Raw genomic sequence first — 72,089 nt, 5'->3', positions numbered from 1 at the left:
AGGTTTATATCATATGCTTCTGGATAACGTAAAAGGGTAGTGTATTTTACACACATTTATTTCTATTGCTCATTTAGCGTACTGGTGTTTACCAATGTCTATCCTCCAAAATGCTTTGGCCAATTACATACCTGTGGCTCTGAATGCTCCTTAAATTTTCTGTGTTTTCAGATCCCTGACTTGGCTGAAAAATATTCCAATCACCACAATAAGGTGAAAGTCACATTAGCTCCATACAGCAAGAACTACCAGAGCCTACCCCAACATCATTATTCCTTTTTATCACAGGAGGCAATGTGTTTAGCTAAAATATACTTCCCACCCTCCTCACAGCTGGGTGTGGCCATGCGGTTAATCCTGGACAACAAGCTGTCAACTTCTTGTGGGAAATACATGAAGAAAAAGAAAAAAGATAACACGTTTTTTTTTCGTGTGTGTGTGTGTGTGTGTGTTTTGTAGTCAGTTTTTAGGCTTAAGACAAATACCACATGTTACTTTATACTTAAAGATTTATTAAATGTTGTCTGGGTGCAGTGGCTCAAGCCTGTAATCCCACCACTTTGGGAGGCTGAGGGGGTTGGATCATGAGGTCAGGAGTTCAAGACCAGCCTGGTCAAGATGGTGAAACCCCGTCTCTACTAAAAATGCAAAAATTAGCTGAGCGGGCATGGTGGTGGGCACCTGTAATCCCAGCTGCTCAGGAGGCTAAGGCAGAGAATTGCTTGAACCCAGGAGGCAGAGATTGCAGTGAGCATTGCATGCCACTGCACTCCAGCCTGGGTGACAGAGTGAGACTCCGTCTCAAAAAAATAAAAATTAAAATTAAAATTAAAATTAAATGTTATGTTATTGTTCTTCCCCCTTTCCCTTGGCTTTTCTTTCTCTCCCCTCCTTTCTTTTCCTGTTTGTATTAGGGATCTCCAGAAACAGAACAAGTAAGATATTTATAGATATACAGAAATTTATTATGAGGGATCGGCTTACAGGATTATGTAGGCTGAGAAGTCCTACAATCTGCCATCAGCCGACTGAAGACCCAGGAAGGTCAACAATGTTATGCTGGTCTAAGCTGGAAGGCCTGAGACCCAGGAGACCCACTCAAAGTCCGGGGCCTGAGAACTGGAAGCACCAATGTCTGAGGGTAGGAGAAGTTAGATGCACAGCTTAAGCAAATACATAATTCCCACTTCCCCCATTTTTTTGTTTTATTCAGGGTCCCTAGTGTATTAAATAATGCTCACCCACATTGAGAAAGGCCATCTGCTTTACTCAGTTTACCAGTTCAAATGCTAATCTCTTCTGGAAACACCCCTACAGGCACATGCAGAAATGTTTTGTCAGCTATCTAGACATCTCCATGGCCCAGTCAAGTTGACATACAAAATTTACCATCACACCCTCCTACCTTTCCTCTTTTTGCCTTTCTTCTATCTCCCCTACTTCCTCATCTCTCTTCTCTTTCTCCAGAATAATAGCTTTATATTTTATGTGTTAGTTTATAATAGGAGTTATACTACAAGTGGTTACCTAGTCTTAAATGACTTGAAACTGAAGGGTGGTATAGCAGAGTAGTTTTGTTTTGATGTAGGATCTTCCCTAAAATCCCATTCTGGGCTCCTTTATACATCTTCTCTGGCACTTGACTTCATTTGCTTTAAATAATCTACTGTTCCATGGTTCTGACTTTCCATTGCCTCCTACACATCTGTTTGGACTGATATTCTGCTGTTCGTCATGCAAGCATGATTTCACTTTGAAAATGATTTCCTTTTGATGGATGCTCTGGTTGTTCAGGCGAGCACAGTCTTGTGTTTTTAACATTCTCTTCAGCTGGTCTCCGCATTCCAACAGTCATCCCTCAGGGTGTCAGTCATTCACTCATGCTAGCTCTGGACTTCTTTGTAATTGAATGCCAAAAATGCTGTATTCCTTGGATTAATCTATATCAGGGCTCAGCAAACTACAGCCGGTGGGCCAAATCTGGCCCTAGCTTGTTTTTGTGTGCCCTGTGAGCTAAGACTGGTTTTTACAGTTTTTAAGTGTTAAAAAAGCAAATGAAAAAAACTACAAAGAGTATGTAATAGAGACTGCATATAGCCCACAAAACCTAAAAGATTCACTATCTGGCTCTTTATTGAAAAGTTTGCCTAACCCTGATTTATGTTAAAAAATTAAGTTTTTATGTAACACCACATCATGCAAAACAGCAAGCTTCATGTCTTCCCAATTTAGAAAGTCTTTTGGTATGGTTTGACTTTAAGTGTAAACCATGTAGACTATATGAAACTTTCTTTAGGGAGAGCCCAGGGAAGATCTCAAAAGACAATTAGCGAAGCAGCTGAAACTGAGATTCAGGGAGAGACTTTATGATTGAGTGAGACATACTAGACAATGGTTGCAAATGGCCCCAAATTGGAAGTAACAAGGACCAATGCACCAAATTATGTGAAAACTGAACTACTTCTCATTTGGCCTTCTCTATAGGAAGTTCTAGGGAAGTAGCACCAATGATTTACTTATCTGACTGTGGGGAATTATTTGGCCAAGAGAACTCAGGGGAGGTTAGCTAGTATTAAGCAACACTTTCACTCATTCATATCATTCATTATTCATATTGCTCATTATCGAGTGGAAAGGGATAAACCTAGTTATTAGCTTTACACATTGTGACATTTGCAATCAGCTTGAGCCTAATACCAGTTATTTTTACAATAAAAAAGTTGATCATCTTATTCCTCTAATCTGCCCCCCTTATCCACCCTTTTTTCTCACTCTACCCCTTCAGAAATTTCTTACCTTAGGCCACATATTCCCTCATATGCTTTTGCACAGGAAGCTGTCCACCTGAATCACCTTTCCCCTAATTCTGTCCATTGAAATTCTGTTTATCCTTCCAGGTCCACATTTGGTAGAAACCTCCCAGATGCCTTCAGTTGCTGTTTGTTTCTCTGGGTTCTAGGGTTCCGGTGATCCTGGGCCACTTTTTGGGCTTATTTCTTGGCCTGGAGGTTCCCTACCATGCAAATGATATAAATTCAAGTTATACACCCAAATATGTCACAGAAGTGGGATTTTGATTTCTGGTGACTATTTTCTAACCCAAGGCCCCAGAAGGACAACAACTTTCTTCAAGGCTTTTCTGGACTTGTGGAGTTTTCCTGGCTCCTTTTCCCTGGAGAAGGCAGCACTTCATGGCTCTGACCTTCATGCCCAAGGCCCAGGTAGACTCCCAGCCTCATGTAGAGCCTAGGCTAAACTTCTTGCTCTTGAATCAGCAGTCCCAAGGGCCTCCATTCCATTCAATCCCTATGGGCTGTGGCTGCATCACCCCGCTACTGCATGCTGCTCTGACTTTGACTTCTGCCTCTGTTTTTGCTTCCTGCATTTTTACCATTCTTTTGTGCTTGGCTTGTAGTAAAATTGTTTTGTGGTGTTTTCCTATTTCATCCAGCATTTCTTTGTTTTGGGAGCTGGGTGCAAGGTGGTGATGCAGGGAGGAAACCTGCTTATGTCAGCTCAATCTGCTGTGTTTCCTGATGGTCCCAGAACAGTATACTGGTGTGCAATTATGGAAGTTGTCACAGCTATTCATTCGACTTAATCTGTGTAAATAGAAAGATCCCAAGTACACCTCTTATGTAATAACACTACTTCTCTCTAACATCTGGGTATCTAGGGTTCCCACATAAGATTGTTTCTGGAGTTTTTCCAACTAAAGAAATAGATCCCAATGAGGAAAGGGTAAATTCCCAGAGATGTATGGGAGACAATGAGCAGGCCAAGGGAAATTTCACAGTAATAAAAACATAATCAATTGTCACTTACCTGGGCAGATGAGCATTTTGCCACAGTGCAGATAACCAGGAATTCACTGAGTGGCAGTCAACCCTATGCCAAATCATGTTTAAATTTAAATTATAATTTGGCATTCTAAGCATACACTTCAAGCACTTTTCATATAGCTAAAATGACTGTTACAAATAGTTAAACAGAGGATTGTTTATATCGAGAATAGCTTGCATTTTAGAGCGCAAATCTGACTTTACAGGTCAATGGACTAACTATGCAATTTCACTCATGGTTACAATGGAGGAATAATATAGGACAAGTAGTTAGAAGTCATTTGTATCAGGGCATTATTTTGTTTCTAAATATGGATGTATAAAAAATTAAGACAGCTTGACCAATTACTTGGTAATGCTCATCTTTCAGTTACCTAACCTATATATTTTTTCTAAACTCATGTGTGTATATATAAATTATATATTCCCTTTTTTTTTTTGAAACAGAGTCTCACTCTCTCGCCCAGGCTGGAGTGCAGTGGCACGATCTCGGCTCACTGCAAGCGCTGCCTCCCGGGTTTACGCCATTCTCCTGCCTCAGCCTCCTGAGTAGCTGGGACTACAGGCGCCTGCCACCTCGTCCAGCTAATTTTTTGTATTTTTTAGTAGAGATGCGGTTTCACTGTGTTAGCCAGGATGGTCTCCATCTCCTGACCTTGTGATCTGCCCACCTTGGCCTCCCATAGATTATACATTCTTAATTTGAAATAACAAGTGTTCTCATTTTTCTAGACTGAATCTTTGAATTCATTACTATCATATGCATGACTGGGAAAACACTGAGTCAATTTTCTGTTTTTTTTGTTTTTTTTTTTGTTTTTTTTTTTTTGGAGACGGAGTCTCTCTCTCTGTTGCCCAGGCTGGAGTGCAGTGGCACAATCTCAGTTCACTGCAACCTCTGCTTCCTAGGTTCAAGCAATTTCTGACTAATTTTTGTATCGTTATAGAGACGGGGTTTCACCATGTTGTCCAGACTGGTCTCGAACTTCTGACCTCAAGTGATCCACCTGCCTTGGCCTCCCAAATTGTTAGGGTTACAGGAATGAGCCACCACCAATCTTCTTGACAGACAGTGTGTGTTTGCCGCCAAACTTCCATAAGAACAGATACTGAATACTTTGCTATATCAGCAAGGGATATAAAAGTGGAGCAAAAGACCAAAGAAGGATGAAGGGACCCCTTATTTTACTCTGTTTCATGGCGCTACAGGTTTTATAGTCAGATGGAGACTCAGATTGGGAAGTACAGTTCTGTCTTTTTTACACATGGAAAACCAGGCTCAGGCAAGGTGAAATGACTTGCTCAGGGTCACATGGCTGGAAGCAGGGCTGCAGCTGGAGCCCAGGCATCTTCTTACCCAGCTCCTCAGAAGGACATTCATTATTGGGATAACTTGAGGAGATTTATGTAATAGCATTTGAAGATAATGGGGTCTTTGGAATACGCGTCTACCTTGTGGCATAAAAAGCACTGCCTGTGTATGTGTAGCTTTGTTACAGAAGGAAGCAGACACATACTTGGTATATATATATTTATTTCCTTATAGCTGATTCTAAACCATCTGAACATTTCTAAACATTCTGTAATATAAGGAATTGCAACTCATTTCCCATATTTTGTGCAGTGTGTGTTACTGAGATATTATTTATGTGGGCAGGTTGGGAATTGTGATGGGAAGCTAAAGATGAATAGGACAATAAAAAGAGAAATATATTTAATTTTCTTAGGGAAACTTTGAAATACAATATGGAAAAAAATCCAAGTGTGCATTTTAAGGGACAGCTGGGATCCTGGCACTCTGGTGCAGTAAATACTGCATTTTTTTTTCCAGATTGACAGATACACAGCCTCTGCATTTCACATTGCTGGTTATTGCTTAATGCTTAGCAAAATCCTCTGCTTGGGAAACATTCACAAGACACTTGTTGGTTGACTGACTAATTCTTCACATCACAGAACTGACCAGTTGTGAGAGTTGCTCAAATCTTTAGTCTACAGTTGAGCAAATAAACAAGAGTGGGGATATAGCTTTAGACTCACAAATTGCATGGAATATCTCAGATACTTTCTGCAGTTCTAGTATTGATCTAGGAGTGTTCTTAAAACATTACTATGGCAACAATCCCTATTCAGTGGGGGAAAGCAATGCATTATCTATGCAAAGAAAGAAGTGAGAAAAGAGTATTTCAGATGCCACCTTTTTACGCCCTACAGATAGATGTGCCCTGACCTCTCAGTATTATTTTTGCTGAGGACAGTGTCTGGAAAATAAGATTTGTTGAGAGTTACTGACTGACTCTGGAAGATGTCATCAATTCAAATACTATGTCACAGAAAAATGCATCTTGATGATTTAAGATTTTCCACAAAAATGAATACTTTCATCATATTTGAAGTCAATCAGGTTTATCACTTGAGAACACCATGAAAAAAAAGATAATATTTTCAGCCAGTAGCTGAAGATAGTAGCATAGGGTACGGTACAAAGATATGGCTGTAGGTGTTCATAAATTTGTTCATGTGGCATTTACTGAACAAATATTTTTCGAGCATAGTCTATGAGTAAGAAGAGTGCTAGATGTCAATTCCATCAGCAAGAGTTACTAGGGCTTATTGATGCCTTTTGAACATTTATGACCAGGTTTTGCTTTTATCATTAAACAAGTCAGGCCTCTGCCAAGCATGATCAAACTCAACACTTCATTTCTTTCTTTTTTCTCCACAGAATCTAGAAATAGTAGGTAACTTACCTACTGTTTATCATCTTTATTTCAAAGATGAGAAAACTAAGGAAACTAGGCTGTCTGTATAGTATAAATTACAGTGTAAACTGGCCATTTGCCATAATTTGCTTCATGTTGATGGTCAAACCTGATGGAATACTTTGTGTGTGTGTGTGTGTATAGTATATATATGTATAGATGTATATGTAGTCTATGTATAGATACGTATATTTGTATATGTACATATATAAAGTATATATGTATAGATGTATATATAAAGTGTATATATGTGTGTATATATGTGATATATATGCACACATATAAGTATGTGAATTATATATAAGCATACATATGCACACACATATAAGTATATGAATTATCTGGATTCACTAGATAAGTAGATTACTCAAATACTATATTATTTACTACATAAGTATGGTCCAGGGCTAGCAGCATCAGCATCATCTGGGAGCTTGATAGAAATGAAGAATCTCAGGCCCCACCCCAAATCTACCAAATCATAGTCTGCCTTTTAACAAGATCCCCAGGTGATTCATGTGCAATTAAAGCTTGAGAAGCATTTCTGTAACAGATTTTAACCAGCCAAGCGAGTTGAGAGTTGAGACAATTATCTAAAGGAAGAAATCTGTTTCAATTCTCTATACAGTTTTTAAAAAGTGATTATCTGGGAGGTAGAAGGGAGAATGGTCAGGATGTTGAACTATATGGATAAGTACTTCAATTCTCAGATTTGTTGCTGGTGTGGGCATGCATGATGCCTGCTCAAGAATAAGCTTTCACGTCTCTTAAATCCCCAGTAAATTAGGAGAGGCAAAGTATTGCTCATTATTTAAAGATAAATTATTATGCAAACAATAGAAATTTAAAAATTAAAAAGAAAATCCTAACTCTCATCATGTGGCCTTTCAATTTCAATGAGCTGCCAGTCTCTGCATATTCACACATGATGTTTACATACTTGTATTTGTACAATCATTCATTTACTCCAAGCAATAGGGTGAACATGGGCAAAGCTATGGAGTTTAGATGGAAAGAATGTAATGTTTGAAGATTTTGTATTCATTCTTTTTTGTATAGTGCTATGTTGAACTAATTGTAATGATAATTAGTAACAACACTTCTGGCTATAATCAAATGTCCTAATGATGATTTGTAATGACTGTTACACATCTTATTGAATTGCTATGAAAACATTATTTAATCTTTCTGCTATGAGATACATATTCAGATAGTTTCTATGTTTTGTCATTATAAATAATGCAGTAATAAACATCTTTGTGCAGTTTGTATAGTTTGAGCCATCAAATTCATTTCATAGCATAAATTACCAATAATCAAATTATTGAATATAAATATATATAATATTTTAGAAAGCACACCGATAATATATGGATAAAGTTGTTTTAGAAAAAGTCTATAACAATTTATTTTGAATCCTGCATTGTTAGAGCATTCCAGTTTCACTGCATCTTGCTAGCAATAGAAAGAATTATTTCCAAATTTATTAATCAACATACAGCATTATTTTTCCACAGTGAAAAATAATTGAAACTATAGTTAAAATTAACTTTCTCTATCTTGTTTTCTTAGAACAAGATTTCCCAATATATCTTCTGTGATCCAAACCGTAAATGGGCAACAGATGTATTGGGATATCTTGCTCCATGATCTTCTGAGTAACACTGGAGATAACTGAAGCCTCTGTCTGGATGGTCACTCCCCAGCATGAACAGTATGGGATAAGTTTGGGCAGACTTAAAATCACTGTTTCCTCTACTTCAGTTCTTTCTTTTCTTTTCTACAGAAACATTTTTTAAAAATTAACATTTGTAGGGCAGAGAAAATACTCTGTATAATACTTGTGTTAGGCTGTTCTTGCATTGCAATAAAGAAATACCTGAAACTGGATAATTTATTAAAAGAGAGGTTTAATTAGCTCAGTTCTGCAGGCTGTACAGGAAGCATGGTACCAGAATATGCTTCTCAGAGGCCTCAGGAAAGTTTTCTTCATGGTGGAAGGCAAAGCAGGGAGCTTGCATGCCACATGACAAAAGCAGAAGCAACAGGGATGGGGGGTGGGGTAGTACACACTTAAACAACCAAATCTAGAGTGAGCTCACTCACTATCACAAGGACAACACCAAGGCATGCGGGATCTATCCCCATGACACAAACACTTCCCACCAGGCCCCACCTCCAACATTGGGAATTATAATTCAACATGAGATTTGGTGGGGACATATATTCAAATTATATCATTCCACCCCTAGCCCCCTACATCTCATGTTCTCACATTGCAAAATACAATATTTCTTTCCCAGTAGTCCCCCAGAATTAACTCATTCCAGCATCAACTCAAAAGTCCCAAGTTCCAAGTCCAAGTACAAAGTCTCCTCAGGAGATGAGTTCCTTCTACCCATGAGACTTTAAAATCAAAACAAGCCGTTTACTTCCAAGACCCAGTGGGGATATAGGCATTAGGTAAACACTTCCATTCCAAAAGGGAAAAATTGGCCAAAAAAAGGAGGCTATAGGCTCCATGCAAGATCAAAACCCAGCAGGGCAGTCATTAAATCTTATAGCTCCGAAATAATCTCCTTTGACTCCATGTCCCACATCCAGAGCATGCTGGTGTAAGGGATGGGCTCCCAAGGCTTTGGGCAGCTCTACCCCTGTGGCTTTGCAGGGTTCAGCCTCCATGGCTGCTTTCACAGGTTGTTGAGTGCCTGGGGCTTTTCCAGGTGCAGGGAGCAAGCTACCAGTGGACCTAGAATTCTGAAGTCTGGAGGATGGTGGTCCTCTTCTCATAGCTCCACTAGGCAGTGCCAAGGGGAAATGTGGGGTTGGAATCCCCACACATAGTCCCCCATGAGGCACTGCCCTAGAAGAGGCTCTCTGTGAGGGTTCTGCCTCCGTAGCAAGCTTCTGCTTGGGCACCCAGGCTTTCCCATACATCCTCTGAAATCTAGGCAAAGGCTACTAAGACTCCTTTATTCTTGCACTGTGTGTGTCTGCAGGCTTAACACCACATGAATGCCTCCAAAGCTCATGGCTTTTGCTGTCTGGAGTGGCAGGCAGAGATGTACTGGGGTCCTTTTGATCCACAGCTGACGATGGAGCAGAGGAGATGTAGGAAGCAGTGTCCTGAGACTGCACAGGGCAGCAGAACCCTAGGCCTGTTCATGAAACCATTCAGTCCTCCTAGGTCTCTCAGCCTATGATAGGAGGGGCTGCTGTGAAGGTCTTAGAAATGCCTTTGACACCTTTTTCCCATTGTCTTGGCTATCAGCACTTATCTCCTTTTAAGTCATGCAAATCTCTCTAGCAAGTGGTTGCTCTGCAACCTGCTTGAATTTCTCTTCCCAAAAAACTTTTTCTTTCTCTGCTGCATATCTAGGCTACAAATTTTCCAAACTTTCATGTTCTGCTTCTCTTTTAAATATAATTTCCAATTTTAAAAAATTTATTTGCTCCTACCTCTGAGTGTATCCTGTTAGAAGCAGCCAGGTCACACCTTGAACACTTTGCTGCTTAGAAATTTCTTCTGCCAGACACCCTAGGTCATCACTATCAAGTTGAAATTTCCACAGATCCCTAGGGCATGGGCACAATGCAGCCAAGTTTTTTGCTAGGACACAATAAAGGCAACCTTTGCTCCAGTTTTTAAGTTCTTCATTTGCCTCTGAGACCTCAGCAGCCTAGAATTCACTGTTCATATCACTGTCAGCATTTTGGTCACAATCATTTAACAAGTCTCAGACGTTCCAAACTTCCCTTCATCTTTCTGTCTTCTTCTGAGCCCTCCAAATTCTTCCAACATCTGCCTGTTACCCAATTCCAAAGTTGCTTTCACATTTTCAGGTATCCTTATAGCAATGTCCTACTCCTAGTACCAATATTCTGTGTTAGGCCATTCTTGCATTGCTATAAAGAAATATCTGAGATTGGGTAATTTATAAGAAAGCGATTTAATTGGTTCATGGTTCTGCAGGATTTACAGGAAGTATAGCATCAGTATCTGCTCTTGGGAGGGCTCGGGAAGCTTTTACTTATGTTAGAAGGTAAAGCAGGAAGCTTGCATGTCACATGGAGAAAGCAGGAGCAAAAGGGAGTGGGAGGGGGGTGTCACACACTTAACCAAATCTTGAGAGAACTCACTTACTATTGTGAGGACAATGCCAAGCAGAAGGGATCTGCCCCCATGACCCAAATGCCTCCCACCAGGCCCCCCTGCAACATTCCTCAATGTTGATTAAATGAAATGGGATTAAAATTCACCATGACATTTGGGGGGAAGATATATTGAAACTATGTCAATACTATAAGGCTGAATACAGTACGTGGCACTATACATCTGTCCAAACCATAGAATGTACACCACCAAAGGTGAGCCCTAATGTAAACTATGAACTTTAGGTTATGATGATGTGCCAATGCGGGTTCATTGATTGTAACAAATATACCAAATATACCACTATGGTGCTTGATGTTGATAGTTGGGGAGATTATGCATGTGTTGGGGGTAGAGAATAGATGGGGACTTTCTGTATCTTTCACTCAATTTTGCTGTGAACCTAAAACTGCTCTAAACAATATAAAGTCTTTTAAAAAATATATACTTTATTTTTTTATAAGTTTTGGTTTACAAGACAATTGAGCAGAAGGCACAGACAGTTCCTAAATACTCACTCAACCCAAACACACCTCCTGGTTTTGCCATGCATTAGTGTGGTACATTTTTTACAAATTATGGGCCAATCTTGATACATTAATATTAAAGTCCATAGTTTACATTAAGGTTCACTCTTTGTATTATACACTTCTATGAGTTTTGACAAGAACCCTATCACATGCATCTACCACTACAGTATCATACAGAATAGTTTCACTGTTCTGAAAATCACCTGTGCTCCACTTATTCATCCTTTCTTCACCTCTTTCCTCTGAACCCCTAGCAACCACTGATCTTTTTATTGTCTCCACAGTTTTGCCTCTTCCAGACTGTCATATAGTTGTAACCTTACATTATATAGCCTTTTCAGATTGGCTTTTCTTACTTAGCAAGTTTCCTCCATGTCTCCTTACAGTGTGATAGTTCATTTCTTTTTATTGCTGAATAAAATTTCATTGTATGGATGTACCACAGTTTGTTTATATATTTACCTACATTGGTTGCTTTCAAGTTTTAGCAATTATGAATAAACTGCTATAAACAAAAGACATCGAATCAACCTAGATGCCATGAACAGCAGATTGAATTAAGAAAATGTGGTACATATACACCATGGAATACTGCACAGCTACTAAAAAAATAAGATCATGGCCTTTGCAGCAACATGGATGGAGCTGGAGGCATTATCCTAAGCAAAGTAACGCAGAAACAGAAAACCAAATACTGCATGTTCTGACTTATAAGTGGGAGCTAAACATGAGTACACATGAACACAAAAAAAAGGATCAATAGACATTGGGGCCTATTTAAGGGTGGTGGGTGAGAGGATGGTTAAGATTGAAAAGCTAGCTATCGGGTATTATCCTGATTACCTGGGCGACAAAAATATCTGTATACCAAACCCTTGGGACATGCAATTTACAAATGTAATGAATTTGCACATGTACCCTTTGAACCTAAAAAAGCAAAAAGCTGGAAAGAAAAAAAAGAATAAAACTTATAATTAAAAAAAAAAAAACTGAAGCAGGAAATTAAAGAAAAAAAGGAAAAATAAAATTAAAAAGAGAAAAACAAGCTTTCTATATTAGGCTGACTCATCCCAAAGGCAGTAACAGGCAAAGCCTGGACCCAGGCGAAGTCTCAATAACATTATCAAAGAAACGAGGGCTCAAAGGAATGTGCTCTAGAGACTCTCCCAGCCCTCCCTCAACATAAGGAGAAGAAAACAAATTTTCTTTCCCCCTGTGATACGAGTAAACTTATGAGTTTATAGATTCCTGTTTTTTGTAACTAGTAACTTCACGTATTCTGTTTTATCTAAGCAGCACAGTGAAAGTTATAAGACGTGCCTGCGCAGGCCTGGGCTGCAGCCATCTAGGTGCCATAGCAAAGGTTATGAGATAAGTCCGTGCAAGACATTAGAACAAGGCTGGATAACAGCTATCTAGACCGCATAGCAGGAGTCGCATGTAATCCTGAGTTATGAACCTGTCACAATTTGATTAACTGCCTTTGTTCTGTCTCTGTATGCTTGCTTTCACACCACTACGCTTTGCACTACTATAAGCTTATTTCAAGCTAGCCCACCCCCTTTTGGAAGTGTGTATAAAAGTCAAGTGCTGTCTTTGTTCTAGGCCCAGTTTTTGGATGTTAATCTGCTAAGTCTAAGTGCACTCAATAAACATCCTCCTATTTCACCACGTAGTCTCTCTAGTCCTCCTCATTCCTACAACAAAACAGAAAAACAAAATGAAACTGCCATAAACATTTGTATGTGGGGCTTTGTATAAACATGTTTTCAATTCATTGGGATAAATACAAAGGAGCAAAACTGCTACATCATATGGTCAGAGTATATTTAGTTTTGTGAATATTGCCAATCTGTCACCCAAAGTGGCCATACCATTTTGCGTTTCCATCAGCAATGCATGAGAGTTCCTCTTGCTCCACATCCTCACCAGAATTTGGTGTTTTAGTGTTTTTGAATTTTAGTTATGTGGTGGTTTATCATTGTTGTTTTAATCTGCAATTCCTTAATGACATGTTGTGTTGAGGATCTTTCTCTATGCTTATTTGCCATTTGTATATCTTCTTTGATGAGATGTCCATTCAGAACTTTTGCCTATTTTTCAATTGGGTTGTTTGTTTTCTTATTGTTGAGTTTTAAGAGTTCTTTGTTGAATTATTTAGCTATCAGTCCTTACGTGTTTTGCAAATATTTTCTTCCAGTCTGTGGCTTGTCTTTTCATTTTCTTAATAGTATCTTTCACAGAGAAGTTTTTAAAATTTTAATAAAGTCTATTGATGAAAAGAGTCAAAATCTGTAAAATATTTGAAGACATTTATTCTGAGCCAAATGTGAGTGGTAAAGCCTGTGACACAGCCCTAGGAGATCCTGAGAACATATGCCCAAGGTGATTGGGCTACACCTCGATTTTTTTTGCATTTTAGGGAGACAAAGACATCAATCAGTGTATGTAGGATATAAATTGGTTTTGTCCAGAAAGGCAAGACAACTTGAAGTATGAAGTGGTGAGGGTGGATATGGTGGTGCTTCCAGGTCATAGCTGAATGCGAAGATTTTCTGATTGGCAATTCGTTGAGTTCATCTAAGACCTGGAATCAACAGAAGGGAGTGTCTGGGTTAAGATAGGAGGTTGTGGAGACCAAGGTTCTTATTACACAGATGAAGCCTCCAGGTAGAAGGCTTCAGACAGAATAGATTCATTTCTTATTGGACAGAATAGTCTTATTAGACTTAAAAAGGTGTCAGACTCTTAGTTAATTCTCTTCTGGGTCAGACACAAAAACCTGGAAATGGAAGGGGATTCTCTACAGAACGTAGATATCTCCCACAGGAGACAGCTTTGCGGAGCCATTTCAAAATATGTCAAATAAATATATTTTGGGGTAAAATACTTTAGTTTTTTTCAGAGCCTGCTATCTGTCATGTTGGTACCTTATTGCTATAAAGTGTCTGTTTTGTCAGTCTTAAGGTCTCTGTTTTTATATATGTATATATACACACACACACACACACACATATATATATAATACTTTATATTCTACGGTACATGTGCACAACGTGCAGGTTTGTTACATATGTATACATGTGCCATGTTGGTGTGCTACACCCATTAACTCATCATTTACATTAGGTATATCTCCTAATGCTAGCCCTCCCCCCTCCCCCCATCCCACAACTGGCCCCCGTGTGTGATGTTCCCCTTCCAGAGTCCAGGTGATCTCATTGTTTAATTCCTACCTATGAGTGAGAACATGTGGTGTTTGGTTTTCTGTTCTTGTGACAGTTTGCTGAGAATGATGGTTTCCAGCTGCATCCATGTCCCTACAAAGGACACACTCATCCTTTTTTATGGCTGCATAGTATACCATGGTGTATATGTGCCACATTTTCCTAATCCAGTCTATCATTGATGGACATTTGGGTTGGTTCCAAGCCTTTGCTATTGTGAGTAGTGCCACAGTAAACATACGTGTGCATGTGTCTTTATAGCAGCATGATTTATAATCCTTTGGGTATATACCCAGTAATGGGATGGCTGGGTCAAATGGTATTTCTAGTTGTAGATCCTTGAGGAATCACCACACTGTCTTCCACAATGGTTGAACTAGTTTACAGTCCCACCAACAGTGTAAAAGTGTTCCTATTTCTCCACATCCTCTCTAGCACCTGTTGTTTCCTGACTTTTTAATAATTGCCATTCTAACTGGTGTGAGATGGTATCTCATTGTGGTTTTGATTTGCATTTTAATATTAATAGCTGGTCATTCTGTGCCTGAATTCCAAAGGGAGGAAGGTATAATTAGGAATGTCCAACCACCTATTGCCATCATGAACTGAACTAGTGTTTCAGGTTTACTTCAGACTGCTCTTGGCCAAGAGGGGTCCATTCAGTTGGTTGAGGGGCTTAGAATTTTATTTTTGGTTTAGAAGTCCAATTTATCAGTTTTTCTCTTTCATGGATCATGCTTTTGGTGTTGTAAGAAATCATCACCAAACCCAAGTTGCTCTGGATTTGCTATGTTATCTTCTAGGAGTTTTATATTTTACATTTTGCCTCCAGGTTTATCATCTGATTTGTGTTAATTTTGGTGAGACACCTAAGGTCTGTGTCTAGATTCCTTTTTTCAGGGGTGGGGGGCATGTGGGCAACCACTTGTTCCAATACCACTTGTTGAAAAGACCACCCTTTTCTCCGTTGGATTGTCTTCTCTCCTTTGTGAAAGTTCAGTTGACTATATTTGTTTGGGTCTATTTCTGGGTTCTCTTTTCTGTTCTGCTGAAATATTTGTCTTTTTTCCCCCACCAATACAACACTGTCTTGATTACTGCAGCTTGCGAGTAAGTCTTGAAGTCAGGTAGTGTCAGCACTCTGACTGTTCTCCTTTAAATACTGTCTAGGTTGTTCTGGGTCTTTTGTCTTTCCTTCAGGGAGTGAGCGAAGATGAAAATGTAAGGGCAGGAAGGCAGAGATAATGTGGTTCCTTGTGAGGAGCTGTCTTCAAGTTCAAGATTTTAAGCTGTTTGTGCTACTGGCTAGAAAGCTGATAGAATAGTCTGGTAGAAAGTAACAGGGAAGGAGACTGGGAGAGAATGATCAGGGAAAATCTGTGTGAGAAGGAGAGAGACATTTGAATGAAAAGAAGAAAGCAGGCAAATGGAGGTGAGGGGAAGAGATTTCCATGCAAGGGAGAATAGCCAGTACAAAGATCTAGTGGTGGGAAAAAGCTTAGAGTCCAAGGGAGAGATGCCAATGTCTTCCAGCAGGGTGAAAGGTGGAGTTTGTAGGGGGGTGGGGGGGAAGGAAAGAAAGAAAAGAAAAAGAATAAAATCGAGTCTTCCTGTCCATGTACATGAACTGTCTCACCACGTGTTATCTTCCTTGATTTCTTTCATCACAGTCTTATAATTTTCCTCATATAAATCTTGTGCTTATTTTTATAGATTTCTTTTTTCTTTTCAGTGTGAATGTAAATGACATTATGTTTTCATTTCAAATTTCAAGTTTTCACTGCTGGTATATAAGAAAGCAATTTATATATTAACCTTGTATCCTGCAACCTTGTTAAAATTGCTTATTAGCTTCAGGGTTTTCTGATGTTGATTCTTTGGGATTTTCTACATTGATGGTCATGCTATCTATGAACAAATATAGTTTTATTTCTTCCTTCCCAATCTGTATACATTTTATGTTCTTTCCGTATCTTATTGTATCAGCTAGGACTTCCTAGTAGGATGTTAAATAGGAGTAGTAAGAACAGACATTCTTGCCTTGTTCCTACCTGATCCTAGGTAGATCTTGCTTCTTGCCATTAAGTATGACATTAGCTGTATGGTTTTTGTAGATGTTTTATATCAAGTTGAGGAAGACCCTCTCTATTCCTAGTTTGCTGAGGATATGTTTAAAAAATCATTAATGGGTTTTGGGTTTTCTCAAATGTTTTTTCTGCATCTATTGATAAAATCACATGTTTTTTCTTCTTTAGCCTGTTAATGTGATGAATTAACTGATTTTTGAACCACACATGGAATAAATCCCAGTGGTTCATGATGGATAATTCTTTTTATATACCGTTTGCTAATAATTTTTTGTGAATTTTTACATCTGTGTTCATGAGAGATGGTTAGAGATATTGGTCTGCAGTTTTCCTTTCTTGTAGTGTCTTTGGTTTTACTACTGGTGGAATGCTGGTCTCATAGAATGTTAGAGAGTATTCTTTCTGCTTCTATTTTCTCTAAGAGATTATAGATAATTAGTATAATTTCTTTCTTAAATTTTTGGTGGAATTTATCAGTGAACCCATCTGGGCCTGGTGCTTTCTGTTTTGGCAGGCTACTAATTATTGATTAATTTCCTTAATAGATTTAGGCCTATTCTAACTGTATATTTCTTCTTGTGTGGATTTTGGTAGATTGTATCTTTCAAGGAGTTGGTTCATTTATCTGGGTTATATATGTGGGCATGGAGTTGTTCAGAAGATTCCTTTATTAACCTTTTAATGTCCATGGAATCAGCAGTGGTGACCCATCTTTTATTTCTTATATTAGTAATTTATGTATTCTCTTTTTTTCCTAGTTAGCCTGGCTAGAGGTTTATTGATTTGATTGATCATTTCAGAGAACCAGGTGTTAGTCTTGTTGATTTTCTTTATTGATTTCCTCTTGCCAAGTTCACTGATTTCTGCTCTAATTTTTATTATTTCTTTTCTTTTGCTTACTTTGGGCTTAATTTCTTCTTCTTTTTCTAGTTTCTGAAGTTGCAAGCTTAGGTTATTGATGCTATATCTTTCTTTTCTTTCATACATGCATTCAATCCTTTAAATTTTCCTCTAAGCAATGTTTTTTTCTGTATCTCACAAATTTTGATAAGCTGTATTTCCAAAATATTTCTAAATTTTCCTTGAGACTTCTTATTTGACCAACATGTTATTTGGAGGTATGTTGTTTAACATTCAAATATTTGAATAAGTTTCTACCTATCATTCTTTTATTGATTTCAAGTTGAATTCTATTGTGGTCTGAGAATATGCTTTGCATGATTTCCATTTTTTAATATCTGTGGTGGGGTGTCTTATGACTCAGAATGTATTCTATCTTGATAAATGTTCCAGGCTAGCTTGAGAACAATGTGTATTCTGTTGTGTATAAATGTCAATTAGGTCCAGTTGACTGATAATGCTGTTCAAGCCAACTCTATCTTTACTTATTTTCTGCTTGTTTCATCTCTCAATTACTTGAAAAGAGGAATGTTGAGGTGTCCAACTGTAATAGTGGATTTATTTATTCATTGAGTTATATCAATTTCTTCCTCACATTTTGAAACCCTGTTGTTAGGTGCATACATGTTTAGGATTGTTATATTTTCTTGGACATAAATATTTTCTACTTATCAAGTCAAGAGCAATTGTTTAAGATTAATCTAAGACTTTAAAGACCAAATAAAAGATGAGCTTTTATGTACAGCCTCAAAACAGTATTTAGTATTTACAATTCCATCAACTATATTCTATGGATAAAAAAGAAAAAGAGGAATTGTCTCATAATTTGAATCAACTGGTCTCAAGTTTGGTATGAACAATTTGTTAGAAACCCCTGACAAAAATGGACAATGTCCCTATCATGTTATACAATGCTCATCATACAAGTTTCACAGAGCGGGAGGGATTAATGCCATTGTGGTAATTTCCTTACAGAGGCATTTTTATTGAATCAATACTAATGTAAAGTTCAGGTTATAAGTATACATGATTCATTTATTTTAAAGGTGCTTAGAATTAAGTATCACTCAGTACCTACATGAAGGCCTGTTCAGGTTATAAGTATACATGATTCATTTATTTTAAAGGTACTTCAAATTAATTATCACTCAGTACCTACATAAAGGCCTGTCCCCAGATCTACTAGGGAAAAAGCCACCAGAAAGTTGGAAAAAGTCATCTCATGCCTAGAAATGATGTCTAATAATGATAACTAGTAATGATATCTACTGGCCACTTCCCTAAATCCTTGGGTAAGGAAACTACTCTCCCTACTAGCACTAGTCTGTTAATGGTAAACATTCAGAGAAGAATTCTAGTCATTAATCAATTCTAGTCACTAATCAAAAGTGATATTTGATACGCAGGCTCAGAGAAGCTGGAAAATGTGGCCCCCAAAAGAAAATTTCAGAGCCTTATTTGAGAGATCTAATTTCAGAACTGAACTGTAATATAAAGTTGGATTAACTCCTTTTTCATGACATTCAACTGGAGCTTTCTGAATATCTGAATTTCCTAGATCTTTATTCATGAAATAGGGGGACAGGGAAGGAAGCCACCACATCCAAAACCATTAGAACATACATTGAGACTTTGACTAATGCCAAAGACGAAATAAGAAGAATTGGTTTTATCCTACTGTGTCTAGCAACTTACTCTTTTGTCTGCCCTACCCGCAAGCAGAAAAAAGTATGAAACAACAGTTTGCAAGACACTGGTCATCAGGCAATGAAGTATAGTGATCCCTTAGAGATGGGAAACAATGAGGTAGGCTTACAGTTGCCCCAGAATATTGCCTTGAGAGAGTTTGCAGGCTGTGGTGCAGGGAGGGTGAAGCCAGGAAGAACCTGGCACACTCTCTGAGTTGAAGGCATGGAGCTGACATTACCTGATGATAAATAAGTTAATCTACCAAGAAGATATAGCAATCTTAAATGTGTATGCACCAAACAACCAAGTTGCAAAATATGTGAAGCAAAAACTGATATAACTGAAAGGAGAAATAGCAAATCTAAAATTATACCTGGAAACTTCAACACCACACTCTAAGCAATAGATAGAACAACTAGACCAAAAAATGAGCAAAGATACAGAAGAACTTAATAGCACCATCAACCAGCAGCATCTAATTGACATGGAACATGCCACTCAACAACAGAAGAATATGGACTCTTCCCAAGAGTCAATGGAACATATACCAAGATAGAACATATCTTGGCCATAAAACAAAACTCGACACATTTAAAATAATTGAAATCATACAGAAAGTGTTTTCTGACCACAACGGAATCAAACTAGAACTCAATAACAGAGAAATAACAGGAAAATCTCCAAACATATGGTAACTAAATAACATTCTGATAAATAATCCATGGGTCAAAAATGAAGTCTCAAAGGAATTAAAAAATACTTTGAACTAAATAAAAATGAAAATATATTAGAATTTGAGAAACACACCTTATGTAGTGTTGAGAGGGATATTTATAGCATAAATGCTTATATCAGAAAAGAAAACAGTCTCAAATGAATAACCTAAGCTCCCACCTTAAGGAACTAGAAAAAGAAGAGAACAATAAGCTCAAAGCAAGCAGAAGGAAAGAAACAATAAAGATAAGGGTAAAATTCAAAACAGAAAATAAAGAAAATTAATAAAACAAAAAACTCACTCTTTGAAAAGATAAACTGACAAATCTCTAGCAAGAATGACAAAGAAAAAAAGAAGACACAAATTATCAATATCAACAGTAAAACAGAGGCTGTCACTACAGATGCTGTAGATATCGAAAAGATAACAAGGGAACACTACAAAGAACTCTATACCCATGAAATTGGCAAGTTAGACAAAATGGACTAATCTCTCAAAAAGGACAAACTATTATAACTCATCAAAATGGTATAGATAATTCGAATAACCCTACAGCCATTTAGGAAATTGATTTTGTAATTTAAAAATTCCCCCAAAAGACATATCGAGGCCCAGATGGTTTAACTGGAAAATTCTACTGGGGGAATACAGTTGGTCCTTCTTGTCTGCAAGCTATGCATTTGCAGATTAAACAAATCACAAATCAAAAATATTTGAAACAAATTTTAAAAAGTAACAATAAAAAATAACACAAATAAAAATACAGCATAAGAACTATTTACATAGTATTTACATTGCATTGGGCATTATATGTGATCTAGAGATGATTTAAAGTATGTGAAAGGATATGGCATAGGTTATATGCAAATACTATGACATTTTATATAAGGGATTTGAGCATCCTCAGATTTTGGAATTCATGAGAGAGACAGAGAGGCAGAGAGAGAGAGAGAGAGAGGCAGAGAGAGAGAGAGAGAGAGAGAGACAGAATGTGTCCTGGAACTAATGGCTCTTGAAACTAAAGGAAAACTGTACTTCTCAACTCATTCTATGAAGCTAGTTTTATTCTGAAGAAAGACACAGACAGTACAAAACAAAACAAAAAAAGAAAACAAAACAAAACTACAGACCAATATCTCTCATGAGTATAGATTTTATAATCCTTGAGAATACATTAGCAAATTCAGCAATATGTTAAAAAAATGAATTATACAATAGAATCAAGTGGAGTTTAACAAGGATACAAAGCTGGTTCAATATTTAAAAATCAATCCTGGTTCAATATTTAAAAATCAATCAATGTAATTCATCATATTAAGTCTGAAGGTAAAAAATTACATGATCGTTTCAATTGATGTAGAAATGCGTTTGACAAAATTCAATACCCATTAATGATTAATTTTTTAAAACTCCCAGAAAAATAGGAATGGGAGAACTGCCTCATCTTGAGCATCTACAAAACCCTACAGCTAATATTACACATCATAGTGAAAGACTGAATGCTCTTCTCCCAAGGTCAGGGACAAAGCAAAGATGTCTGCTCTCATCACTCTTATTCAGCCTAGTACTGAAAGTTCTAGCCAGTGCTGTCAGGCAAGAAAAGGAAATAAAATGCATACAGATTGAAAAGGAAGAATTAAAACGGTCCCTACTTGCATATGACATGATTGTGTAGAAAATCCCAAGGAATCTGCATAAAAACACCTAGACCTAATAAGTGAATTTAGCAAGTTCATAGGATACAAGACAAACATACAAAAATAAAAGTACAAAAGTAAACATACAAAGTAAAAGATGATAAATTGGACTTTATCAAAATTAATTTTTTTTGCCTGAGAGAGATTCTATTAAGAGGATGAAAAACTAGCAGTGGACAGGGAGAAAATATTTGCAAACCATATGTCTGACAAAGGACTAGTACAATATTTGGAGTATATCATATACTTATCAATACAGCTAAAATTAAAAAAAATAGTTGTTAAAGATGTGGAGAAACTGGATCACTCATACATTGCTTGCAGGAATATAAAATGGTTCAGCTACTTTTCAAAACAGTTTAGCAGTTTCTTTAAAAGGTAAACATGCACTTTTCATACAACCTAGCAATTGTGCTCCTAGCATTTATCACAGAAAAGCGAAAATTTATATTCATACAAAATCTGTATATGAATGTTTATAGCAACTTTATAATAGCCAAAAACCAGAAACAATCCAGATGTCCACCAATAGGTGAATGGTTAAAGAAACCGTGCTACATTCATATCATAGAATACTACTTGGCAATATAAAGGAACAAGCTATTGCTACACACATTAGACTGAGAATTATATGGAATAAAAAAACAGTAATCTGAAAAGCCTGTATACTCTATGATTCCATTTATATGGCATTCTTGAATTGACAAAATTACAGAAATGGACAATAGATTGGTAGTTGCCAGTGGCTAAAGAGGGGTGTTAGAGCAGCAGAAGAGTGAACGTGGCTATAAAAGGGCAACATGAGGAGCCTTGAGGTGAACCAAATGTTCCGTGTCTTGACTATATCAATGTTAATATCTTGGATGATATTTTACTGGAGTTTTACAAGATGTTAGTACTGGGAAAACTAGATAAAGCACACAAAGGACTTCTCTGTACTATTTCATATAACTGTGTGTAAATCTACAGGTATCTCAAAATAAAAAGTTTAATTTAATACATAGTAGCTATATGTTGCCTACCAAAAATACAACTTAAATATAAAGCCAAAAATAGGTTAAAAATAAATGGGGGCTGGGCACTGTGGCTCGCACCTGTAATCCCAGCACTTTGAGGGGCTGAGGCGGGCTGATTGCCTGAGGTCAGGAGTTTGAGACCAGCCTGGCCAACATGGTGAAACCCTGTTGGGTATGGTGGTGGGCGCCTGTAATTCCAGTTACTTGGGAGGCTGAGGCAGGAGAATAACTTGACCCTGGGAGATGGAGGTTGCAGTGAGCTGAGATTGCACCACTGCACTCCAGCCTGGGCAACAGAACAAGACTCCATCTCAAAAAAAAAAAAAAAAAAGTAAATGGAAAGAAAATATATACTATACTAACATTAATTTTAAAAAACAAAGCTGGATTGGTTATTTTAATATAAAAACATATATTTCAAAGAAAAGAATATCACCATGGATAAAAAAAGATTATTTCATAAGATAAAGAGATCATTAATCGTAAGAACACAAAGATCTTAAATATGTATGCCCCTAATAATAGAACTTCAAAATGTATGAGGCAAAAATGGATAGAACTGCAAAAAAAAAATAGAAAAATTCACAATTATAGTTGGAGATTTTAATACCTCTCTTTTAACAATTGATAGAACTAGTAGACACAAAATCAGCAACGGTATAGTTGACTTGACAACACTATCAACTAACTTGACCTAACTGGCATTTATAGAGCACTGTACCCAACAAGAGCAGAACACACATTCTTTTCAAGTGCACATGGAACATTTACCAATATAGATTATATTCTAGGCCATAATACTAATATCGACAAATTTAAAAGGGTTCAAATCTTACAAAGTATATTCTGTGACCATAACACAATTAAATCAGACATTTAATTATCTGGAAAATTAAAAAATATTTGGAAACTAAATGCCACACTTCTAAATAACCTATGGGTCAAAAAAGTCAAAATGAAAATTAAAAAATATTTCCAGTTGAATGAAAATGAAATCATAGCATATCAGAAACTGTGGGCTAACATTAAAATAAGACTCAGGAAGAAATGTATAACACTTAATGCCTATATTTAAAAAATCAGAAAAATCTCAAATCAACCACCTCATCTTCCATTGTAAGGAACTGGAGGAAGAAGAGCAAATTAAAACTAAAGTAGGCAGAGAAAAGGGAATCAAAATTAAAGCAGAAATCAATAAGCTAGAAAACATAAAAACAATAAAGTAATTGAAACCAAAAGTCAGTTCTTTGAGAGTATATCAATAAACCTCATACACCTTTAGCCAGACTGAGAGAGAAGGCATAGGTTACCAACATCAAAAATGAGACAGATAACATCACTAGAGTTTCTACAGATATTAAGTGGATAAAAAGAATATATTATGAACACTGTTATCACTATAAATTTTGTAATTTAGATGAAATGAACAAATTCTGTGGAAGGCACAAACTACTAAAGCTCACTCTAGAAGAAACAGATAACCTGAACAGCCTTAGCTATACTAAAGAAATGGAATTTGTAGGTAAAAATCTTCCCATAAAGAAAAATCCATGACAATAATTCATAGGTGAAGTATACCAAACATTTAAAGAAGCATAAGGTCAATTCCACACAAACTTGTCCAGAAAATTGCAGAGGAGAGAATATTCCATGACTCATTCTATGAGGCCAGTATTGCAGTGATACCAAAACTAGACAAAGATATTACAAGAAAACTATCAACCAATATTCTTAGTTTGTAGAAACCAATCAATATTCTTGGTTAGATGTAAACATTCTAAACATTACAAGCCCCATATTGGAAACATCTCCCAAAAGTACACCAAAAGGTGAATGGAAAAACAAATTGTGATATTATCCACACAGTGAAACACTACACAGCAACATAAAGGGATGAACTGTTAATGCACACGACAACATACATGAATCTCGGTGTTGCTGACTGAAGGAAGCCAGACACAAAAGAATATATACTGTATGATTCCATTTACGTAAAACTCTAATGTAGCTGCCTACAAAGGCCCTACCTCTCTGAGGGTCTTGTTAAGGTAGTAAGAATTTACAAGTATTAATGGAAGAGTAGTGTTCTTGCCATAAAATGTTCTCTTGCAGATCAGTAGTTGCCTAGGGACAAGGATGGAGGTATGAAGGGGATGAGGAAACCTATTGGTGTGACAGATATTTTCACAATCTTGATTGTGGTGATGATTTTAGATTTTGTTAATTTTTTTTTTTTTTTTTTTTTTTTTTTTTGAGACAGAGTCTTGCTCTGTCGCCCAGGCTGGAGTGCAGTGGCCGGATCTCAGCTCACAGCAAGCTCCACCTTCCGGGTTCACGCCGTTCTCCTGCCTCAGCCTTCCGAGTAACTGGGACTACAGGCGCCCGCCACCTCGCCCGGCTAGTTTTTTGTATTTTTTAGTAGAGATGGGGTTTCACCATGTTTTTATGTTTTCTTTTCTTAAGAAAATTTATTTCAATAACTCTAGGGTCACAAGTGTTTTTTGTCTACACGGATGAATTGTTTAGTGGTGAAGTCTGGGCTTTAAGTGTACCCATAACCCAAATAGTGTACAGTGTACCCAATAGGTAATTTTTAAAATCCCCTCACCCTTTCTGAGTCTTCAATGTCTATCATACCACTCCATATGCATTTGTCTACCCATAACTTAGCTCATACTTATAAGTGAGAACATGCAGTATTTGGTTTTCCATTCCTGAGTCACTTCATTTAGAATTATGGCCTCCAGTTCCATCCAAGTTGCTGCAAAAGACATTATTTTGTTCTTTGTTTTGGCTATTTGATGGTATATTTCATGGTATGTGTAAATATATTTATCACCTTTTCTTTGTCCACTCATTGGTTGATGGACACTTAGGTTAATTCTATATCTTTTGAATTGTGAATTGTGCTGCAATAAACATGCATGTGCCTGTGTCTTCTTTATGTAATGACTTCATTTCCTTTGGGTAGATACCCAGTACCGGGGTTGCTGAAGGAAATGATAGATCTACTATTGAAAAATTTCCCTACCATTTTCCATAAAGGTTGTACTAATTTACATCCCCACCAACAATGTGTAAGTGTTCCCTTCATATTGCATCATGCCAATATCTATTGTTTTTTGATTTTTAAATAATGGTCATTCTGGCTGAGGTAAAGTGGTATCTCACTGTGTTTTAAATTTGCATTTCTCTACTTTTGATGTGTGCCACTTATTGTATGGCCTATGTCTCAATAACGCTATTTTAAAAAATCTTATTTTGGAACAAAATCGTTACTCACACCTCAAAGTAACTAGAGAATTTTTAAGGTGAGTACTTACGAGTTTTGGGAAGCACAACTTATGTTTTCACTTGCTTCCAAAGCACTCTTCCCCAGAATGCCTGTCCTGTGTTATTACACGGTTGAAAGTAAAATTAAAATCTTAAGATAATTTAGGTGCATCTGATGTTTAGTGGTCCCATACAAGTATTCCTAAAGACTCTAAAGATATCCAGTTATATGACTCTCCTTAATCTACATGTGTGAAAAGTGTAAAGCTCTGGTATAATTGAGCCATATATGTGAAAAGGTAGTAGACTTTTATATAGCTTGTTAATAAATATCCTGAAACCATGGGAGTTGTAACACCCTGTATGGTTTGTGCTCTGGTGGCGGTACAGAGTAGAGTTAAATGGAGAAGCTGTACACTTGAGACTCTGGGGGAATCCTTGAGTTCAGAAATTAGGACAATTTAGGCTTGTCACCAGGGAATCCATGTTTAGAAAGCAGGGTAAGGGTCACATCTATTTTAGGAGTATTAGAGAGACAAAATTACAAAATGGGAAAGCAGTTGAGTTTGGAGTGGGCGTCGGTAGAGAAGTAGTGAAATGGGACACTGGGATAGACCTTGTTCCTCAGTAACCAAGGGAAATAAGAGAACTTGTTCTTACCATGGACTCAAAAGTAAAAAAAAGAAAAAAAAAAGATACGATCACAAAAACTGTGGGGGAAACTCAATGACACAGGTAAATTCTAAAATTCTGTTTCATGTATTAATCTGTGCACATGTAGCTAAGTGAGGCTATGCATCTATAATCTGAATAACTACAGGTAGGGGACCTTATTCAATCTTAGAAAATGTGGTTTACACAGCCCTGCAAATAGAGGAATATGAAAGTACCATATGCTTTCTATCAAGACTTATTCACAATGTGATACTTATTCCTGTCACAAATGCCGACCACATTGCTCTAGAATATTATTTAATTTTCAATGGCTTTTAAAATTCTTCTTATTAAAATAGAAAGAACATCTTATGAGTACCACTCTTCCTTTAACTCATGGAAATTCTTATTGGCTTAAGAAGACCTTCAGTGAGGTAAGGACGTTGTAGGCAGTTACATTTTATTGAGAAGATATAGTCTGACCATTTGAAACTGCTATTCCTGTATTCAAAAGTCCAGGGGGGTTCCTACAGCTTCTTAATTTTTTATGCCTATCTTTTTCCTGCAGTAGGTTTCCTACAGTTTCTACCACAAAATTCCCTCATTGTGTAGCAGTACAGTTTTAAGTGATGGACACGGAATGAGGACACAACAGAGGTAAGGGTGTGAAACAAAACAGCCAGGGGAGAAATCCTGCCTCTGGGATCTTGCTCCAAAGAGAGAAACCTCCTTTCCCCTAAAGGTTAGAAATATCACAAGAGGGCATAGTGGCTCACGCCTGTAATCCCAGCACTCTGGGAGGCTGAGGCGGGCAGATTACGAGGTCAGGAGATCGAGACCATCCTGGCTAACATGTGACACCCTGTCCCTACTAAAAATACAAAAAATTAGCCGGGCGTGGTGGCAGGCGCCTGTAGTCCTAGCTACTCGGGAGGCTGAGACAGAAGAATGGCGTGAACCCGGCAGGCAGAGCTTGCAGTGAGCCGAGATGGCGCCACTGCACTCTAGCCTGGGTGACAGAACGAGACTCTGTCTAAAAAAAAAAAAAAAAAAAAAAGAGGTTTGAGAACCTTCTCTCTGGGGGATTACTATGGAGAATGCTTTTTACCAAATCAAGCATATTAAAGCCAAAATCAATTTTATCTCCCAATTATTTTCACAAATATCACTGTAAAGTTTCTAATATTATAGCAGTACTTAGAACATTATATTAACTGACTGTGTGTGTGTGTGTGTGTGTGTGTATTTTTCATGCTTGTGGCATGTATGAGTGGTTTTCATCTTTCTTTTTTTTGTACATGGTTATCTCAAGCTGCCCACTGAATGTTTTCACTTGACTTCTGTTGATACCTCCAACTTAACCTGCTTAAACAAAATGTCTACTGACTTTCCTAATTCCCTTTATTTGCTCCCTCCCTCACTCCCTTATCCTGCTTAGGCAGCCAGTCATTCCATTTTGTTAATCCTTTCTTTGTTATTTCTCTCACATTCATTTCTCTTTCCATTTTTATGGTAATCCTTTATTTAGACCTTGATTATCTTGTGCTTATATCACACATACACAAATTGGTCTTCCTTTTCAGAATACAAATTGGTCTTCAAGGGTAGGTAGTGCAGAGACTGGATAGAGGAATGATTTTCCCGCATGCCAAATGAGGCCAAGCAAGGTAAGGTCAGACCAAGATAGGTGAGCTATGTCTGGGCAGAGTGGGGCAGAGGCATTTGGGCTTTAATCCCCACATCCGAAATTGGAGCTGGGGGTGGAGATGCTTAGTTCCAGGCAGGATGAGGTGGGTCAGAGGAGCATATCAGGGATTGAGGGTGGAATTCCTGCTCCTTGGTATCTGCAGGTCACAGTAGGGTCAGTCCCTCTAGACTCTGTGCCCTGCCCTTCTGGTTAAACACTTACCTTTCATTTATTTGTGGCTAGAGAGAGTACTAGAGAGACAGTAAAAGTTTGTTGAGGACAGATATTGCACTTTTTCTTATAACTTACATGAGTAACACAATATTTTATAGGTGATTTATATTGCTGCTATTAGAGATATTAATAGGCCTTATTTCAGAGTTAAATCTTTCAGGTCCTCTTTGAGACCCATCTGGATTCCCTTTGCAGCTGTTTATTAGATTATTGATGTTTCCTTGAGTCAAAGTACATACTATAGAGTTTATGGGACTTCCTCTGCTCAAAAAGGATACTATCTTCAGGAAGCAATGGATCCTAAAATTGACTTTGAAACACTCAACAATTTGCCAGCAACAATACTATGTATCATCGTTTTAAAGTTTGTGTTTGACAGCATAATTTTTTACTTTATTTCTCTCAGGATTCAAAAAAGAAAAATTTTGAGTCATTTAGTCATGAAACAAAGGCCTTTACTTCTCGAGATCATCTCTAAGTTTCCCATGTTAACTCCCTCATAATCTTGTCAAGCGCTATATTTTAAGGTATTTTAATTGATATGAATGTTCCCAGAGACTTCTCACCGACATCAATTCGAACTTTAATACTGAAGATGTTTAGCAGTCCTTGTATTTTCAAAAGTAGAAGCCTTTTTGGGAGAAAATATTCAAATAAAAAATTTCTACTTCTGCTTCAAACAACCTGTTTTGTTACAAATAAGTGTCTCTGAAGACCCTCTTAATACTCTTCTGTTACCTGCTTATCTGTTAGTCTGCTGAGACTAGATATTCAAATATTCCAAAAGCCAGAGTGTACGCAAGTTCACTTTCATCTCACTTGTCATAGGAATTTAAACAATCAGCCTCAAAGTATGGCGCCCTATGTGTCTTTTCAAAAACAACCACAAACAACCACAATGTGACTGCTAGATGAGGCAAAATTTGTAATAACAGAATCAAAAGTGAACCCTAACTTTTCAGCGCTTGAACTCCCAATCACGCCCACTGAAAGCTTCATTGTTAACCTTGAATCGTAAGAATCACTGATCATCGAGTAAGTGTTCGGGAGATGTGACTGGGAGCTCCAGCTTTGTAAATAATTTGCTGGATGTTTTGGGGCGAGTCATTTCATCTCTCTGATTCTTAATCTCTTCACTTAAAAATGAGGGGCTTGGAGTATCAGATGATTTCTAAATTTCTTCTTACTCAAAGTCTATTATTCTGATCCCAAAGAAGAAATCGAGTCCTTCTCAATACATCCCAAATTGGACATTCTGGATAAGAAATGTTGAAACCAAATCACACGAAGAGTATGTGAGGGCTAAGAAGTCTAGTTTGGGGAAGGGTAAACGTTATGTACGAAAATGAAATGCTTAGAAGAAAGCAGGCAGGGTGAGCCAGGAGGCTGAAGGGTTGCTCCATCAACTGCCGCGGAAGGAGCAACTGACAGCAACGCCTACCGCACCCGGAAGGCTCAGGGAGGCGGCCTGGGCAGGGAACTTCCGGTTGCGGGTAAGGGAGGCGTCTTCTTCTAGGGACTTGTCGCACGTGGCTCCTCGTCGCGTCCTGGCTTGCGCGCCACGCAGCCCGGCTCCGCGCGTGTTCCAGGCGCTCAGCCCCGGAGCAGCGCCCAGGCAACCATTGAGGCGTCACGGTTCGTCACAGGAGATTCAGAGCCGGGCGACTGCGGGCGGGGCGTCGCACCTCTCTTCAACGCACCTGTCCTCAACCATGAGCCCCAGGGGCACGGGCTGCTCCGCCGGGCTGCTGCTGACGGTCGGCTGGCTGCTCCTGGCGGTCCTCCAGTCTGCGCGCGGGACCAACGTCACCGCCGCCGTCCAGGATGCCGGCCTGGCCCAGGAAGGCGAGGGCGAGGAGGAGACCGAAAACAACGACAGGGAGACCGCGGAGAACTACGCCCCGACTGAAACCGAGGATGGTGAGGGTGGGAACTCCTTTGGGGGCACGCAGTGGCCCCTGTTGATGGAGCAAAGGCGAACCATGAGAATTATCCGTGTTAACGTCTAGAGAGCTCTCTCGCATACCTCAGCCCCGAGTTTGTGCCTTTCTTGCATCTTGTGGCCTTGAAGAATGTGCTTATTCTGCCAGGTCACAGCAAGATACGCAGATAAGCACGTATATAGAAATTACTATAGAAAACTTCTAAATATTGCTTTGGACAAGGAAAAAGATTTTTTTTAAGGGTTGGAGGTAGCCTTCTACCAAGAGGAATCATTTTGACTCTTCTTGCATTCATTTTCCCTTCTCATAGTAGATTCTTTTTTTTTCAAGTTCCAAGTTGCTTGATTTCCACATTTGCACTTGGGGTTGCAGTGGAATTCAGAATCCCCCTTTACGATGACACATCTAGATAGACCAGTATGCCGACAAAACTGCCCAGAAGCCCCATGGCAGCTTCCTGCAGCATCTAGCCTTGAGCACCTCTGCATTGTGGTGTTTGATTGGTATGTGCAGCCTCCGACAAAGGAATGGAGCAGTAGAAAACACCTGTCAAGGGATCCAGCTAGTGGCTTTGTTAGATGCTGCATGTTAACCAAGGAACAGTGAGCGCCTGCTTGGTACATTTGCTTTTATCTGCTGGCTCATTAAGCAATAAAACTTTACAGGCTGTTGTACATGTCATATTGGTTAGTAACTCACATTCTAGCAGGTAGAAGGTCAGCAGCAGGTTTGCTATCTTCTCAAGAAGGATTATCCCTTTCCCTTCTAAATGACCCAGCTGCGATTCTTTTAATATCGTTTGCATTCTCACGTGTCTTCAGTCTATACATAAAATAAAGAGTAATATGGTCATTATGGGTGATGAAATATCACAGTGTTTCAAGATAAAGAAAAATCATTAAGATATTAGATTTATGGCCGGGCACGGTAGCTCACACCTGTAATCCCAGCACTTCGGGAGGCTGAGGCGGGCGGATCACAAGGTCAGGAGATCGAGACCATTCTGGCTAACACAGTGAAACCCCATCTCTACTAAAAATACAAAAAATTAGCCAGGCGTAGTGGTGGGTGCCTGTAGTTCCAGCCACTCGGGAGGCTGAGGCAGGAGAACGGCATGAACCCAGGAGGTGGAGCTTGCAGTGAGCCGAGATCGTGCCACTGCACTCCAGCCTGGGCAACAGAGCGAGACTCCGTCTCAAAAAAAAAAAAAAAAAGACATTAGATTTATATCCTTACACTTTTGTTTTACCTTGTATACCCTTTAATATACCTTTTAAATATATCATATCTTTTATGCAGGTATACCGTTAGATTTATAAACAGGATCCAATAGACCTACATAATAATTGCAAAATAGAAAGTTGTAGTCTATACAATGGGTTTTATCCTATACAAATATGTTCTTTTTGTCTTTGGAATACTTCTAAGGAAGAATAGAAGTCATGAAATATCAACCTTATAAATCAACTGTCAGAAACTGAAAAACTAAAATTGCCCCCTGATGATAGATACCAAAAGTTACTATGTGCTGTCCTGAACTGAAGAGAACATTTCAGAATCTGGCCACAACTAAAAGAGCAAGATCATTATCCTCATCACTGTGAATGCCAGGCTTTTGTTAGTGTAGCCTAAGACCCAGTAGATTTTTAGGGAAGCTTCTGCACATCTTTGACTCCTATTGAATTCACTATTGAACTCGCCATTCGTTTTTAACTGTCCTATCAAATTAAGACAACCCATAAAGTAGTTTTGGACAGCTGACTTTTCAGCTGTATGTGAAGGACTTTTTATTCCTACAAGGTTTCATTTTGTTAGATTTGCCCATTATTTCACCCTGTCATTTTTTAGATACGGATATATCATCAAATATATTTGCTATCCTTTCTAGCTTTGGAGAATTCTGGATTTAGTCAGCATGATAACAGCATCTTTTTCCAGGTCATTAATAAAAATGTTGAACAGGACAGAGCCCTGTGACACATCACTCCTACCATGTTGATACCAACTGGTTAATTAACAACTGTGGTCTTAGAGTTTAAACAGTTTCACATAAAACTACTGACATTCAGACCGTTTATTTTCTTACCACTCATAGGTTTATAACAAGAAATTTTGACAAATGCTACACTGAAGTCCAATTACCTACAATTCCACTGACCCACCATTGTAGGATTCCCATTTTTTAAAAAGGTTACTGAGTAACCTAATGGACACTCAATACATCATAGAATATTAAAGCTGAAAGGGACTTTGGAGACTTTCTTATTTAGTCTCATTTGTTTTTCTTTAAGGAAACAAGTTGGAAGAAATTAAACAGCTTTCCCAAAGTAGAATACATGGTGATTGACTAATGGTTTTTGAAAAAGGCTTATATTTACAAATAGTGCAGCACTCATTCTCTTAGCCATGTTTTCTATGTTCAGGATTTGGCTTTTAATTTGTATCACATAATGTGCCAGTAGAAGGTATCTAAGCATTCCACAATTCAAAATGATCATCATGATAGTCTAAATCATTTATTTTTGTTAAAGAAATGACCTAACAAAGTCAATATTGATTTACTTATGTACACTGGGTGCTTAGTGAGTATTCAAGATACTATGTTGGGGCCGGGCACGGTGGCTCATGCCTGTAATCCCAGCACTTTGGGAGGCTGAGGCTGGTGGATCACTTGAGGTCAGGAGTTTGAGACCAGCCTGGTCAACATGATGAAACTCTGTCTCTACTAAAAATACAAAAATTAGCTCGGTGTGGTGGCACGTGCCTGTAGTCCCAGCTACTCAGGAGGCTGAAGCATAAGAATCACTTGTGCCTAGGAGGTGGAGGTTGCAGTGAGCCAAGTTCGTGCCACTGCACTCCAGCCTGGGCAACAGAGTGAGACTCTCTCAGAAAAACAAAAGCAAAAAACTATATTTGGTGCTCGTAAGTACAGAATAGTAGTGTTTATGAAGCTATTGAGATTTTACAGTTATCAAAACAGGAAAAAACCCCCAGCATTATATTAAATTAGTAAGTACAAAATGGGTTTAAATTGGGTAATTATATCTTAAGTATGTTTGTAGTACTAAACAATTTATAGAATGCTTTCACACACATTATCCTTATTTAATTCTTACAACAATCAAATGAGATGGATTTTCCTTTCCAAATTTTGCAGAAGGGTTAACTAAGCCTGACAGCATTTAATTAATTTGCTCAAACGCAAACAGCTAATTAGTGATAGAAGCAGCTCTTTGGACTCCAGTTCGATGTGTTTTCCATGTGATTTGTTGTCCTAGGGTACAATGCCTTTTAAAAGTCATCTTCTAACATCTCATTTGATATTTTTTCTATTGAGATTTTAGTCCTAATTTGAGCTGAAGAATGGCTTGTATACTATAGCTAGTGGAATTTTATGTCAAACTTCTGAATGATGAGAAAAAGAGAAACATATGATTTAGAACCAACAACATTTAATTTTTTAAATAGTAATACACTCCTATACTAACCTGGTAAAGTGTTGAAATAAATTCTTAGAAATATTTAAATTTACCATCTTAACCTGGGAAATAAGTAGAACTAATCTATAAAACTTTTTCATTTTAATAAACACTGGTTAATGACTTCTCTTTGAATAGAAATTATACACTCAATTTTGGAAAATAGAGAATGGGAAAAATTGGTTTTTACAACTGACAGGCCTTTGTGTGTTTTTCTGAGACCCTCTATCAAATTTTAACTTACTATATATCAACTGATGAAAAACATTTTTAAGGTATATACAAAATTTAAATATAAACCTTTCTATTAGGTTATTTCCTAATTTAACGGACTTCTTTAGAGGTTTGAGACTCTTTTGAATTAGACAGTAACAGTACTCAGAATGGCATTGTTTTCTGATTTAAATGGAAAACTTAAAAAATGTCTGCTGCCTATATGATACGCATGTCTTTCATCTCCAAGTAAGAGGTGTTTCACTTAGAAAAGTTTTCATATAATTAAATAATGTATCTTTACCCTTTATGTTTAGTTTCAAATGCGAATGTAGTCAAAGAAGTAGAATTCGGAATGTGCACCGTTACATGCGGTAAGTAGCTTGGAGCAGATGAATAAACCATGTTGTAATTTGTGGGGGAGGAAAGGTAAAAGCAGATAGTGTGCAACTTTTTATTTGTAGCTTGTGTACTTTCATGCATCTCTCATGGATTTTTATTTCTAATAACTATAATGTATACAGAAAACTCAGGGTGACTGCTTTAAACTGTAAGATATTTTCAGTTTGTAATCTCTAAATCTTATTTTAAGCCAGCTCCCTAATTTTTTTTTTTTTTGGCACATAAACTGCCTTCACCAAAGTAAAATTTTCTCTATCTCACAGATGTTCAGAAGATGAAAGATTTTCCAATGCATCTCACAGATGTCTTCCCGCATATTGTGTTGGCAAATTTATCAAGAATTTGCTTATTTGTAATAGTCCATTCTAAATTCTACATTTCTCCAATTTGCTTGTCATGTTTTGGAGAAAAGATGTATTGGCTTTGTGGGGAGGATAATATTCAAAGAGTATGACTTAGTCTGATCATTCCATGGATAGAAATTGGACATAAAATTTCTCTAACAAGTTTATAATGAAGTTGATGCCGCTAGTTAGAGGACTATCCTTTGAGAAACAATGCTGTAGACCAGGGTGCTAAGAAGATCATAGATCATTCACAATGAAATTAAGTTTCTTCTAAATAGAATCTGCCTTGGAAAGAAAACAGTGATGAGAGGGAAAAGGGGAGAATTATCAGAGGATAAGAAGACAAAATCCATGCAGATCTAGATCAGAATGAATTTCGCAGGAGTGGGGGTGTCAAAAATTACACCTGAATTGTTTTTATTTGGAGAAGCTTTTTAACATTGTGGTACAATATACCCAACATAAAAGTTATCATTTTAGCCATTTTTAAATGTACAAGTCCGTGGACTTAAGCATATTCACATTCTTGTGCAACCATCACAACTGCCCATCTCGAGAACTTTTTTATTATGTCAAACTGAAATGCCCATTAAACACTAACTTCCCATTTTCCCCTCCTCCCAGCTCCTGGCAACCACTATTCTCTCTATCTCTTAAAATTGTTTAGCTGGTTTTTTTTTTTTTTTTTAAACCTTAATTTCTTAGTAAGTTAGTCATAAAATGAGAGAAATCCATGTAGTAAGCCTGCAATTACTTATTTGTGGTTTACATCTTTGTTTAGCTGCTAACTTCAGACATTTTCACAGGTAGAGAATTATTTTTATGTACTGTTCAAGTAATTACCATTGTTTTCTATTATTTAAAGACAAGTTTAGAAATTATATTCACTCAAATGATTATTTTTTCAAAATTATTTGCCTGCTATGTGCTAGGCATCGTTATAGGTGCTAGGGATATGAGCAGACAGCAGACAAAACTCTCTACCCTCAAGCAATGTATAGTTTACGTAATATGTAAAAGATGTAATGTGTCAGGTGGTAATAAGTTATAAGGAAAAAATAAACTAGAAAAAGCATTATTTCATGCCTAAAATATTAAAAGCCTTTCAATTTAGAACTAGAAGAGAAAAATGCCTTGATGAAAATTCTGTTTAACTTCTGAAACAATATTTTAGCAGTCAAAAAGTTTTATTTTATATCCAGGCAGATTTTTAGGTGTTACTTGGTATTACAGAAAATCCCACACCTACATGCATCTCAGTGAACTGTATTTAGCTAAATAAATAAATACATAAAATACCTGCTTTATGCCGGGCATGGTGACTCACTCTTATAATCCCAGCACTTTGGGAGGCCGAGGCAGGTGGATCATGAGATCCAGAGATCGAGGCCATCCTGGCCAACATGGTGAAACCCCATCTCTACTAAAAATACAGAAAAATTAGCTGGGCACGGTGGCGCGTACCTGTAGTCCCAGCTACTTGGGAGGCTGAGGCAGGAAAAGTGCTTGAAGCTGGGAGGCGGAGGTTGCAGTGCACTGAGATTGCACCACGGCACTCCAACCTGGCGACAAAGCGAGACTCCATCTCAAAAACAAAACAAAACAAACAACAACAACAAAAAACCTGCTTTAAAAATATTTATGCACTTCGGAATTAAGGCTGTGCTTCTAAAGACTCTTTCAGGCTGGCCATGGTGGCTCACGCCTGTAATCCCAGCACTTTGGGAGGCTGAGGCTGACAGATCACCAGGTCAGGAGTTCGAGACCTGTTTGACCAACATGGTGAAACCCTGTCTCTACTAAAAATACAAAAGTTAGCTGGGCATGGTGGCATGCCCCTGTAATCCCAGTTATTCAGGAGGCTGAGGCAGGAGAATTGCTGGAACCCGGGAGGCAGAGGCTGCGGTGAGCTGAGATCATGCCACTGCACTCTAGCCTCTGTGATGCAGCAAGACTCCATCTCAAAAAAAAAAAAAAAAAAAAAAAAAAAGGATTTCATAAACTCAAGTGGAGCCTTACTTCAGCCATTCTTAGCCATCATTTCTCTTAACCAAAGACCTTCTTCCTTCCATCCTTCCATTTTCTTATTTCATATGTAGCCTTCTCCCTTACTATTCAAAGTGAGGTCCACAGACTGCAGCAGTATCACCTGGGAGCTTGTTAGAAATGCAGAATCTCAAACCCATTCAAGAACAGCTAACTCAAAATTTGCATTTTAGTAACATCTCCAGTAAGATAACATCTTAGAGGGGCTGGAAGAGGAAATCTAGTAGTTAAGGAAATAAAAATGGACTCTTTCTTAACCTGTTTTAACATGGCACATGATTCATCATGTAGCTAATCGTGCATTGTGTTATTTCTCTCAATTGTGGTGATGTGAGGCAAACTCTGGAATTCTGAGATCAGTTAGGAAAGTTAATGTCTTGTTACAAAAAGTGTGACGATCTAAAGAGAGCATCTTGTTGGAAATGGAGATTTGGTCAGTGATAGATTGTCCTCTCTATATTTAATACAGACATTTTATGAATCTAAATATTTAAAGGCATCATTTATGCTAAAATGTGATTTTTTATTTTCCTCCAGAGCTTCCCTCATGCTTCCCCAAAAAGTTCCTGGGTCAAATAAATTTGGGAAATATTGTATACCACTGTATTCCATCAAATCCACGACTTTATGGACTGTAAGAAGTACATTTTATGTACTCTAAAAATACTGCCAATTAATTTATGACATGCTATCAATTGTAAATGTATTCTGATTTTACAGATGTTAAAATGTAAAAATATAAAAACTTTACATCTTAGATCCATGCAGATGTACACAATAGCATGTTAATTTACTAGCATATTAAAAGTTCCCTCAAAATTCTGTAGTAAAGTGATCCCTTTAATTTCATTTAATGTACTATTTTCAAATGTGCATGATTATGGAATCCTTTTTCTTATGGTACCCAGAGGAACTAGTGTTTCACATAATTCACTCCAGAAAATGCTATTTTAGGAAATAATTCAAAATGAAGAGCCAGAAAAATTTTAAGTGTTATCATTCTGAATTTAGGAGCTTAATTTCTGAAATTAGAAGAAAAGTCTCAAGAAAAGACCTAGGTGGAAAAGTGAAGACACTATGGAATCAGTTTTTTTCTTAACATTTGCCTTTTTTAATCTTAAACCAAAGGTATTGGTGTTAGAGAAGTTATATTAACAAATGGATGCCCTACTGGTGAATCCAAGTGTGTCGTACGGGTAGAAGAATGCCGTGGACCAACAGATTGTGGCTGTGAGTTGAATTATGTATTGGAGGGAGACTGTGGGCAAGAGTTTACTCTGGGGAAATATTTTTTACCTCAGGTTGCCACTGAGTAGAAGGAGGCAACCAGTTGACATACTGAAAAGAAATCATAACATTTTAAATTCCACTTCTTTAAACAGTTATAGTTCTGAGCAACTTACTGATTTTGCTTCACCTTTTTTCAGAGACATATAAAAGTTAACATATATTCTCTATAATACACTGGAGGCTTACTGTATATAGGACCTATAGTTGAGGCTATCCTGTGGCGAAATGCTTTTGATGCTTTGATCATGGCATTTTGTCAGTAGATTTGTAAACTTTAAATTGGGAACTTTGACAGCTGTTCCATATATCACATTATGCTGTTATGAAATTTCAATATCTCTAATGGGAGTCCCTAACAAGTACATTGGAAGCCACTAATAGATCTCATAGTTTAGTCTAACAGATCACTAGGTCAATTACAACTTATTCTGCATAAGGAGCAGAGAGCCATGGTGTCTCCTCACTTGCTTCTTTTGGTGACTATCTTTGCACCTATCAGTCTTCTGTTCCTCTACACTCAAACTCCCAATTATAAGTTTGATAACTTCCAGCATATAGTTGATTTTTAAAACTGGAGGTGGCTTTTTAAAGTAGTATTGTGACACCTATAATCTTAGCACTTTGGGAGGCCGAGGCAGGAGGATCACTTGAGCTCAGGAGTTTGAGACCAGGTTGGGCAACATGATGAAACCCCATCTCTACAGATTTTTTTGTTTTAAATTAGCCAGGCATAGTGGCATGTGCATGTAGTCCCAGCCACTTGAGAGGCTGAGGTGGGAAGATGGCTTGGGCCCAGGAGGCAGAGGTTGCAGTGAGCCAAGATCATGCCACTGCACTCCAGCCTGGGCGACAGAACCAGATCCTGTCTTAGGAAAAAAAAAAAAAGGTAGTGTCATGTATAAAGCAATGAATAATGCCCAATGGTATTTATGTGTTTAATTTTTTTTCAGGGGGTAAACCAATTTCAGAAAGTCTTGAAAGTGTTAGACTGGCATGTATTCACACATCTCCTATAAATCGTTTCAAATATATTTGGAAACTTCTAAGGCCAGACCAAGTGAGTAATGAATGGATATAACCTGGTGCTTTCTAGTGAGTGATAAAATTTGTTTCTCAGTTCTGATGGTTTTCAGAAAACTTTCTTTTTAAAAGCAATTTGCCAAAATGAAGTTAAGAATTATACAACTTTATTATTTTGGAATTTTAAAATTTTCATTATTCGGGAGGACTAAACTTTACATACGTCCAAGGGCCAGCTATAATCAGAACTTTAAAACGTCCATTTTATACAAGTATTCCATTTCGGAAGCAAGGTTTTCATTGGCTTATATAGGAGTTGTGTAATAATAACAGTGGCTAACATTAATTAAAGGTTTATTAAGTGCCAGACATGACACTGAGTGCTAGAGCCTTTTTTAATCCATGTAACAATTCTGTGAGGTAATCACTATCATTATATCAATTTTTACAAGTAAGTAACTGAGGTGCAGTGAGTAACTTGTCCACAGTCACACAGGCATGAAGTGGTAGGGTTGGGATTTGAAGTCTGGATTGTGTGACTGAGAATCCATGTAGATCATTAATTACTTAACTAGGCTAAGGGAGACAGTAACCCTCCTTTCCTTAAGGGAAATAAATTGTTTCCTGGTAAGTGTACATGAAGAATGTTGATACTTTGTTATTTTTTTCTTTTTAAATAGCAATCCATTGTACTTGTAAATGATTCAGCAATCCTAGAAGTACGCAGGGCAAATTACCCCTTGGCTTTCCAGTGTGACACTCTGGATAATAATGAAATAGTAGCAACTATTAAATTCACAATCTATACGAGCACTGGTAAGTGTCCAGCAATGTCTTGGTTTGCTTATATGCCAAACTTTAAAGAGCATTAAAATCACTTGGAGGCTTGTTAAAACACCAATCTCTAGCCCTACCCCCAGAGTTTCTGATTCAGTAGATCTGGGATGGGACTGGAACAAGAATTTCCATTTCTAACAAGTTTCCCTGTTGCTGCTGGTCCCAGAGACCACACTTTGAGAACCACTGGTTTACATCATTTAGACTTTTCTACAAGATATTACTTAATTTCTTTTTCACAAAGTAGTCACAGTTGCCTCACTTTGGGAAACTGGTGTATTTCTTTTTTTTTTTTTTTTTGAGACGGAGTCTTGCTCAGTCGCCTAGGCTGGAGTGCGGTGGCCTGGCGCGATCTCGAGTCACTGCAAGCTCCGCCTCCTGGGTTCACGCCATTCTCCTGCCTCAGCCTCCTGAGTAGCTGGGACTACAGGCGCCCGCCACCTGGTGTATTTCTTAAGTATCTTCAGAGAACAGTCCTCTAACTTGAATTACATTCTTGCTTTTACTTTCATTAGAAAAGTGAAAATGGATAAATGGAATTCTCATGGATGCTTATGAAAATTTTCATTCAGTAAAATAAATAAAATTAAGAAATATAATGTCAAAGTATGTCTCTTTAAAAATTATATATTTGAAGCAAATGTTTTTTGGTGAAGCACTAATACAGTTCTCAAAAAAATATATCACAAAATGCAAATATTGTCCTGAATGTCATTTTACATATTAGAAACTATATTTTCCTTGTGAGTTAGATCCATTTGCATATATTCAATTTAATCTATGATGTCTTACATATCCAGGTAATTATTTCCTTTTGTTCAACTGCTCTTAACTGTTTTTATTGTTGTTATCAACTTTGTTGTTAGGGATGTGGGGACTTGGTCACAAGTTCTTTTGAGAATCCTATCAAGACTCAGGATCCTTTTTCCAGAAAAATGTCCACACACAAATATGCCAAAAGTTACATGTAATTTTAAAGGAGTTTTTGGACTTCTTGAAGCTATTTCTGAACACAAAGTAAAGAACTTCTGCTGTAGTTTAAAGATACCGCACAACATAACCATTTTATTGAAATGAAAACAGGTTGAAGTGTTTTAGAGTGATTTTAAAAAATAAACTACTATTTAAACCTTCTTTGATACGCTGTTTAATGAGTTTAGAAACATCTTCATGGTGAAAGCTAATAATCTTATCCCTCTACTGGGATAACAGGTGTCATTAAAAGGATAATTTTCAATAAAGCTCTAAAAAAGGCAAGAGAATAAAAACATCATTAAACTAAAAAATATCTCAACTGGCCCTCGTTCATGATGTTAAAGGTGTGTGGAGCCATTCTCAGTCTTTGTCCCTACTACCTCGTCCCTGTTAGGACAATTCAGTGTGGTTAGCTCCTCTCATATGTAGAAGGGAGCATGCATTTGGTAATGTATATGTTAAAGACTGGAACACAGACCCTAAAATGTCAGGCCTTTTTTGAGACAAAGTTAACTTCTCTCTCTTACATCAGTCCAGGAATGGTGGGATAACTCTGCCATCTCAGTACGTGCACTGATTGAATGACAAAATGTTTTTAGAACACTCCAGTATCTATTAATTTCTTTAAACATGACAATTGGGTACACCACTGCAACAGACCCCTTTGGCTGATTAGGAATCAAACAAATGTTTTGGCTAGAAATGTCTACACAATATGGTACTAGCATGAAACAAATATGTAATAGAGATATTTTCAGAGTAAATATGGTTTCCCTAGTGAAAAATTCTCATCCATTCACTTAAATATCAGATTTTTCACTCCCACAATAGTTGTCTTTCATAATTAGGCATTGTTAAAAAAGATACTTTGAAGTACTCAGAGTGTGACTATATTTGGAAATAGGATATTTTGCAGATGTAATTAGTTAAGATGAGGTTATACTAGAGCGGAGTGGGCTTTTAATCCAATATAACTGGTGCCCTCATAAGAAGAGGACTATTTAGGCATGTTTGTGTGCACACAGACACACAAACACAGACAGAGCGTGGGGTGGGGAATACCAGGTGAAGACACAGAGAGACACAGGGAGAAGACAGCCATGTGAAAATGGAGACAAAAATTGGAGTTATGTTACCAGAATCCAAGGAATGTCTACCAGAAGCTGAGAAGCTGTAAGAGGCAAGGAAGGATCCTCCCCCAAGAACCCTCAGTGGGAGCATGGCTCTGCCAACACATTGTTTTCAGACTTCTAGCCTCTAAAACTGTGAGACAATACATTTCTGTTGTTTTTAAGTCAATCAGTTTGTGGTACTTTGCTATGGTGGTCCTAGGAAACTATTATGTACATAAGCTTAGTTTTTTTTTTTTTTAAATTTATTTATTATTATTAAACTTTAAGTTGTAGGGTACATGTGCACAACGTGCAGGTTTGCTACATATGTATACTTGTGCCATGTTGGTGTGCTGCACCCATCAACTCGTCATTTACATCAGGTATAACTCCCAATGCAATCCCTCCCCCCTCCCCACTCCCCATGATAGGCCCCGGTGTGTGATGTTCCCCTTCCCGAGTCCAAGTGATCTCATTGTTCAGTTCCCGCCTATGAGTGAGAACATGCGGTGTTTGGTTTTCTGTTCTTGTGATAGTTTGCTAAGAATGATGGTTTCCAGCTGCATCCATGTCCCTACAAAGGACACAAACTCATCCTTTTTTATGGCTGCATAGTATTCCATGGTGTATATGTGCCACATTTTCTTAATCCAATCTGTGACTGATGGACATTTGGGTTGATTCCAAGTCTTTGCTATTGTGAATAGTGCCGCAATAAACATACGTGTGCATGTGTCTTTATAGCAGCATAATTTATAATCCTTTGGGTATATACCCAGTAATGGGATGGCTGGGTCATATGGTACATCTAGTTCTAGATCCTTGAGGAATCGCCATACTGTTTTCCATAATGGTTGAACTAGTTTACAATCCCACCAACAGTGTAAAAGTGTTCCTATTTCTCCACATCCTCTCCAGCACCTGTTGTTTCCTGACTTTTTAATGATCGCCATTCTAACTGGTGTGAGATGGTATCTCATTGTGGTTTTGATTTGCATTTCTCTGATGGCCAGTGATGATGAGCATTTTTTCATGTGTCTGTTGGCTGTATGAATGTCTTCTTTTGAGAAATGTCTGTTCATATCCTTTGCCCACTTTTGGATGGGGTTGTTTGTTTTTTTCTTGTAAATTTGTTTGAGTTCTTTGTAGGTTCTGGATATTAGCCCTTTGTCAGATGAGTAGATTGCAACAATTTTCTCCCATTCTATAGGTTGCCTGTTCACTCTGATGGTAGTTTCTTTTGCTGTGCAGAAGCTCTTTAGTTTAATGAGATCCCATTTGTCAATTTTGGCTTTTGCTGCCGTTGCTTTTGGTGTTTTAGACATGAAGTCTTTGCCCATGCCTATGTCCTGAATGGTACTACCTAGGTTTTCCTCTAGGATTTTTATGGTATTAGGTCTAACATTTCAGTCTCTAATCCATCTTGAATTAATTTTCGTATAAGGAGTAAGGAAAGGATCCAGTTTCAGCTTTCTACTTATGGCTACCCAATTTTCCCAGCACCATTTATTAAATAGGGAATCCTTTCCCCATTTCTTGTTTCTCTCAGGTTTGTCAAAGATCAGATGGCTGTAGATGTGTGGTATTATTTCTGAGGACTCTGTTCTGTTCCATTGGTCTATGTCTCTGTTTTGGTACCAGTACCATGCTGTTTTGGTTACTGTAGCCTTGTAGTATAGTTTGAAGTCAGGTAGCGTGATGCCTCCAGCTTTGTTCTTTTGACTTAGGATTGTCTTGGAGATGCGGGCTCTTTTTTGGTTCCATATGAACTTTAAAGCAGTTTTTTCCAATTCTGTGAAGAAGCTCATTGGTAGCTTGATGGGGATGGCATCGAATCTATAAATTACCTTGGGCAGTATGGCCATTTTCACGATATTGATTCTTCCTATCCATGAGCATGGTATGTTCTTCCATTTGTTTGTGTCCTCTTTTATTTCACTGAGCAGTGGTTTGTAGTTCTCCTTGAAGAGGTCCTTTACATCCCTTGTAAGTTGGATTCCTAGGTATTTCATTCTCTTTGAAGCAATTGTGAATGGAAGTTCATTCCTGATTTGGCTCTCTGTTTGACTGTTACTGGTGTATAAGAATGCTTGTGATTTTTGCACATTAATTTTGTATCCTGAGACTTTGCTGAAGTTGCTTATCAGCTTAAAGAGATTTTGGGCTGAGACAATGGGGTTTTCTAAATATACAATCATGTCATCTGCAAACAGGGACAATTTGACTTCTTCTTTTCCTAACTGAATCCCCTTGATTTCTTTCTCTTGCCTGATTGCCCTAGCCAGAACTTCCAACACTACGTTGAATAGGAGTGGTGAGAGAGGGCATCCCTGTCTTGTGCCAGTTTTCAAAGGGAATTTTTCCAGTTTTTGCCCATTCAGTATGATATTGGCTGTGGGTTTGTCACAAATAGCTCTTATTATTTTGAGGTACGTTCCATCAATACCGAATTTATTGAGGGTTTTTAGCATGAAGGGCTGTTGAATTTTGTCAAAAGCCTTTTCTGCATCTATTGAGATAATAATGTGGTTCTTGTCTTTGGTTCTGTTTATATGCTGGATTATGTTTATTGATTTGCGAATGTTGAACCAGCCTTGCATCCCAGGGATGAAGCCCACTTGATCATGGTGGATAAGCTTTTTGATGTGTTGCTGAATCTGGTTTGCCAGTATTTTATTGAGGATTTTTGCATCGATGTTCATCAGGGATATTGGTCTAAAATTCTCTTTTTTTGTTGTGTCTCTGCCAGGCTTTGGTATCAGGATGATGTTGGCCTCATAAAATGAGTTAGGGAGGATTCCCTCTTTTTCTATTGATTGGAATAGTTTCAGAAGGAATGGTACCAGCTCCTCCTTGTACCTCTGGTAGAATTCAGCTGTGAATCCATCTGGTCCTGGACTTTTTTTGGTTGGTAGGCTATTAATTATTGCCTCAATTTCAGAGCCTGCTATTGGTCTATTCAGGGATTCAACTTCTTCCTGGTTTAGTCTTGGAAGAGTGTAAGTGTCCAGGAAATTATCCATTTCTTCTAGATTTTCCAGTTTATTTGCGTAGAGGTATTTATAGTATTCTCTGATGGTAGTTTGTATTTCTGTGGGGTCGGTGGTGATATCCCCTTTATCATTTTTAATTGCATCGATTTGATTCTTCTCTCTTTTCTTCTTTATTAGTCTTGCTAGTGGTCTGTCAATTTTGTTGATCTTTTCAAAAAACCAACTCCTGGATTCATTGATTTTTTGGAGGGTTTTTTGTGTCTCTATCTCCTTCAGTTCTGCTCTGATCTTAGTTATTTCTTGCCTTCTGCTAGCTTTCGAATGTGTTTGCTCTTGCTTCTCTAGTTCTTTTAATTGCGATGTTAGAGTGTCAATTTTAGATCTTTCCTGCTTTCTCTTGTGGGCATTTAGTGCTATAAATTTCCCTCTACACACTGCTTTAAATGTGTCCCAGAGATTCTGGTATGTTGTATCTTTGTTCTCATTGTTTTCAAAGAACATCTTTATTTCTGCCTTCATTTCGTTATGTACCCAGTAGTCATTCAGGAGCAGGTTGTTCAGTTTCCATGTAGTTGAGCGGTTTTGATTGAGTTTCTTAGTCCTGAGTTCTAGTTTGATTGCACTGTGGTCTGAGAGACAGTTTGTTATAATTTCTGTTCTTGTACATTTGCTGAGGAGTGCTTTACTTCCAATTACGTGGTCAATTTTGGAGTAAGTACGATGTGGTGCTGAGAAGAATGTATATTCTGTTGATTTGGGGTGGAGAGTTCTATAGATGTCTATTAGGTCTGCTTGCTGCAGAGATGAGTTCAATTCCTGGATATCCTTGTTAACTTTCTGTCTCGTTGATCTGTCTAATGTTGACAGTGGAGTGTTGAAGTCTCCCATTATTATTGTATGGGAGTCTAAGTCTCTTTGTAAGTCTCTAAGGACTTGCTTTATGAATCTGGGTGCTCCTGTATTGTGTGCATATATATTTAGGATAGTTAGCTCTTCCTGTTGAATTGATCCCTTTACCATTATGTAATGGCCTTCTTTGTCTCTTTTGATCTTTGATGGTTTAAAGTCTGTTTTATCAGAGACTAGTATTGCAACCCCCGCTTTTTTTTGTTCTCCATTTGCTTGGTAAATCTTCCTCCATCCCTTTATTTTGAGCCTATGTATGTCTCTGCGTGTGAGATGGGTCTCCTGAATACAGCAGACTGATGGGTCTTGACTCTTTATCCAGTTTGCCAGTCTGTGTCTTTTAATTGGAGCATTTAGTCCATTTACATTTAAGGTTAAGATTGTTATGTGTGAACTTGATCCTGCCATTATGATATTAACTGGTTATTTTGCTCGTTAGTTGATGCAGTTTCTTCCTAGCCTTGATGGTCTTTACATTTTGGCATGTTTTTGCAATGGCTGGTACTGGTTGTTCCTTTCCATGTTTAGTGCTTCCTTCAGGGTCTCTTATAAGGCAGGCCTAGTGGTGACAAAATCTCTAAGCATTTGCTTATCTGTAAAGGATTTTATTTCTCCTTCACTTATGAAACTTAGTTTGGCTGGATATAAAATTCTGGGTTTAAAATTCTTTTCTTTAAGAATGTTGAATATTGGCCCCCACTCTCTTCTGGCTTGAAGAGTTTCTGCCGAGAGATCTGCTGTTAGTCTGATGGGCTTCCCTTTGTGGGTAACCCGACCTTTCTCTCTGGCTGCCCTTAAGATTTTTTCCTTCATTTCAACTTTGGTGAATCTGGCAATTATGTGTCTTGGAGTTGCTCTTCTCGAGGAGTATCTTTGTGGCGTTCTCTGTATTTCCTGGATTTGAATGTTGGCCTGCCCTACTAGGTTGGGGAAGTTCTCCTGGATGATATCCTGAAAAGTGTTTTCCAACTTGGTTCCATTTTCCCCCTCACTTTCAGGCACCCCAATCAGACGTAGATTTGGTCTTTTTACATAATCCCATACTTCTTGCAGGCTTTGTTCATTTCTTTTTCTTCTTTTTTCTTTTGGTTTCTCTTCTCGCTTCATTTCATTCATTTGATCCTCAATCGCTGACATTATTTCTTCCAGTGGATCGAGTCGGTTACTGAAGCTTGTGCATTTGTCACGTATTTCTCGTGTCATGGTTTTCGTCTCTTTCATTTCGTTTATGAGCTTCTCTGCATTAATTACTCTAGCCATCAATTCTTCCACTTTTTTTTCAAGATTTTTAGTTTCTTTGCGCTGGGTACGTAATTCCTCCTTTAGCTCTGAGAAATTTGATGGACTGAAGCCTTCTTCTCTCATCTCGTCGAAGTCATTCTCCGTCCAGCTTTGATCCGTTGCTGGCGATGAGCTGCACTCCTTTGCCGGGGGAGATGCGCTTTTATTTTTTGAATTTCCAGCTTTTCTGCCCTGCTTTTTCCCCATCTTTGTGGTTTTATCTGCCTCTGGTCTTTGATGATGGTGATGTACTGATGGGGTTTTGGTGTAGGTGTCCTTCCTGTTTGATAGTTTTCCTTCTAACAGTCAGGACCCTCAGCTGTAGGTCTGTTGGAGATTGCTTGAGGTCCACTCCAGACCCTGTTTGCCTGGGTATCAGCAGCAGAGGCTGCAGAAGATAGAATATTTCTGAACAGCGAGTGTACCTGTCTGATTCTTGCTTTGGAAGCTTCCTCTCAGGGGTGTACTCCACCCTGTGAGGTGTGGGGTGTGACTGCCCCTAGTGGGGGATGTCTCCCAGTTAGGCTACTCAGGGGTCAGGGACCCACTTGAGCAGGGAGTCTGTCCCTTCTCAGATCTCAACCTCCGTGTTGGGAGATCCACTGCTCTCTTCAAAGCTGTCAGACAGAGTCGTTTGCATCTGCAGAGCTGCTGCGTTTGTTATTGTTTACTGTGCCCTGTCCCCAGAGGTGGAGTCTACAGAGACAAGCAGGTTTCCTTGAGCTGCTGTGAGCTCCACCCAGTTTGGGCTTCCCAGCAGCTTTGTTTACCTACTTAAGCCTCAGCAATGGCGGGCGCCCCTCCCCCAGCCTCGCTGCTGCCTTGCCAGTAGATCACAGACTGCTGTGCTAGCAATGAGGGAGGCTCCGTGGGTGTGGGACCCTCCCGACCAGGTGTGGGATATGATCTCCTGGTGTGCCTGTTTGCTTAAAGCGCAGTATTGGGGTGGGAGTTACCCGATTTTCCAGGTGGTGTGTCTCAGTTCCCCTGGCTAGGAAAAGGGATTCCCTTCCCCCTTGCGCTTTCCAGGTGAGGCAATGCCTCGCCCTGCTTCAGCTCTCGCTGGTCGGGCTGCAGCAGCTGACCAGCACCGATCGTCTGGCACTCCCCAGTGAGATGAACCCAGTACCTCAGTTGAAAATGCAGAAATCACCGGTCTTCTGTGTCGCTCGCGCTGGGAGTTGGAGACTGGAGCTGTTCCTATTCGGCCATCTTAGAAAGTTCCCCCCATAAGCTTAGTTTATCTAAAAGGTGAGAGCATCAAATTTAGCCTATTTTTCATTAAACATTTCAATAGGAAATTGAACCTATTTTTTCATTACCTGTAAAAATAGTCTCGGTGACCCTTACAAGACTACTGTTGTAATAAATAAAATCTTCATGCCCCTCTCTCTCCACCATCTCTCAGCTAACATTGCAGAGTAATGGATAAATGAATTTTGCATTTCTCCTTGTCAGGTTTCAGTTATAAAAGGTGTCTTTTATTTAAGTTTCCAAAATGCCACCACTTGTGTAAATCTAAAGTTATTCTGAAATAAAAAGATTTTTAAAAATCCAACAGTGTTGGAACATAAATATAGATGTACTTTCTCTAGCATACTTGGAACTATTTAGCAAGATCCCTAACTTGAGTTTACAGCTGTGGAATTACTAGGCAAAATGGAAAGTTATACTCCTTGATGTCTAACAGATAGGGAAGCAAATCCAGAAAAATAAGCAGTTGAGATTGCTCATATAGAAGACTACTTCTGACAGAGTGGTACTTACCTAAATCAAAATATTTAAATAGTCAAAATATACGTTGTATAAATTAAACCTCCCTGGACCTTGGTTTACTCATCTGTATAATGCAATGGTTGGATCAGATGATCTCTGTAGTTCTTTCTTCCATGAATCTTTTATGATTCCAGAATTTGGGGACATAAAAGAGCTACAATAAAGACATATAATTCACAAAGGAAGTAATATTCTATGTTAATTGGCTTTTTACCCGTTTACAATGTAGTAATACTATAATACATAAGGTAGACTGGTTTTGTCTCTTTAATAACCTTATTTGCTGAAAGAGCAGAGAGATATGGGAGAGAATGCTTGATGTAAGAGTGGTGCATGAGGTGGGTACAGTGGTGTGTGCCTATACTAGCTACTTGGGAGGCTGAGGTGGGAGGATCACTTGAGCCCAGGAGTTCAAGGCCAACCTGGGCAATATAGCAAGACCCCATTTCCTAAAGAGAGAGGAGTCGGGGTGTGTAGATATGTGTATGGAAAACGATAGCTTCAATTCCTTTCTTATAGCAAATATAAAAATTGGAGAGGTATCATAGTCTTAAGTGTAAAAGCTAAACCCATAAAGTTTTAGGGAAGAAATATAGGAGAATATTTGCATGATTCAGGAGTAAGCAAAGGTTTCTTAGACATAATTCAGAAAACAATCACCATGAAAAGAAACATGGAATAAATCAGACCGCATCAAAATTAAAAACTTCAGCTCATTAACAGAAATCATTAGGATAATGAATAGGCAAGCCAAAATCTGGTAGAAAACATTTATAAAACATGTACAGTCAGTACAATCAATTTGAGAAAGTTCTCATGGTTTCTTAGAAAGCTAAACACACATCTGTCTACCCTATGACCCAGCAATTTCTATTATTAGATATGTAGCCAAAAATTAAGATATATATTCACAAAATGACTTGTATAAGAATGTTCATGGCAGCTTTATTTATAATATCTCACAACTGGAACAGCCTAGGTATCCATCAGTAGGAGGACAAGTAAACAAATTGTGGAGTATACCTAGTAATTAAAAAAAGATAGTTGCATATAACAGTATGGGTGAATTTCTAAAACATTATTCTGAGTAAACAAATCTTTACACAAGAGATTACCTAGTGTGTGTTTCCATTTATATGTAGTTCTAGAATAGTCAGAGCTAATCTATGGTGAAAAAGAAAATCAGGATACTTGTTGCCTCTGAAGGATGAAGAAGGAATTAATTAGGAAGAGGCTCAAGGGAGCGTTCTGGGGTATAGTAATATTCTATATCTTGACTAGCATTTAGTTACTTATACGAGTTTGCCTTTGTGAAAACTAAGCAAATGTACATTTAAGATTTTTGTGCAATTCTTTGTGTGAAAATTTTATTTCAAAGAAAAAACTAATATTAAAATCCAGTTAACAATGTGCTTGCTGAAAAATTTTGGGGAAAGTATACTGACATTTGTAAATTATATTGAAATGCATAAAAAATAGGATGGATTAATGAGTTGATAGAGGAATGGATAGATGAATTTTAAAATATTAATGGTAGTATTTAGATGGTGGTAATACAGGCTATTCATTGTCAAATTCTTTTAACCTTTTTGCATGTTTGAAAAGGAGATTTCAAACATGCAGAGCAAGATGATTAATAATTTTCTCTGCACTAAGTATTTCTTTATGTTTTTAGAGTTGTTTTTCAAATATCAACTTTTAAATTAGATACTCATTTTCTTTTCCTCAGTAGTAATACTCATTAGGTTTGTGTGTTTTCTCTAGAATTGCAAATGAGAAGATCAGGCCTACCGGTCACTGATGCAGCCCTAATTTTTGTGCTGACCATAGGCGTCATTATCTGTGTATTTATAATCTTCTTATTGATCTTCATAATCGTAAATTGGTAAGTGAATGGCGGAATGCATCATCACCCTTGATTGACATCCTCCTCTTCTTCCCTCTCCTCATCCAGTGAATTGCAAAGCCCTGTCCGTGTTGTCTCCTACATGTTGCCTTGAAACTGTCCATCTCCTTTCATTACTCCTGTGACTGCCCTAGTTCAGGCTACCCCATCTCTTTTTTAGATGCTTTTTAAAACAATCTCATGACTTGCTTCTCGAACTACGAGAGAGCTTTTAAATGCGATTTTTACAATTTTACATGGTAATTGCTTTAAAAAGTTTTATTTAATGAATATTTGTGTTGTCCAGTTTTGGTTCTCTCAACTCTAAAACTTGGTTATTGTAACCTACTAATTCATTTGTATGACAATATTTTTAATACCTACATGAGTAGTACACCCTGGTAAATCTGAGGGCTCATGTACTATCGATTTGTAGCTGATGCATCACAAACTAAAAATGAATAATGAACACAAAAGGCATTTCTTAGAGAAGAGGTAATATATATGTTTTATATGTATGTACATATATTGTATATACAATATACATATATCTATGTACATATATTCTATATGCAATATAAATATATCATATATAGGTCATATATGCATGCCAAATATGCATATAGTATATATTATTTATATATAATATACAGGTTATATATATTTGCATATGTGCAGGTTGTATATGTTTGTACCATATATAATATATACATGCAGGTAATACACACATATATATATTTCTATACATAGAAAATATAGAGATCTATTCAGTTTTAGTTTTCACTTCATATGGTGGTTTTGGTTTTTGCTTTTTTCTTCCAGGGCAGCAGTCAAGGCTTTCTGGGGGGCAAAAGCCTCTACACCTGAGGTACAATCAGAGCAGAGTTCTGCGAGATACAAAGATTCAACTTCTCTTGACCAATTACCAACAGAAATGCCTGGTGAAGATGATGCTTTAAGTGAATGGAATGAATGATGTATGAATGATATATAACAAATCAAAGGATATTACAGAATATTAGATTCATTATTATAAAAATAAAATATACATTGAAATACTTTAATAATGTTGCAATGGATTGCCACAGTGTGAAGGAAATGCAATGTGAGGGTAGGACTACTTTATCACTGCTTTTTTCCAGTACAGTTATCAAATACTACTTTTAATTTGTTCTCAACACTTATTTCAGGTAATAGCTTGGGGATATTTATCTAAAGGTACCCCCAACAAATCTTCTAAGTGCATTTTTGATCACTTTGATAACTTCTTAGGTGATTTGCCTGTTTTGTCCTAAATAAGAACAATGTAATATAGAAATGCTGTACACATTAGACTTCCTCTCCCCTGAAAGCACTGTGTTGAACTTGCTAAAGCAAATCACACTTTAGAATTTCTGCAGGGAATGTGACATACAAAGTTTGTAAGACATGAAGTAATAATGATAATGATAACAATAAATACTTAGTGACTACTATGTGCCAAGCATTGCTCAATCCATTTTCCATATATTAGGTGACTTAAATATGATTCTGTATAGGAAATATGTAAGGAAGAACTGGAGAGGAACTTGGAGGTGCCTGAGGAAATGACATGAATTAAACACATCATGTATTTCTCAGAGAAGCAGTGAGTTAAGGACTTTTGAATGACCACTGATAAGCACCTTCATTGTTCTTGGTATACAGGTAACATCTCAGAACCAAGGTACTTAACATTATCACTGCCTTTTTGTTCTGTGTAATTATGTGATACTGTTATGGCCAACTATCAAACAAGGTACCAAGACATTATTTTGATTCAGTAGACTTCATCAGAAATGAATTTTCAGAGGTTATCATGGTAGCACAAAATATATACTTTTTAATGTTTATATGAATTCTATGCCAATTTTATTTCTATTATTATGGGATTAATCTGATACCATTAACTCTTTGCACACCTGTGCAGAAGACATTGTAAATGGGCATTTATGGTACACCTCCCTCTAGTAGCCAAGAAATAGGCTGTGTTGTAGAATTATTCATGTTTTCTGTTACATAGCATTTGTATTTGAGAAAAAGCAATGAGGAATTGGCTGGAAAATGATTTTGTTATCTATTATAGGAAATCCACTGAGGACTTTAAGTGAAAAAAATTGTTTTCATAAAATTTTCCAAAAGAATTATTTTTTGTTGTCCCCGGAGGTTCTGTCTGGGGAGTTTCTCAGTTGGTAGTGGCTCAGTAGCTTTGGCGGGGGTGGTGGGAGTGGTAGGGGTGGTGGGGGTGGTGTGGGTGGGGGTGTAGGGGGCGGTGGCTTGAGGCTCAGGCCTGGAGAACCTGTCCAGTAAGGAGCTATGGGAACAGGCACCCACATAACAGTCTGGCCACTTTTCTGTAGGGCTGCTGTGGTATGCTTGGGGCCTGCTCCAGTCCCTTGTCATCTCAGATTTTCCAGAACTGGAGGTGTCCCCAGTGAAGGCTATGAAACAACAAAAATGGCAGCCTGCCCCTCTCTCTGGGAGCTTTGTCCCAAGGAGTCATGGACTTGTTGCCCACCCAAAGGCATTTGTAGGAAATGACTGGAGACCCCAGTTGGGAAGTCCTGCCCTGTGAGAAGGAATGGGATCAGGAGAAAAGCAGTCTGGTCACATTTTGGTAGAGCAGCTGTGCTGCACTGGGGGTACACTTCTGCCTCCAGTCACCTCAGACACTCCAAAACCCAAAGGCTGGAACAGCTAAGTCACCCTCACAGCAAAGATGGCAGCCTGCTCCTCCCCTGGGAGCTCTGTCCCTGAGTAAATTCACATCTCTGTAGGTTGGAGAACATGGGCAGGGGTGGCTGGAGGCCCTGGCTGGGAGGTTCTGCCCAGTGAGGAGGAACAGAATCAGGTACCTGCTTAAAGCAGCAGTCTGGCCACATTTTGGTAGGGAAGCTATGCTATGCTGGAGGACCCCTTCCACTGTGGGTTGGCTTCGACTCTCCAAAGCCCGAAGGCTGGAACAGCTAAGTCACCGTAACAGCAAAGATGGCAGCCTGCCCCTCCCTCTGGGAGAGCCATCCCAGGGGCAATTCAGATCTCTGTTGGCTGAAGAGCTTGGACAGAGGTGGTTGGAGGTCTCAGTTGGGAGGTTCTGCCCAGTGAGGAGGAATGGGATCAGGCATCCGCTTAAAGCAGCAGTTGGCCACATTTTGGTAGAGCAACTGTGCTGTGCTGTGCTGTGCTGTGCTGGGGGATCCCTTCCACCACAGGTCAATTCAGACTCTCCAAAGCCTGAAGGCTAGAATGGCTATGGCACCCAAACAGCAAAGACATGGCCTGCCCCTCCCCCTGGGAGCTCATTCTTAGGGAGGTGCAATGCCACTAATGGTAGCTGGCTGGAATTCCAAGCCAGTGGGTCTTACCTTGGGCTTTTCTTCCTCTGAGTCTTTCTTTGATGGGAGACTTTTTATTATGGCTTTGATTTTGCTACTCATTATTAGTTTGTTGAAGTTTTCTATTTCTTCATTGTGTTTAATCTTGGTAGATTGCATGTATGAAGGAATTCATTTTTTCTAAATTTTCCAATTTGTTGATGTATTATTGTTTATAATAGTCTCTAATGATACTTTATATTTCTGAGATCTCAGTTGTTGTATCTTCTTTTTGATTTCTGATTTTATTTATTTGGTTCTCCCCTCTTTTTGTTAGTCTAGCTGAAGGCTTGTCAATTTTGTTTACCTTTTCAAGAAACCGACTTTTTGTTTTGTTGATCTTCTGTAATTTTTAAAATCTCAATTTCATTTATTTCTGCTCTGATATTTATTATGTCTTTCCTTCTCCTAATGGGTTTAGTTTGTTCTGCTTTTTTAGTTATTTGAGGTACATCATTAGGTTATTTGAAGTCTTTCTCCTTTTTTGGTGTAGACATTTATTGCTATAAACTTCCCTCTTAGTACTGCTTTTGCTTTATCCCATAAATTATAGTATGTTACATTTCCATTTTCGTTTGTTTCAAGAAATTTTTAAATTTTCTTGTTAATTTCTTCATTGACCCATTGGTTGTTCAGAAGGATGTTGTTTAATTTGCGTGTGTTTGTGTATTATCTGAGTTGCCTCTTGTTATTGATTTCTAGTTTTATTCTATTGTGGTGAGAAAAGATACTTGATATGATTTCTGGATTTCAAAATTTTGTTTAGATGAGTTTTGTGGCATAAGATATGGTCTGTTCTGGAGAATGTTCATATGCTAAAGCATGTGTATTCTGCTGCAGTTGGGTAAAATGTTCTGTAAATGTCAGCTAGGCCTATTAGATCTAGTAGGTAGATTAACTCCCCTTTTATTTTGTTGATTTTCTGTCTGGATGAGCTGTCCACTGTTGAGAACAGGTTGTTAAAGTCCCCTGCTATTATTGTATTTTAGTAGATATCTCTCTTTATATCTATTAATGTTTGTATTAAATATTTGGGAGTTCCAGTGTTGGGTGCATAGATATTTATAGTTGTTACATCCTGTTTAATAGACTCTTTTATCTTTATATAGTGTCCTTTGTCTCTTTTTATAATCTTAAATGTGTAGTCTATTTTATGTGATATAAGTTTAGCTACTCCTGCTCTATTTTGGTTTCCAGTTGCATGGAATATTTTTTCCACCCCTCATTTTCAGTCTGTCTTTATAGGTGAAGTGGGTTTCTTGAAGGCAGCATATAGTTGAGTCTTGTTTCTTTATCCATTCAGCCACTGTATGCCTTTTACTTGGAGAATTGAGACCATTTTACATTCTGTTTTATTATTGATAATTAAGAACTTACTAATGCAAATTTGTTGCCTGTTTTCTGGTTGTTATGAGACCTCTCTCTTCATTTTCTCCTTTCTTACTATCTTCCTTTGTGGTTAAGTGATTTTCTCTGATAGTGTGTTTTGATTAGTTGTTTTTATTTTTAGTGAATCTATTATAGATTTTTGCAGTGTAGTTACCATGAGGGTTATCAAAAACATTTTGTAGATATAACAAGTTACTTTAAAAGAGATGATGACTTAAAACATATTAAAGACTAGAAACAAAGGCAAAAAAGGAACACACAAAATATTTACATTTTAACTCCATTCCCCTGACATTTGGACTTTTAATTGTCTCAATTTACATATTTTTATATTACTTATCTCTTAACAGGTTGCTGTACCTATCATTGTTTCTGATAGATTTGTATTTTGGGCTTCATACTAAAGTTTTGAATTGGTTATACACCACAATTAAAGCAATAGAGTATTCTGGGTTTGTCTATGTATTTAATTTTACCAGCGGGTTTTATAGCTTGAAAAGTTTTCCTTTTGCACATTAGTAGTTTTTTTCTTTCAGATTAAAGAACTCTCTTTAGTACTTCATGAAAAATGGTTCTTGTGGTGCTGAATTCTCTCAGCTTTTGTTTGAGAAAGACTTTCTCTCTCCGTCATATTTGAAGGATAATTTTTTTGGATGTAATATTCTGGATGGCATTTTTTTTCCCTTAAGTACTTTGAAAATGTCATTCCTCTTCCTCCTGGCCTATTTTGCTTCCATGAGAAGTTGGTTGCCAGATGAGTTGGAGCTCTCTTGTATCTTATTTGCCTTATCTTGCTGCTTTTGGAATTTTCTCTTTGTCCCTGACCTTTAAGAGTTTGATTACTATATACTTTGGGGTAGTCTTATTTGGGTTGAATCTATTTGGTGTTCTCAGACCTTCCTGTACCTGGATACTTGTATCTTTCTCATGTTTTGGAAAGTTTTCAGTTATTTCTTTGAATAACCTTTCTACATTTTGCTCTTCCTTAGCTCCCCCTTGGACACCAATAATTCTTAGATTTGATCCTTTAAGGTAATTTTCTGTATCCTTTTTGTGGGTCCTTTTTGTTTTTTTTTTATCTTTTTCTTTTTTTCTCCTCTGACTGTGTGTTTTCAAATGCTTAGTCTTTGAGCTCACTGATTCTTTCCTCTACTTGGTCCATTTTGCTGTTGAGAGCCTTTAATGAGTTCTTCAATTCAGTAAACGTGTTTCTCCAATTCCAAGATTTCTGTTTAATTTTTTTAATCACTTCAATCTCTTTGTTGAATTTCTCTGATAAATTTTTGAATTGCTCTTCTATGTTATCTTGGAGATCACTGAGTTTCTTTAAAATTGCTGTTTTGAATTCTTGGTTGGAGAGCTCACAAATCATCATCTTGTTAGGCTCAGTCACTGGATTTTTGCTTTATCTTTCTGAGGAGATCATGGTTCCCTATTTGCTCCTGTTTCTAGTAGGTATATACCTATGTCTTTGCACTGAAGGATTAGTTATTTCCTTTTTCTCTTCCTGGCTTTTCAAAATATATGTATATGTGTATATATATGTATATATGTGTGTGTGTATATATATGTGTATATATATTTGCTTAGCAAATCCTTACCACTAAGTTGCTGCCTCCTTTTTGGTTCCAGATGCCATCTTAAGCCCAGGTTTGCCTTGCTCTGGTAAATGATGGGAGTGCTGCGTGTCCCAAATGGGAAGGGTCCCAAAGACATTATCCTGGAGGTGTGGAAAGACGGGCTAGGAGTTTGTGCCCAGGGGACCTGTGGAACATACTTCCAATAGTGTGGTGCTGTTGTGTAGCCACTCTGATTTGACATCTCCTTTGACCAACTTACAGGCAGTTTCCAGGGCTGGGGATAGTGATTCCACCTACCTCCTTTGTCTCTGTCTTTCCTCAGGGATATTTCCTTCCTCAGGCAGTCACAATAGTTCCTATGGGTTAAGGCAATAAACCTTCCTTCCAGGGAACCCAAGATAGTAGGAAAGTTAGTTTACCACCTCAATTTCATTTTTTTCGGTGTAGATACCATGAGTTTCTACATGGGGAAGATTTTCCACGTACTTGTTGCCAGAATGAATGGGGAGGGAGAGGCATCACAGATGTGGAAATCTGCTTCTCTTACCATCTGCTCAGAGTTTTTACACTTCCCTGTGGCCTTGGGAACTATTTCATCCTCATATTTGAGTTCTAGGTTGTTGCTGGTGAAAATCTCAGTGCTGTATATTTGTTTTAGGGGAGGGAGAGGGAGAGGGCGTGAAGCCAGTTTGCTTCTATGCTTTCATTTTAAAACTGGAAGTCCCCAATCCTTGTTTGTAAAACCACGAACAGCAGTGGGTCCCAGCTATACTTTAATGAACATTAGTGTTTAGCCAGGTTAACTGGGTTAGTTGTCATCGGTGCTGTCCACTGAATATTTCTGGCTGTCTACCTTTCAGATACATGGTAGGATAGTACTTTCTCAGCCCCTCATGGTTGAGTGGGCCCATGTGACTACTTCTGACCAATGAGTTCTGAGCCAAAATTCCACAGTTACGAGTCATTCTCAGGCTGCAATATTTAGTTGTTAAAACAACCAGAGCTCACCTTCTGTCTTCCAGAGCAACAAGAAATGCTCAGATGATGGTGGCTCTGACACTTTGGATCTCAGAGTAAAGACTGTAGTGTAAGATTTTCAGTCAACCAACAATGGATATATAGCATGAGCAATAAATAAACCTTGCTATTTTAAGCCACTGAGGCTTAGAAGTTTTTTTTAATACATCAGCTTTGCTTCATTGACAAATAAGATTTGATATGAATAAGAAGTATTAGTGGTCAAATGAGGTGAATAACCTTTAGTGCAGGACTTCTCAAAGTCATCAATGTGCCATATACATTGTGACTGTCCAAGAAGGGATATGTAGATGCATTATTTCCCAAATTTATTGGTGGTCTATGAAACAAAAAAGAAATCATAAATGAATACGAATACTGTACCCACTCAGAAATACACTTTTGAGGACTGTCCCTGATGGGTTTGTACGTGAGGAGCTAGGGTTCAGTGAGCTTATATTTCTTAATGTATAACACACAGCAAATCAGCAATACACCTTGACAATAGTAACATTTCATCTCTGGGTGTCACTTAGACCTTCTACTGTTGCAGACCCACCTGGACAGCGTTTCTGAAACCAATTGCTTCCAAAACTAAGGGCTCCTCTCTTAAGTACTATGACCACACCAAATTAATCAGCCAGCCTTATTTGTAAAGTAGATCATAATATAATATGCTCCAGGTCTTCATGAAATCACTCCAGTCTCATTAAATCCTGCTGTCATTTGTCACTTGATTAGAGTCTGTGGGTGCGGCGGGGGGATCCCTCCTTGCCATACACAGTCTGAGTCTCCATTGCCTACCACTGAATGTCAGTGGAGCCAGTCTCTTCCCTCTCCAGGAAGATTAGATGAGAGGAATCTTCTAGCTCCTATTTTCTCCAAAATTCCAGGCTGGAATTTTTCCTGGTCAATTTTCTTGGTCACCAACATATTCTTAGGGAAAATTGTGAAGTTTTCATCTGCATCCAGGAAGTAAATAAAGCCAAGCCATAATGTATCAAAAAGAGTCCTTCTTTTTGGGCACCAAGTTATTTGTCTCTGCATGTGCAACAGCAAGATTTTATGAAATGTTCAGAGTAACACCCTACCCACCAACAGAATCCCATTCATCCATCCATTCAACAAACACTGACAGAGTTATTCCTGAGCTTATTCACTAAGCACTGGAAATACAGTTTGTGGAGGGAAAAAAAAAGGAAAGGTAGACGCTCTCTTGTCTTGGAGTTTATCATTTACTTAAGGCAGACATTACAATTAACCAGAACTAGGATGAAAACATTGAAGAAAACCTACAAGTTTCTGTGAAGCAGTGGTAGGGAAAATGACTTTTAAAGGGGACTTAAAGCCTAAATAGGAAGTACTTTGGCTAAAGGGGAGAAAGGCCTAGACAGAGGGAAGAACAGGTATAAAGACTCTAAGTCAGGAAGAAGCATGGTGTATCCTGAGAGAATGGCAGCAGAGCTGAAGAATAGAGAAAAGAGAAAAGAATAGAGAAAGTAGAAAAGAATGTTGAGAGATGAGGCAAGGAATGTAAGCAGAGGGAAGTAATATTATAGATATTTAATTATACATGCTATGTATTTTATCATATATATTATTAATATAAATATACAAAATAATATGCCTAAATGGCCCAAGAATACATATCCAGGAGTCAGGGCTGAGGTTAGCACTCTTGATTATTTTTCTCCACCATATTTGCTTATGCCTTCCCAGAGTTCATTTATTGTTGGCCAAAATTGACAAACTATGACTATCAATCCTTACCTAGACAGGGTTGTCTGTGATTTAATCTAACCTGGGTTCCTTTGGGTGGTACTGGGAATGCAAGATCTTATTAATGAGAATTTAATTGTCTTCCATAATGGCTCCTAATTCACTCTCATGTTATGCAGCTAAGAACTAGATAAGGAGATCAAGAGTTCCCACCAGTGACCACGGTTCCTGGGCATACCTCTAGGCCAGCAGCAAGCGATAAGCAGGTTGATAGACATAGTAGGCTGCAGTTTCTACAGTCTTGGACATGACATGGAATGAAGCAGATAATGTTACTCATCTTGTTGAAATACATTCCAATTTCCTTCTGTTAACATAAACAATGTTTCAATTTAAAATGATTTTCTTTGTAGAGTGGTTCTAATACAGTCTATATGTTCTCTGTTTCTGTCTTCTTGATCTTTTAAAAATTGATGTGATTTTTCTATTTTGGTTTTACTTTAACTGTATTTTAAATCTGCTTCCTCAGTCATTTTTTGTTATATTCTGAAGGACAATCTTTTTGGAATTTATAACCCATTACTGTTGTGATTCACCATCTGTCTCGAAAATCATAGAACCCATTTACATGGTTATTTAGGCTTTGAGGTTTGTGCAATTTTATTATCTGTGATCAAGTCATTTGTATGGTGGAAAACAGTTTGTCTTTGACAGTTTTCTGATTCTTATTGAAAATGAAACCTCTATGCTGAATTTCAAGGACTTTTTTCATCATGTAAAATAAATGCAAAAAACCAAACCTTTCTTTATTATTCAGTTTCTACATTTTGCAAAAATATCAAGTACATTTAAATTAATGATAAGTATTCAATTTTTTTTCTTGTTGAGAAGAAAACCTAGCATTAAGCAACAATTATTTAAATCATGCTCCTAGAGACATATATACAAGTTTATTCTCCATACTTGCCTATGTACTTGTAAATATACGTCTTAGTTCTTTAGGTTTCATAGTGAGCATTTTCACTAAAATGAAGTACATTAGTATATATGCTAAGTGAAACTGGCATGAGCAAAGGTTCAGATGTGGCAAGGCAAATCATTGCTTTCTGTGATAACAATAAGCTATGTCCTTGAGGAATGTTCCATAGCTAGAAAGGAGTTTTTGCTGAGCTACCTATAATGCTCATTGAATTTTGGATTCACTCAAATATGTTTTTTTTTTTTTCCCCCATGAGCGTTATTTGCTGAGGACAATAGAAACATCATAGCTTTCTTTCTGTACATTAATTTTCTCCCTTTTCTTGACAGATAATGCTTTTTTCCCAGGCACTACTGAGAAAAAAAAACTCAAGGTACTTTTGGACAAACTGGTTGGGTTTAGGCTCTCTCATCAAAGAGGCATTGTGAGATTTGTATTATTTATGTAGTACCCCAAGGTAACACCAGTAAGTACTTTACAAAAAGCAGAAATTACCTGACAGTAATGAAATAATGTTCTTCCAGAACAAACAATACAAGGCCCTAGCGGTAATAGGGACAGGAAAGAGTACAGTCCAAGCAATACTCTTTTGTATACTCTGGGGGAATGCAGGACACAGCATATAGTTATTAGAGCTAGCAAGCTTCACACGGGAAGTGGATACACTGGGTTTCTTTGCAGCAGGAATAGGATCTGCTGAGGAGGATAATGTAGGGTGTTGGCCTGAAGTTATGAGTGCATGAATTTGGTGGTTGAAGATTCCAGAGGAGATGAAAGGGCCAGAGGAAGGAGTGGAGGTGGGGTGTGGCATAGGGCTGTAGGAAGGATGAGGAAAAGTTGTAAGCAGGTGCAGAGTCATGGGGAGGCTGGAAGGTGAAGAGAAGCCAAAGCAGAGTGGGAGAAGCATAGTCTGAACAGCAGGAAAGGAAAATGGACTTGGCAGTAACATTTGGCAAAGACTGGAGTAGGAAATTGATGAGAAAGAGGCCAGTGAGAAGGAGTTTGTGTAAATCAAGGCAGGATGTGATGAGTGTCTTGGCAGCACAGAGAAATCAAAAAGATCAGATTTTAGGGAAAAATATTTTAAGTAAAGCTAGAAATGAGGACATACAGATAAAGAGAACATGAACTGAGGAACCAAGTTTAATCTCTTTTTATAGTTACCTTCACTCTCATGTACTCCCATATTGAGTGAACCCTATTTTGTCAAAACTCTTCCCTTGACCTTCAATAGCACTGTTTTCCTGTTTTCCATTTAACTCTCTGTTATCCTTTTCCCCATGGTTTCAGCCTTTCTTTCAGATACCTCTCTGGAACTTTAATTTTGCATTTCTGCTGGATGGATATTTCCTGATAGATGCACTGCTATCACCTCCTATATAGAACTGGTTTTCTTTGTATATAGTTTTACAGTACCTCCTCTGTGGTATCACTATTCTCTAGTTGTCCACACTCAAAACCTTACCCCATCTAAATAGTGACTAGAGGTAGGCAGGCAGTTGAGGATGGGTAGCCCACTCTTATCTGTGAGATTATTCTGAGATCTTCTAGTAGAGCTACTTATTTACATGATGAGAGCTTCAGTAAGGGCAAAGGCACAGGTCCACATTTCAGCCTGCAGTAAGGCAAAAGAGAAAATTGAGAACAAAGCAGCTTCCTTTGAAGAGTGTAACATGGAAGTTGCACACATCACTTACCACTCGCATCTCATGGGGCAGTGTTTAGTCATATGACCACACCTAGCTGCAAAGGAGGCTGGAAAATGTAGTCTGTATCTGGGAGTCTGAGCCTAGCTACAAATCAGAGTTTTATTACTAAAAGGAAGAAGGAGAAATGCTCTGGTGGAAGGCAGGGAGAGTGTTAAGTAGAGGGGAGAGAGAATTAGCTAGCTCCCTGTAGCTAATCACAAAACCCCACAAGGATCTGTATTGCCTCTAATTTTCTGTACTTATCTGCTTCCATTAAATATACATTCCTTTGCTTTGTTATTTCTTCTTTTTAATTTTTATTACCTCTGTACCAAAAACATAAGCTCCTTGAGGACTCCAACTGTATGATAAAATCTTTGAGCACCTAGCACAGCACCTGGTACATAGTGGGTGTGTAAAAATTATCCCAACAGCATGTTGGGAGGCCAAGGTGGGTGAATCACGAGGTCAGGAGATGGAGACCATCCTGGCTAACATGGTGAAACTCCGTCTCTACTAAAAATACAAAAACAAAATTAGCTGGGCATGGTGGTGGGCACCTGTAGTCCCAGCTACTCAGGAGGCTGAGGCAGGAGAATGGCGTGAACCTGGGAGGTGGAGCTTGCAATGAGCTGAGATTGTGCCACTGCACTCCAGCCTGGGCAACAGGCTGGAATGAGACTCCATCTCAAAAAGTATATATATATCATTTTCACAAATTATAATGATGATGATGCATTTTGGAATCAAACATAATTGGAATTTGTGGCACAAGTTGGGAGAGAAGAACCTACTCTGAACAGTACATTAAGGCATGTTAGTTGAAACAGTTACCGACTACAGGGCTCAAGAGTGCATAGGTTGGGTGTGGTGGCTCACGCCTATAATTCCAGCACTTTGGGAGGCCAAACTGGGCAGATCACTTGAGGGCAGGAGTTCAAGACTAGCCTGGCCAACATGGTGAAACCCCATCTTTACTAAAACTACAAAAATTAGATGTGGTGGTGGATACCTGTAATCCCAGCTACTCGGGAGGCCGAGGCACGACAATCACTTGAACCCAGGAGGCAGATCACACCACTGCACTCCAGCCGGGCTGAGAGTGAGACTCTGTCTCAAAACAACAACAAAAAAAATACATATGCTGTTGCTGTGGTACACATATTATACCTTTTACTTAAAAGTGCTTTGATAGCATTCAGCTAACCTTCCTAATGCCATGTGGTATGATCTTGAGTATAATTATAATCAGAGCTGAGAAGTGTTTGTGCTGGGCTCATGATCTCATTGAATCTTGACATCTGTATGAGGTCAGTATTAGCCTCCTTTTAAATATGAGGAAACTGAGGCTTAGAGGAAGTTGAAGAACTCACCCTCACAGTATTATGTGAGTGCTTAGTGAGAGTTAACACCCACTTTTCTGACCTAAAAGTCCAGTGCCCTTCCCACATACCACCAATATATGAGCATGATACGCATAAGATGGCAATAAACTAACCAGAAATTCTGAAGATAAATAGATATGAAAATGGAAGGCAGAATTTAATAGGCAAACCTATGGATCGTCATGAAATCACACAGCCAACTGTACTCCTAGGTTGAAAATTGGGGAAGACCTAATAGAAGCCATGCTATAGCATCTTAATGCAAATGGAGTAATATCTCCTGGTTACTCCAGAAGTCTGAAGGTCATAACTCTAGATGCTATATTGCTATAGATAAATTTTAGACCAATATGACGACTCTGTCAGCTATCAAAAAAGCTAAAATGAGCAGTGTGAAGTAGCCAGGCAGTGGGGTGAAGGGGGGTCAATATTAGAAGGAAAAGAAAGAACAGAATCCATGGGAATAGTCAGGGGGCTGTGACCTTGTGTAAAAGACTGAATCAGGATGTAAAACCCTACAGAGAAAGGCTAGGGAGTCTGTGAAAGAAGTCATGTAAGTACAAGGAAATGACCTTCTCAACAAGGGAAAGGGAAACAAGGAACATGAGAAAATAACTTACTACAGATGGCCAAGAAGTCACATCACTATTAAACACAGCCTCATTGAATGAAATTGGCAGAACCCAGCTCCAAGCTCATTACATGAAGAAGCTCATTTCGTGAAGAAACATGAGTTACAGAGATAATTGCTTAATAACTTACAGACTTCTGGCAAAATGGAGGTGTCAGATGGGGCTGGGTTACAAAAGTTTTTTAGGTGAAAATTTTAAAGGATCATGGTTTCAGGTGGTTCTAATGTCACTGAGGAAACACCACTGGGTCCCCACTGTGTCAACGGGAGTATACAAAGCCTCCCACTGCATGACTAAGGATAGGTTAAAGTGTGTCAGTGTTCTCACTAGGAAAAAAAGTAAGTGCCTTTATGCTATTAAATTGCATATTACCTTATTAATTAATTCCATAATGTGAGAAATTTGGTATTATTCTGGTCCAAAGGACGTCCACAGAAATTTTCTTTCCAGAAAGGAGGATATTGAAAGAAATACAGCCACAATTATTTTGTTAAATATGAGAGACAGGAACAACTGGTTTTTGTTTTGTCAATAGAGATAATAACACATATGATAATGTCAACAATATATTATCTATGTCTCATTTAACAGGGTGCTTTGCCCAAGATTAGACCTCCTATATTTTTTGATAGAACTGGGGTAAGGGTCTGAAACTTCTATTAGAGGTAGATATGATATGAGTTCTACTTTAAGATCAAATTGTCTTTTTTTATGTGTACTGGGAAAACATCTATTTTAGCTCTCTGGTTAAGCAAAGATGAAGCAAAAAAAAATTTTTTTAAAGTGATGGGGTGATGGGCTCTACAGCTCAGTCACAAGTTTGTCTCCTTGTGAGAGGAATCATATCCCAGCAGAAGCTGCCCTGAGCCTGGGAGTGAGAGGAAGCCTTTGAGGAGTTGAGGGCTTGGGCTGGGGAGTGGAGACAAGGCCAGGCTGGCACTGGCACCTGGGAAGAAGGCCATGGGCATGACCTAAGGAGGGAGACACTAACATGGGACCCTGCTAGGCATGGGGACCTTGAGCACATTTTAGCTTTGTACCAATTTTAAAAGTTTTCCATACTTTAATTCCCTTTTGCGATTCTTAAGGCAAGAGTAAGATTTGGTTTAATACAGTTGTCTGGTCTTAGATGTGTTTTGGAGAATTGGGAGACAAATCTATGTCCACACTTGGGGAAAAGGGTGAGAGGAAGGGAGTAACAGTGTGAGGAGGCACAGGGGTCATCAAAGGGCCGGGAGGTGACAGAGTACAGCCAGACAGGAGTGTGGAACTTGGAAGCATTCCTCCTAGGTTCATCGAAACACAGAGGGGTAAGCGACAACTGTGTTAATAACTCGACAAAAAAATCCCAAAACTTTTGCCCCTCTGTAAAAATGTTTACATATCAATATCAGCTCCAGTGGTCAAGTAAATAAATATTAATAATTATTTATTCCTGCTGAGTAGTTCACACAAAGTCTTGAGATAGCTCCTTTCTCATCCCTTTTCCTTATTCTGCTCTGTCCAAAGGACTCACCAGGCATTGGCCAGAGTCAGACTACCATCTCCTTCTCTGCAGCCTGGAGCATCTTCACCTTTGGTTGAACAGACACTTGGAAGGTTGAGACCTCTGAGGCAAAGTTACCTCTTTACCCCAACCCTTAATCAAATATAACCCCTCATGTCTCCTCTTCCATTTCTTCAACATTCTAGAGGGTAATCAGAGATTTATAACTCAGAGAAGGAAGCATGGGAAAGTGTTATAACTTTAAAGACTCAACACCTGTTTTAGTAGTCATGGCCCTTTTTGGGAACCTGGGGTAAACTGTAAAAGATAAAGCCTTCTTGGTGAGCTGATTCTTGGGAAATTTTATTGGCTGGGTGGCATCTTTCATGCAATGTTCTAGTTCAAGGGCAACTCAAGAAAGGAAAATGTAAAATAATTGTCAGCCAAAAATGTCACTATATTTCATTGGCCTCCCCAGCTCATCAGCCCATGTACCAGAAGGGACCTTAAGAGGGGGACTTTCTGATGCTATCCAGGTCAGGACTTTGTTCTCTAAGATAATCTGTGGTTTATATAATCATAGATATGTTCCTCACTGTGCTACGGAGAAATTTGTTACCTAAGTTTTACCTACCAGTAACAAGTTTCTCCAAAGCACAGAAAGGAATTCATTCTAAGCCATTCTTCTTTAGAAAGCAGCAAGCAGAAGCTCATTTTTAACCAGTTAGTTGGGATCAGCTGAAAGAACAAGAGTATGACAGGAAGAATATTATGCAAATATCAGATAATCCACTACATTTAAGGTTAAAAAAAAGAACCTTACATTGGGGAAGGAGGCAAACTCAAAAGTTTTTAAATAAAAATTTACTTTCTATTTTATTGTTGCTACTGCTGCTGCTTTTTAGAATTTCCTATTTTATTTTGATAATAGAAAATAATAGGTTTCTGAAACCTTATTAACAGTTATCAGTAGAAATGATGTAGGGTTTGAGGTTAGAGAGATGTAAAAATATATTGTGTCTCTGCCACCTATTTTGTGTGGGACTTTGAGGAAGTTATGTACAATCTCAGGGCTTCTCTTTCATTTTCTGTAATTATATCTACCTCATTGAGTTTAGGGAGAGGTAATAAAGAATCCAAATATAGAGCACCTGAAATGCTGTCTGGTACATATTAGACACAATAAGTGGCCATTGTTATTATTATGACTATTGAAATAATTTTTTAACTGTTGCAGCACAAGCCCTTCACACTCAAAAAATCAGAACAGCAGAAGCATAACATAATGAAGTCTTGGAACTAAATTTGCCCATTATAGCAACTTTTAAGTATCAATTCAGTTTGCAAAGTTCAAGATTTCCTGAAGAATACCAAAATTCCCAAGACATACAAATATAGTTTGACTGTGTCCCCACCCAAATCTCATCTTGAATTGTAGCTCCCATAATTCCCATGTGTTGTGGGAGGGACCTGGTGGGAGATAATTGAATCATGGGGAGATGGGGACAGTTTCCTCCATACTGTTCTTGTGGTAGTGAATAAGTCTCACAAGATCTGATGGTTTTACATGGGGTTTCCCCTTTCAGTTGACTCTCATTCTGTTTTGCCTACTGCCATGCATGATGTGCCTTTCGCCTTCCACCATCATTGTGAGGCCTCCCTAGCCATGTGGAACTGTGAGTCCATTAAACCTCTTTTTCTTTCTACATTTCCCAGTCTCAGGTATGTCTTTATCAGCAGCACGAAAACAGAGTAATACAGTAACTTTCTACTAGAGAAAATTGAGTAAGAGGATGGCAGTCCCTGATAGCCAGGAGCAGACCTGGCATTTGCAGCTAGACCGTGGTGTCCTCCTGTTGAACATAAATAATTTAATAGGAAACCATTTTCAGATAAAAAAAAATCAACCTTGTTCAGACCACAAAAAATGATCAAACATCCCCATATTATGTATAATTGCTGATTCTCTACCAATTACAACTTTAGTTGTACTTCATTCTTCTCACCTTCTAGACAGGAATTACTAGGGTACCCAGTCACAAAATTATTGCTACTTCCTAATAGCATTCAATCCAAAGAAAAGTCCCACTTCCCTAAAACCTCCCCAAATTCTTGAATATACTCTTTTTCCTTTAGAAGTATGTAGACATGGATCCTCTATTTATGGCATTTTATGGAAGAGAAGTCTCTGAGGTTGACCTGACTATTTCAGCTTCTTAGGAAACTTATTTTTCTATGTGTGAGTGGACTTAAGGTTCACTTTTTTCTTTGTTCTTGAAGATCTATAATTTTTTTCAGGACATAGGGTGGTTTTGAGTATTCTGTATCATTTTTTTCTGGGTTAAAATTGAATTCTTTCAACTTGTAGGCTCAATTCTGTCAATTATTCCAGAAGAGTTTTCTTTTATTGTATTGCTGAATACTTTTCTCTTTTTACTGTTTTCTGTTCTATTCTTCAGAAATTCTATTCAGAGATCCTGTTGGATCTGGTCTTACAACTATCAACCTCTGTCAAATCACATTACCTGCTTTTCCTATAGCCACCCCTGCTGCCTGCCATACAGCCAACAATTGCTCTTCTAATTGCAACATCCTTGCATGTGCATTTTTGGATCAGGACATTTATTTTAGCTCATCTATATTTTGTCTGAGGTCTGACAAAGCACATGGTATCTTTCAATGTTCTTTTTTATGTTGACCCAAAATTTCATAATATTTGACAGATATTTTCTAATATGTGATTTAGGATTCTTACCCCTTTCTTCATTATAACCTTTTTGTTATTTTGGGCAGGTTTCAAAAGAAAGAAGTTTCATCTCTAGCTAAAAGTGTCAGAGTTGTTTTTAAAAGTGTACTATATAGTCCTGGTACAGTGATGCTGTGTTTGGGAATGGTTGTTGTCTCCTTGACTCCCACTTCATGCCCCCACTTTGTGTAGAAGTCATGTGATTGAGGAATAATCTCAGTTTCAGGGCCTGTCATATCCCTAACTATGAGCTTGGTCCAGGAGTGAGCATGTGAGGTACAAGATAAAGTTTGCAAAACTTCTGAGAAATATTTTCTACATCTTACAAGAGAGCACAGGAAAGAATGGCCTTTTTGTTCCTCTGTTAATGTCCTATATAGATGTGAAGTCTAGAAGAATTGTGGCCATCTTGACTTCATCTTAAGGATGAGACTAACATATGTTGTAACCAGAGATAAGGAACCAGAGGGCAAAGAATTGTGTTGACAACGTTAGGCTAACCTTCAAGCTGCCCTTCCTCTGGACTTCTAGCAAATCTAGCCAATGCCAACACATTTCCTTATTGTTTAAACATGTTGAGTTAAAGCCATCCTACCTAAAAAAAAAAAAAAAAAAAAAAAAAAAAAAAAAAAAAAAAAAAACAGCAATATAGTTCTTGTTCTGCTTTCACTGGGCATGTATTGTGTTACTGGTGTTCCACCTCAGTAGTAAGTTCACTTAGAAATATGTCAAAGCAGTTCATGTGACCATAGTGGTAACGAGTGCCAAGCTTATCTTAAATGCCTTGGACTAGGTTATGTGCACCGAAATGTCGCAGTGAAATTTTTATATGTTTTTCTTGTGACAATTATAAGCAAAATAATCATAGATCAAAGCCCTCGTTGGTTCTCCTTCTGTGTTTTTAATGATAGCCGTGATTATTCTGCCTAAGAAAAATAACATGTCCAGACTCGGGGCCTTCATGATAAAGTACAAAGCAATGTACTGAATGTAGTGCTTGTCTTCCTTCTGAAAATGTTCAGTGGAAGTGCAGGTATATGGTAGAGATATTTGGGAATTATTAAATGGTTGAAGAGCTATAGGATGGACCACATGTGGCTAAAATAGTCTTTACAGCTTGGTCATTCCAATTAATTCCCTTCCATTACAGCTGACATTTATTGAGAGTTAACTTTGCTTTAAATAAAATAATTTAATTTAAAATAAAGTTTATTTTTTCCATAATAAAAAGAAAATAACTTTCTTGCACTTTTCAATCACCTAGCTGTATTGTTAAATTTAAATGTAAACTCTTTTGTTCAATAGCTATCTATTGAGTACTATTTGCCTGGCACTTTGCCAGATACTAGGGGCTGAGGGGAAGAAAGGACAAGAGGACATAGGGATGAATAAGGAGATTCCCAGACCCTGAGGCACTCCTAGCCTCTGCAGACACAGACACACAAAAATACAACCATTTAGATGGTAACAAAGACAATGGCATAGTTAGGAACCTAAAAGGAACCCAAAGGTGAAAATGGTAACTGTTGTATTGCCAGCAAATTTAAGTTATCGTGTTGATGCTTTACTGTGTTCACTCTCTCAAGGATATTTTAGTTGTAAGACCTTCTTGGATACCATGTTTTAATTCTCAGCAGTGATGGAGAGTAAAGAAAAAATTTTGAAGAAAACAACCCTCAAGTAATATGATGCAGAGAGCCATTTCCCTGTCCAAGTAAAACTAGACAAAGACATTGGCATTTGTTTTTAGCAAATGGAAATAACAGTAGTTTGAGTTACTGCTTATATTGACAGATGTTATCAACTTAATATTCCTCTTGCAGAACTTTACTCTTACATGAATTTGGAGGATATATTTATTTCTTAGGGCCACTCAAGTTCTAGTCATTAAATTAAGGCTGCAATGTTGTATTCAAACATCAGGGATCTAAAAGTGTTAATTCTGCTTCAAAAGGTGACTGACAAATTTAGGAAATAACTCATAATTATTTATATTTATTTATAATTATTTATATTCATATTTATCCATGTGGTTTGGAATTCTCTTTGGCAGGTTAGAATAGGTCTTCAAACTCTATTATCATGAACATAAGTGACTGTTAGAATGGAATTTACAGGGCAAAGATTATTATATATCTAGCTTGTGGATTATTTTTATCTTAGAAACTTGCACAGCTTTTCCTCCCACGATTAGCAATGGTCATAAAGCAATAGTGTTCTGGAGAGGAATTAGCATATCTCTTGGTAACATCTTGTTATGGTGACTGGCATTTGGGGCAATTGATTCATCAATAAGTGATTTGCAGGAATTTCACCCTGGAGAAGTAGTTAGAGCCATCACTCACAAGTCACAATGCCAAACCGTTTTAGATGATGATTATATGCTGTTACAGAATTTTCAATCCTAGCCACAGATTTTTCTACTGAAAATGAAAACTCACAAAAGGAATGTAGAATTAGAGCTCAGGATAGCCCAAGAATGCTTTTACTGGAGTGCTGAATTTGCCTTCTTTGTGGCTGAGCCCAAAATCTTGCATCATTTCTCACTCCTGTGAAATTAGGGACAAGAGGAGAGGCAGCTTCCCTTCTGGGAATGAATGCCTCACTCTGCTGTCATATTTTCCAGTCTCTTCTACTAAGATGTGATTTTCAAATGCTTCATAATTCTGGGCATATGCAGAACCAACTCCAATAATAAAACCACACAGGAGTTGCCACTAAGTGTAGGCCCTTTCCTACCATGAGGTGTTCGACACAGAGCTGTTTCCATCCTGTTAGTAGGTCTCAAGAGGTCATTGATGAAGGTAGTCTCCTAATTAGGATCCACACAGAACACACTTGCCTGACTTTCAAATCAGGGGCTCCCCAACTTCCTAGTTGCAGCTCAAGAGGCTCATTGCCCTGGGACAATTTATTTCACCTTCAGCATCTTCAGGTGGTCTCTGGGAATCTCTGTTATGCTGAGTGACTAAATTTTGACTACCTGTGGCCCCAGGGAACCTAATTTCACTAACAGATGCCCTCTTCCCCATTTCTCATCAACCATTTGATGTGGAGACCAGCAAGAAAACTTTAAGTTTGTCTGAAAGCCTATGGAATACAAAC

At 38.0% G+C, this 72,089-nt stretch overlaps 1 protein-coding gene across 1 annotated transcript; it reads left to right on the top strand.

Annotated features, from left to right (window-relative positions):
* The first annotated feature begins 30,174 nt into the window (after window positions 1-30,174).
* Window positions 30,175-52,446, top strand: SPACA1 (sperm acrosome associated 1). The gene is made up of 7 exons (XM_008006564.3): window positions 30,175-30,386; window positions 34,419-34,475; window positions 38,025-38,126; window positions 39,137-39,243; window positions 39,887-40,022; window positions 50,851-50,971; window positions 51,794-52,446. The coding sequence occupies exons 1-7, from the start codon at window positions 30,179-30,181 to the stop codon at window positions 51,945-51,947; spliced, it is 885 nt and encodes a 294-aa protein (XP_008004755.1). The 5' UTR covers window positions 30,175-30,178; the 3' UTR covers window positions 51,948-52,446.
* Window positions 52,447-72,089: the final 19,643 nt, after the last annotated feature.

This window comes from Chlorocebus sabaeus, chromosome 13, assembly GCF_047675955.1.
Source record: "Chlorocebus sabaeus isolate Y175 chromosome 13, mChlSab1.0.hap1, whole genome shotgun sequence".
NCBI classification, from domain to species: domain Eukaryota; kingdom Metazoa; phylum Chordata; class Mammalia; order Primates; family Cercopithecidae; genus Chlorocebus; species Chlorocebus sabaeus.
This window is presented reverse-complemented; position numbering and strand designations above follow the sequence as displayed.

Excerpts from the sequence above, each read along its gene's own strand:
- SPACA1 (XM_008006564.3), top strand. The coding sequence starts at position 30,179 with ATGAGCCCCAGGGGCACGGGCTGCTCCGCCGGGCTGCTGCTGACGGTC. Across the intron at positions 38,127-39,136 it reads TGGACCAACAGATTGTGGCT|GGGGTAAACCAATTTCAGAA; the intron begins GTGAGTTGAATT and ends ATTTTTTTTCAG. Across the intron at positions 39,244-39,886 it reads AACTTCTAAGGCCAGACCAA|CAATCCATTGTACTTGTAAA; the intron begins GTGAGTAATGAA and ends CTTTTTAAATAG.